We start from the raw sequence: 51,243 nt of genomic DNA, 5'->3' as shown, positions 1-51,243 counted from the left end.
CCGCCATCTTGGTCCCCCCTGTTCGCGGCGCCCGTGGGGGCCCCGCCCACCTTCTCCCACGCTATTGGCCCAGGCGGGGCCGAGCGCACCCTCCTTTAGACCCGGAAGGTCTTACGTTGCTATTGGTGGTGGAGCTGGGATGGACGGCGGCGACAGCCAATAACTCTCTGGTCATGCCTGCGCTCTCTTTCGCTCTCCCCCGCCCTAGTTCCTGTCTCCTTAGGGACTTTTTTCGCTCCTCGCGGGGCGGTGGGCCTGGTGCTGAGAACCGGCGTAGCTCATCGCACGCACCCGCCGCGCCCTCTTCTCCCCCGGGGGCGGCTGTGCCTTGACCCAGATCGCTGGCTGCTACCGGGGCTCCCTGCAGGGATCTGGTGGCCCTCGCTGCACAGAGGAGCTCCTGAGAGGATCTCCTGGCTGGCACTTGAGACAGCTCGTAGCATGTCACGGTTCCCTCAGCTGCTCTTGAGGCCAGATGCAGCTCATAGCATGTCACGGTTCCCTCAGAGCCACATTGCTGAGGCCAGATGCAGCTCATAGCATGTCATGGTTCCCTCAGAGCCCTGTTGCTGAGGCCAGATGCAGCTCATAGCATGTCATGGTTCCTTCAGAGCCACATTGCTGAGGCCAGATGCAGCTCATAGCATGTCACGGTTCCCTCAGAGCCCTGTTGCTGAGGCCAGATGCAGCTCATAGCATGTCACGGTTCCCTCAGCCACATTGCTGAGGCCAGATGCAGCTCATAGCATGTCACGGTTCCCTCAGAGCCCTGTTGCTGAGGCCAGACGCAGCTCATGGCGCACACCATCTGTTGCTGAACCCAGACTTTACCTTAAACTTGTTCTGCAGCCCAAAATAATGTATCGCACCCTCCCCGCTCCAGGGCGAGCTCCCCTCCCGTGGCCTAGTGCATCTTCCATCAGCTCGACCGGGTTACAGAAATACCAGGGGGTCGATAAACATCTCTGTGTGTGCCAGGGCAGGCAGCTCTCTGCCATGTCTGCTGAGCACTGACACACTTCGTTGCAGGCGTGAGGAACATAAACCCTCGGCAAGTGCACGAGGGGAATATGGCCCCGTGGCAAGCATGGACGTGGTGGGAACACGGAGAGACATCGGCGAGGGCAGCAGGAGTTTCACCTGGCATTTTGGGTGGCAAAAGAGATGTGGAAAGGGGGCTGCGACTGTTCCAGGCTGTTTTTTTCCTCTGGCATCCGCTGCTTTTATTTTACAGATGTGTTTCTTAAGTAGCTCCGTAGGTGTTTGTTACCTACAGCGCAGGAATGGGTTTTAAATCCCAGCAAACAGCAACAAGGGCCTGCTCGGAGCTGCGTGGCTGCCAGCACGGGACAGCGACGCAGAGGAACGTCTCCAGACCTTGTGTTTGACTTGGTGTACCAAAGAGAGACAGTCTTTGGTAACATCGAACCCCAAACCCTTCAGGGCTGTGTGAGCTGTAGCCGTTGCCCGTAAATGCCGTGCACCAGAGTGCAATGAGAGCCACGTTGTTCCCATCTGATGCTGCCCGCCCAGGTCCAGGTGGCCTTCTCCTCGCTGCAAATCACCAAAGTCCTTCATCCTTGAGAGACCTCGCTCTTCACTGGGATCCCCATGCCGTGCTGGAATGGGCCAGGGAACTCCCCCAGCAGCACTGCCTTGAGCTCCAGCCTTGTGTCCTCCGCAGGTTAGCAAAGAAACCCGGTGCTGGAAGGAAAATCCTTGGTCAGCGTGGGAAGGCTGGAAAGAAGGGCTGCGGTGGGAAGGAGACGGAGGTCTGCTGCGGTGCGAGAGGGTGCCTCTGACCCTTGGAAATGGCCAGCGCAGTATTGCGTGGGTGTAAATCGTGGCAATATTTAGCTTTCCTTTAGAGGATCCACTTGTGCTGGGTTTTCCAGGCTGCGTGTATAAATAAGGGCCTGTGTTGTGATGATGTTTGCTAAGAGGATCTCTCCAGTTTTTTTTCAGTGGAGATTATGACCCCTTTGTAGTAAATTTAAGTCTTCTGATGACAGGTTTGATATTTTTTTTTAGTTGCGTTTTGCAGCCCCCCGGGCATCTCTGGCCCAAAGATGTAAAAGCTGCTGCTCAGGAGCATTGAACCTCTCCTGAACAAACTCCTGGGGTAGAATTAAGTTCATTCCCAGCGGCTTTGGGCGTTGTAGCCAAGTTGTTTGCTCAGTTGTGCTCTCTAGGAACCTCAGCCCCTGCTCCTGGCACAATACCCAGCGGAAACGGATGATGGGAGGTTTTTGGAAAGCCTCGAGCACGCTGTGGTGACGGCGAGAGGACGACTGTTTGAACTTTCTGCTTTCACATCAGCAACCTTTGTCCACGGTGGGACAGAATCGGCGTGGGCTGAAATAGCATTTAACCCTGCTGAAGTCAAGTCTGGTTAGCATTTCAGCGTGCGCGGGTGCTGTTTGCAGAGGGATTCTTTTTTTATCTGTGGCTGGGAGGTATTTTCGAGTGTGCCAAGGAGATCAAAACATTCCTAGATTCCTGTTTAGAAGTTTCTGTTGTTGCAGACAAGGTCACAGCGTTCAGCTCAGTGTGTCCGAGTTCATTTCATTCCGGCTTTCAAGGTATTTTGGAGGTGGGTAGCTGCGTCTCTCTTAATATCCACGTTCATGTCTTTTCCCAGGCACTCGGCTCTCGCTGGCAGCAATTTCCGTGCCATTTTAGCTGCTTCCACTTAGCGCTAAGTAATTGTGTGTTTTACAAATGGGTTGTTTTACGGCAGTCGGTTGCTGTGGTGGAAAGCCCTCTTTGGGTAATTTCTCTAGACGATATACTGATTGTTTCACTAAAGCAACAGGAGCCCCGTACCCTTGTTTTTCCCATCAGCAGGTAAAATAACCCTTCCTTCGGGTGCTTGCTTCACTGAAATTTGCTGGTCCCTCAGCACCCCCAGCAATTGGCTAATGCCTCGTTTTTCCTGAACACAATATTAATTTTGAGTGTGGTCAGCTCATGCCAATTACTTTATCCTCTAATACCTTTTTGCTCGTGTATCTTTTTGCCTCCGCTATCTTCTCTGCTCATACCCGCCTGAATTGTAAGAGACCTGTTCGTCAGCAGGATTTTCTAGTTTTTTCATTTGATGATCGAGTTGCCTTTATACCCTTATTTTAAAATTCTTTTTTCCTGCTGAGTGAAGCCGTTGGAGCTCGGCTGGGACAAGTGCCGTTGGGTGTCTGCAGCCTGCTCATCAAGTGGCTGATAGGAGTTTTAAGGCAAAGGTCCTGAAATTTGTGGTACCTGTATTTGCAGGTGGAAATTGCCATCTCATAATTTATATCTGAAATTAAACTGCGCCTACGGGCTCCATCATTACGGGTGGGTGTACTGGAACTGTTTTTTCTGGGGATGCAAAGGAGAGTTTGGAAACTTTTCCCAAAGCCTGTTTGTTTCTTAGCACACATGTTGTATCGTGGCTTAATCTCGTGGTTCCCAGAGCCAGTGTTTTAAAGAAAAATGTGCTGCTCTTGGAATTGGTGACTTCTTTCTGGAATAAGCTCAGGACTTCTTGTAGGTCCTGGTCCTGCAAGGTGCCGCTTGCACTGACTCACACGATTGAGGATTTGTAGAGCTATATCCTTCACAGAGCAGGAAAAATGCAACGGTTAAGTACAAAGGATGGGTTTGCAGTGTGTTTTCTTGTCTGCGGGTCCCACAGAAAGGGGCTGAAAGTGTGGATTGCTTCTAAGTAAGGGTGAGGTGCTGATTCAGGCCTCTGTGTAGCAACAGATAAGCTCTGGGCTGACTTATCTTCTCGGGGAGATTTTACATTTGCTTTTCTTTGTTTTCTCTCCCTCTTTCCTTGGCTTGTCTGTGCCTCAGCCCCTTTCTTCCCACAACTCATGTTCCCATCCCTGACACTGCCCTTCTCGCTTGCGTTACTCACTTGGCTTCCTCTCCACTTTCCCTCTTCGCTGCCTCCCTCCTTCACCCTCACATCCCCACGTCTCCATCCTCCCCCAGCTCATCTCGCCGGCTCCAGGCTTCTGCTCCGCTCCCCCTTGACGGGCACCTCCTTAATGTCAGGAGCCGATTCTCAAATAATTATCTGGGTTGCTGATTAGCAGTTTGCGAGGGCAGAGCTGGCTTGGGCTTGCCGTTAAGCAAATACCATTGCACGGTTCCTGGCGCGGTCTAGAAGCTGCCTTGCTGCTTTCCTACTCCTAAAGACCCTCCGTGCAGAACCAGCTGAGGCACCTGAACACGGATTGTGGCTCCAGAGGGGCTAATACTAGCCAGAGCTAGTAAGTCCGTCTGGATCCATTGCTGCTTGTTCCCTTGCTCATTCTCCTTTGCTTCCTCATGGATCCCACCGCAGAGCAGAAGGGATGCACATCTAGCACCGGCTACGGTGCTCAGTTCATCCTCTGGTTTTATTTGGGTTTTTGTGACATGTTGGGAAGGACACGGTCCGTTCGGTGCACACTGCCTGGAGAGGGGTGTAAGGAACAGCTACGTCTGCGAGAGAAGGGAAAGCAAAGCTGGAGGGTGATTTTTCATAACGGGACTTTTTGCGTCCGCAGTATGGGAAAAGAAGAATTCGTGGTGGCAGCAGCCATGGTGGGGAAACTTGGAGGAGCTCCCTCCTGGACTGAGGGAGCGCTGCTAGTTTCCTCAGATGGAGCTCAGTGACAAAAAAAAAAATAAATTGGGAACTGCTTTCATAGGACAGGAACAGTGCTTTCCTTTCCACCTGGAGGACATCCAGCACGTTTTGTTTGCTATTGGGGATATAAAAGAAAAGCCACGGGCGAAAGAACAGAGAAGAACTCCTTGGCTTGTGTGAACTTAGTCTGTGAATGGTGCAAGCAGATGCGATAAGTACTGTTCGAATTACGGGGGATCTGAATGGTTTGTTGAGCTGAATGCACAGCAGGGTGTTCGGATGCCATGCTGTAAAATTAATTTGAGCTTTTCTCATCTGGTGGTGTGGGGGTATATACGTCTCCTGAGATGCAAATAGAGAAGGTTGGAGGGTGCTGTGCATTGCTCTGATACACATTGCAAGAACTGGTTGATATATCCGTTACTGGCGTGTATCGAAAAAGGTGTAAAAACTCAGCAAGCCTGAAATCGCTGGAGTCTGTAGTAGAAATGTTTCTCTATTGCAGTGCTGAGTGAGTTTTTGAATCTGTGCTGCTCCTTGCTTGTCTCCTTGGCTTACGCTGGCCCCTGTCCTGTTTTGTTACAGGGTTTCTGGAGCGCAGCGATGAGGAAGCCTCGGAGGAGGTCCCGGCAGAACCTGGAGGGGAGGCGTTCTCCCTCGCCCTACAGCCTCAAGTGCTCGCCGACTCGGGAGACTCTGACGTATGCTCAGGCCCAGCGGATCGTGGAGGTAGACATCGATGGGCGGCTTCATCGCATCAGCATCTACGATCCCTTAAAAATCATCACGGAGGACGAGCTGACTGCCCAGGACATCACAGAGTGCAACAGCAACAAGGAAAACAGCGAGCAACCCCTTTTCCCTTCCAAATCTAAGAAAACACCTTCCAAAGGCAAGAAGAAGGACTCCTGCTCCAAACATGCACCAGGGACGTCTTTACACTTACCCCAGCCCACCTTCCGTGTGGTGGACTCCTTCAGCCAGCCCGAGGCCCCTCCTCTCCCTCCCTCCTACTACCGGTACATTGAAAAGCCTCCCGAGGACCTCGATGTAGAGGTGGAGTATGACATGGATGAGGAGGATCTGGCGTGGCTGGAAATGGTCAACGAGAAGAGAAGGGATGATGGTTACGGGACAGTTTCTGCTGACACTTTTGAGCTGCTGGTGGATCGGTTGGAAAAGGAGTCGTACCTTGAGAGCCGGAACAACGGGGCTCAGCAGACCCTCATCGATGAGGATGCCTTCTGCTGCGTCTGCATGGATGACGAGTGTCACAACAGCAACGTCATCCTGTTCTGTGATATCTGCAATCTGGCCGTGCACCAGGAGTGTTACGGCGTGCCCTATATCCCCGAGGGCCAGTGGCTTTGCCGCTGCTGTTTACAGTCCCCTTCTCGCCCTGTGGATTGTGTCCTTTGCCCAAACAAAGGTGGAGCCTTCAAGCAGACCAACGATGGCCGCTGGGCTCACGTGGTTTGTGCCATCTGGATCCCAGAGGTCTGCTTTGCGAACACTGTGTTCCTGGAGCCCATTGAAGGGATAAATAACATCCCCCCAGCTCGGTGGAAGCTCACGTGCTATATCTGCAAGCAGAAGGGCATGGGAGCTGCTATCCAATGCCACAAGGTGAACTGTTACACTGCCTTCCACGTCACCTGTGCCCAGCGGGCTGGTCTCTTCATGAAGATCGAACCCATGAGGGAGACCAGCATCAATGGCACGACGTTCACCGTGCGCAAGACTGCCTATTGTGGGAGTCATTCCCCACCTGGGACGGTGAAAAAAGGGTCTCCAGCTGCTAGCGGTGAGGGGCAGGAGGACACTGTGAAGGAGGAGGGAGAGGAGGAAGGCAATTCTGGCCCTCCCAAAGGGTCTCTGAAAAAGAACCAAGTGAAGTTGAAGCAAAAGATCAAAAAGGAGCCTGGTGATGTACCCAACGGGCGTTCATCTGTGCCCATGGTGACAGTCACACAAATCCCCTCTTACAGGTGAGTGTTGCAGGTTTAGGGAAGGAGCTGGAGAGGGTCTGTTTTGAGGACTCGGTCCCTCTCGTTGTTGACCTTGGAAACACTGAATCTTCAGTCAAGACCTAGCAATAACTGTGTTCAAAATGCTCTGCAGAAATCATTCCTGACCAGCGTTCTTCCACGTGAGTGTCGCTGGCACACTGTGGTTCCCCTGCTTTGCCGAGCAGCTGTCCCAAGCTGTTGTGTAACGTAGAATCCATGGTGGTCCCTAATGGCAAACACCCATCTAGCATCTGAATTCACAGAGATTCACACCTGTGAAGGTGTTTTTAAAATACTTCAGGCATTGCAGCTTGGCAGGCAGATAGGGGTCATCTCCCTATTAAATTTTTTTTTAATCTCCTCGTTTCATAGTTTCTTAATTCCTCCTTTTATTACAGAGCATGTCAAACCTGTCAGTGTAGCAACAGCTTTAAATTTGGCTCTGTATTTTTTTCCTCCCAGCTCTTTTCTCATGCAGAACTAGGTAGTGCTGAATTTTCGTTTGGTGCCTTAGGAAGTGTGGTGATGTGTTGCTGGTATTTTAACAGATAAGCTTTGGAAAACTGCTGATAAGGCACCAGGTACAATCTAACAAACGGTTTAAAAAGGTTAAAATAGATGATATATTGTTCTTGGACTCCTGTCAAGTTAGTTTCCCAGACTCCAGTGACACTGAAAGTAGTTTTGAAATGAAAGCTTGGAGCTGAATTGGTGATTCCATACTTTGACCGTGCTCTGGCAAGTGCTTGGTGAGAACTTCCAGCCGAGCTGCTAGGGATATATTGTGAAAAATAGGCACATATGTCTTCCCGGTGGGGAGATCCCAGATTGTACCAGTTGCACGTGTAATTCAGAGCATGCATTGACACAAGACTGGAAAGCTTCGTCGGGAAACCTGATGGTATCACCAGGGTCTGCAGAGTCACGGTTGCTTTGCAGTTGGCTCCATGAAACCTCTTTGCTTCCTTCAGGCTGAACAAAATCTGCAGCGGCCTCTCCCTCCAGAGGAAGAACCAGTTCATGCAGAGGCTCCACAACTACTGGCTGCTGAAGCGGCAGGCGAGGAACGGGGTGCCCCTGATCCGGCGCCTGCACTCGCACCTCCAGTCCCAGAGGAACGCGGAGCAGGTACTGGTCCCCAGCCAAACCCACGTGGGAGGACGGAGCGTTTGCATTCCAGGGGAAAATGCGCTTGGTGCATGGTTGGGAAGGAGAGTGAGAGTGAAAGGATCGGAGGGTGACCTGATTTAAGTCTCTTTTGGTCTCCTCTTGGTTTGCTCCTGCCTGAAGAGCTGAGTTTAGTGTATCAGTGGGATATCCATCGTGCCACTAGGATGGGTGTTGATGAGCCAGCAGGTGGGAGTTTTTCCCCTGAGTCAGAAGACCCAGGATTGTGCAAGGATGCGATGCGCCCTTGGTGGACTGGTCTCTTAGATGAATCATAAAACCACGTTCCTCACGAGTGATTAAAGATCCCCTCCTCAAGAAAATGGGTGTTAGCTCCAGAGTCCTGGCCAAATTCCAGTTTGGGTCATTCTTCCTGCAGCTTCAGTTTCCGACCCTCCCTCGCACATTCATATGGAAGTTTAGACATAATGATCAGCTCTGGACTCCTTTGCTTCCTCCTCTGAGCTGGCATCCAGAGTCACTCCATCTCGATACTATTAAACAGCCCTGTGTTTGGCACGAGAAGTAGTTGGTGAAGTAATGAAGCAGTCGGACTCTTACATAGCCTGTCAGTAGGTGTTGTGCATGTTGTACACGTATATTTTTACTGTAGTCGGAGGAATTTATAGGCTTTTGGTTTGCATGAAGGCTGCTCTGGGTGATTAATAAAAAAATATTTCCCACTCATCAGGCTGGAGCTTGGGGAAGTGCAGCATTTCCTTGGTGTATTAAATTGGCAATTTACCACAAGTTCTTAAAAACAAATGTCCTATAAATATAAATCATCAAGATCTTGTGAAGCAATTGTCCTCTCTTGGCAATCATGCGAAAGTGTATGCGCTTCAGCTGTATTCTCAAAACCGTTAAAAAAGCTACAGATTTAGGAGAGGAAGGATGATGGCGTTGCGAAGCTACCAAACTGTGCCTTGGAAGGTGTGAGCTCGTTTCCCAGCGTTGGCTGTTCCTTTGTGTTTTGGTGAATCTCTTTCCATGGCTCTATTTCTTACTGGTTACAAAGAGGATAATAATAGCTCTTTTCTCCCATGCTTTTGCTCACCTTGCCTTTATACTGTAAGTGCTTTGGGCTGCCTCTTCGATGCACAGCAGCCAACAGAAAAAATTTCCAGGCTCTGTAATGAATTTGGATATAAAAGCAGGGAGGGTGTAAATGAGCAGGCACTGAAGCGTGTTCCCAGCGTGTAGCCACAGTATGATTTAGGCTGAACTTCACAGATAACGTAAAATCCAGAAAAGCTGATGTTGTGTTTGTTAGACTGTAGGAAGGAGGGGACGTCATCTGAATAAGAGAGAAGCGGACAGGAGGAAGACTATGAGAGCAATTCACAGGGGACGCCTCGAAAGAGGAGGATACGCGGGAAGCCAATTGTGTTTTTCATCTCACCCCACTGCTCTGTCTTACAGAAGGAGCAGGATGAGAAGACCAGCGCCGTGAAGGAAGAGCTGAAGTACTGGCAAAAACTGCGGCATGACTTGGAACGGGCACGGCTGCTCATCGAGCTGATCCGTAAGAGGGAAAAACTCAAACGAGAGCAGGTTGGTAGTTTTGCCTGTCAAGTTGCTGCACTTAGCTTCGATCCCACACAAGCACTGTGTGCTGCAGGAGGCAGAGGAGGAACACAACAGGTTTTCTTGAGCCTTTTCCTCTTTTCATGGGGTCTGATGGGTGTGCCGAGCAGCCATCTCTCTCCCTGTGTCAGTCACCAGCTGGCACTGCTCAGCCTCTGCCCTCAGAACCAGGGCTGGGCTGCAGAGTGCTGGGAAAACGTATTTGCGTAACTAATAGTGGATTTAATTCCTGACCTACAGCACCCCTTCTGTTTCTGGGTGCGGACCGGGTGTTTTGCAGAGTAGAAGTTAGATCTCCTGTAATGATTATTTCAGGAGTTTGGTAACACCTACTCCAGAGGGAGGTCTAAATCACAATTCTGCTCTTCATTTCTAAAGCTAAAAATGCCTGTGTTTTGCCCTCTAAGTACATTTTTTTAGAAGAACAACTTTTAAGACACAGACCATTTACTAAATTTTCCAGTTTCCTCTTTGATCTGTGTGCAGTTCTCCAAAGTTGCACCAATTAAGGTTGCTTCCCATACTTGCCAGCTTTACCTGTTGAGGGTCTTTGCTTGTCGTACCTGGTCGGTCACTGCAGCCACAACTGTGCTCTCTGGCGAGAGTATTTTCAAGGACAACTTCATGAAAGACTCGCCCTGTGCACGCTGAGCCTGTACGTGTGGCCTCAGGCATTGCCTGGGTGCTCTCAGGCTGTCCGCCGGGAGCCGGGCAGAGGGAAAGCAGCATCCTCTGTGATCACAGCTCCTCTGCGAGCTCTTTTTTCACGGCCAGAAACTGCCCACAGCTTTTCTGGAGTCCTTTTAATGCCAGCACTGGTTCATTTGCTGCATTGTCCTTGATTTACAGCAGTGGCTCAGTCCTGCTTGCTGTGTGGACATATTTTAGGTAGGAGGATCGAAAAAAAAAATCACTTTGGGGCTTTGTTTGCTTTTGATATCTTGATACCTCCCTATCACAGTTGGCTAAGTCCAGAAAAGCTTGTTAAAATGATGGTGTGTGTTGTAAAAGGATAAGAAAGATAGCACAGAAAAGTGTATCTAGTTGGAGCTCTAGCCCAGCCCAGCTTTTGGGTGAGTGGAGAAGGATGCTCCAGAGTCCCGAGTCTTTTGTTCGGCTTCTTTCCTGTTTTGGGGGAAGAATGCGGTCTTTATATCTGTGTTCAGTCATTCTGTTATTGATGCTGTCTTGTTGCTTAGCACATCAAATACAGTTTGCTTTGTGTAAATAGACTTGCTTTCGCTTGCTACTGAAGTGGTTGATTTAACGACATAATGAGGGATTACAAGATCAAAGAAATTAAAACGTTAAAGGAGAAATAAATACTTCTATCCTCTTCCAGTCTCCTTTGAATACAGTTTCAGTGTAAGAGATCAAACCGGTGCTACAACTTGTTTGCTTGAAATCAGACTGTATGAGAGACTTCATAAAGGATGTAAGGAATTGTATTAGGAATTTGCGGACATCTAACCACTGTTGTTGTTTGGCCTCTGCCTTGAAGTGTGAGAGCTTATATCTTAAACCTTGTTTATGCTCTCTGGTCTAATTATGGATGTTGTTGTTTATGTAAATGCCTACATACTTTTAACTTTTGTATCATGTTGCCGATTGGCATAATAATATCTTGAGGCAGGGAGTTCTACAGGATAATTTACCAGGCATGGAAAGCTTCTTCCTGTTTTCATTTTTAGTTGTATTATCTTTTAATTTTCTGGGATTTCCTCTTGTTTTGGCTTTATGAGATCGGATAAACAGGAGTTCCCCATACAAAGGACTGGACTGTGCAGTCAGGCTCTGCAAAGCGCTGTCCGCTAATGTGCATCCTGCACATGGAGAGGACAAGGTGTTTGCCCGGAATTCTTCAGCAATGAGTCTACCAGGCTTGTAGTACGGTGACCTGAGGTTTCCACCACCGAGTAGAGCTGAGGTGATGATTCAGGAGAAACCGGAGGGAGACGCCACTCACATATCCTGTCCTTGATAACTGTGCTCATCGCTGTTTTCTCGTTCCCTGCAGGCTGCTATGGAGCTACAGCTGACCCCCTTCAATGTACTTCTGCGCACAACACTGGACCTGCTGCAGGAGAAGGATGCTGCCCAGATCTTCGCAGAGCCTGTTAACCTGAACGAGGCAAGTCTCTTTCCTAGAGGTGTCTAATGGGTTGTAGATGAGGTTTTGCTGGGCAGAAGCTCATGTGCTGTCATACCCCTGGAAGCACAAACCACCCTGTCCCAAGCTGCTGGTGGACTAAAGAATATCTCAAAGAGGACTCACAATGTGGGTATCCTTCCGGGCCAAAAAAGGGTATTGTTTTCTGGAAGCTTCAGCACGTCTCGAACAAGTAATGTTCTGCAGAGCCAGGATGTGTCTGCCTTGACTGGGTGACACAGAAATGAACTGGTGGCACTGCCCCTTGCCGGTGGAAAGGGCATTAAGAGTGCTTATGATGGATGCGCTCTAGTTGGCTAGTAAATGGTTTTTGTAATTGTACAGGTTTTATATGTTTAGGTTCCAGATTACCTGGAATTCATTTCCAACCCAATGGATTTTTCCACCATGAGGCGGAAGCTGGAGTCCCACCTGTACCGAACATTGGATGAGTTTGAGGAAGACTTTAACCTTATAGTTACCAACTGCATGAGGTATAATGCTAAAGACACGATTTTCCACCGAGCAGCTGTCCGGCTCAGAGACCTCGGAGGAGCGATATTGCGTCATGCACGGCGGCAGGCTGAAAACATCGGCTTTGACACTGATGTGGGGATTCACCTGCCTGAGTCACCCAAAACCGAGGACTTTTACCGCTTTTCTTGGGAGGATGGTGAGTGTTCATTAACCTTTTTTTTTTTCAGACAGATCATAACTCTTTTCTTTGTTCTGAGCATGTTCCTCAGCCTGCATGGAAGTCATAGCCATCATTTAGCATGCAAGAATTGTCCTATCCATTTATTTACCTAAGCATATATCTATCTCCTTTAGAGCCTCAGGATTTCAGGTGAGCTGGGCACTCTGAGCTAGGGGCAGCTTAGCTCCAACTCTCTTACTGCATGTCTGTCTTGGAAGAACCTTGTAATTCCCCATGCTGTTTGATTTGTGCCATGGCTGTAGTACAAACTTGGTATTTTAAAGAACAGTGCAAAGGTGCATCTAGGATTTTTTTGTTCTGAGGAAAGCTCATTCATTTCATTGTAAATTGGCAAGGTGTAGAGCATCTGGGTTAGATGGAGCACTGAGGGCTGGGAGGGGATGATGTGGGGTTAAGGTCCTGGGACCCAAGCAGTCCTTCTAGCTGAGACTTTCCATTCACAACGCGACCACATCCATTCCCATGACCGTCTTGAGATGCAGCTCCAAAGCATTGGTTGAATAACTTGGCTAAACTTGGTACGGAATACTGCTGCCATCCAGCACACAGAGCTTGCAGTCTCCCATCCGATTCCTAAATGTTGCAGCCCTCTTGGATGCAGACAGACAGTCTGTTATGAAATTTGTGTTGGTGTATGACAGGACGTCTCTCAGCTGTCTGCCCTGCCCCGGAGGATGCCAGCCCTTCAGCAGAGCCAGAGGAATGGCAAACATGTTATGTTTTGGCCAGTTCTGTTTGTGGTCTGATCGTGTTGTTTAATCTGGCGATGAAATAGGTTTCTGCCAAGGACCTGGACTGTGAGCTGTCTTGTGTGGGGTGCAGGCACATGTGCTTTCACTGTTCCCCCGGGACAATGACGGGAACTGGAGGACAGCGCAAGTTAAATCCGCTGCTCTTTACCCAAAGGAAGGAGGTCTGAGCTCCAAGGTTTACAATTGCTAAATCCCCAAACTAAAGCAATTGGTTCATGAATAGCGTCAGAGGGAATGAGGCATGGCAGTAGTCCCAAATGCTTCTTCAAGAAGCCTTACTCCTTCCCTTCACTGTTACAATCTCTTTTGATGTAGTGGATAACATCCTCCTCCCGGAGAACCGGGCTCACCTCTCCTTGGAGGCCCAGCTGAAGGAGCTGCTGGAGAAGCTGGACATGGTGAGCACCATGCGGTCCAGCGGCGCCCGGACACGACGCATCCGGCTCCTGAGACGGGAGATCAACTCCATTCGGCAGAAGCTGGCCCAGCAGCAGAACAAGACCATGCCCAACGGGGAGCCTGTGCCACGGGAAGAAGGACTGGATAAAACATCAAGGGAAGGGGACGAGGAAGGGGAGAAAGGTGAGAGGTTGCACCAGGATTTTAGCTCCAGCTCTCTAGTGCATGTCAAGACCTGCTGCTTCTCCTGTCTGTGGCCCTAGTGAAAGATGGGAATAGCTGTTGGTAGTTTTGGGAATAACTCTTTCTGAAATGTTCAAGCAGATTCTTTATTCCTTTAGCAGATGATGCCAAACCCCCGCACCCTCCAACCCTGGAACCCACAGGACCCGCACCCTCCCTCTCGGAGCTGGACTCTCTGCAGGACCCTCCAACGCTCAAACCCATCAGTGAAAGCAAGTCCTTGAATCAGCTGCAGAAGAGGATGATGTCGGACAGGGAGCTCTTTGACAAGAAGGCTCTGCAGCGGGAGAGCCAAGCCTTCCAGCGCCTGCTCAGCGACAATGGCCTGAACGGACTGGCCTTGCCGCCTGCAGACACCCCCGCCAGCCCCCCCTTCAGCGGTGTGGGCCGACGGACATCTGTCCTTTTTAAAAAAGCTAAGAATGGGGTGAAGCTTCAAAGAGGCCTGGACTGCTCCCTGGAGAACGGGGAGGACCACGAGCAGAGTGGGCAGCTTTCGCCCTCCCGTCCTGATGGGGAGCGACAAGCTCGGAAGCGGCCGCAGAGCAGGACCCGCCTCGAGAGCGATGGAGAGAAGTTGCCCAGGCAGGGAGGACAGAGAGGTAATTCCTTGGGATTTTGCTTCCTTCTGAGCCCTTGGAAACATGCGAGATGGGGCTGAGGGAGTGGAAATCCTCGGGCCGAGTGAAGATGTCTGCATCCAAACTACTCACCTGAAAATCACTTTATGCTTGGGGGAAACAGAAGCAGATGTGCCTGATGAATGCTTCATCTGTTCCACACATTTCTAAAATAGGGCAGAGAAGACATGTCCGTAATGAGTTGCATCACTCTTCTCCACTGACTATACACGGAGTTTCTGGTAACTTAGCTCAGCTCTAGACACCTCCATTTTTAGACATTTAAAGGTACCAAGATGAAGCCCAGGGGGGTCACAAGTAGGTCTTCTCTTTGCCACTCCACAGGGCTGCTATAAGAGAGAGTTTGCCATTTTTTGTAGGGCAAGTCAACACGCCAGCTGCTTGCAAGGCTGTTGGAGGGCCTTGCTGGAGACACCGAGGTCTCTGGTAAGGGCTGAGAAGTGTTGGCGTTCCTGCCTGGCAAACCTGAGAAGGGTTTGCGTTGGCTCGGCCACTCCTAGGAGTGGGAGTTCCCTGCTGCAGAAATGGTGCGTTTGGTGGGAAGTGTGCAGGGACCAGTAACACGGCACCCATGTAAGATGAGATGTTAAATGTTCCTTTTAAGTCAGCTGTACTCTCAGTTCTGGGGTTTAGATAAAATTAGTGGGAATACCAAGCAGGTTCCCTTTCAGATTAGATCTGCAAATGAGAGTAAGCAGCTGAGGTGAAATTTGGAAAGGCACAAGGTGAAAAGGAACATCTGAGTGACAGCACTGTGATTTCTTTTTAGTTCTGTGTTAACAGCCGTTGTGGGACAGTTCCCATCTGTAAGGCTTGACTTAGCCCACACCTCAAATATTATCTTGAAGTTATTTGGCTGTCAGAAGATCGCTAGAAAGTCAAGAACGTGAGGAAAGCAATTGAATGCGGGGCTTGACTTACCAGGACAGGTTAAAGGAAACACAAATGGCTTCTCCAAAGAGTTGAGGGACTCACCGTCATCATCTGCCAGTAATTAAAGCAGAGAGGAGTTGCCCACAAAGGATACAGGTCAGAATGTGAGGTTGAAATTAAAAAAGGAAAAATACAGTCAGGGTGCTGGAAAATCACTGATACCTAGGCAGTGACATTTTTCCTCTGCTGAGCAGCACTGGTGTTTTTTTTTTCCTGTGAGTTGCTTTTGTGGTTCAGCTCCTTCCACCGTTTCAAACACAATTGATTTCTCCTAAGTGGAGGGAGTGTCCGGTGTGCCGAATCTGTGTTACCGCAGGAGCAGGTCAGCGTGATCGGGACTGTCGGAACAAGACGTTTCCCAGAAATGTGCTCCTTGTGGCCATTCCATATTTACAGCTGGAAAAACAATAGGGGCCTTGGCATGAATTTGCCCTTTGTATGGATGATGGGCTTTTGGTGAGCCCATGGGGAGCCTGGGGGTGGTGGGTCCCTGGACAGGGAAAGGCCATGGTCATTTGGCTTCTTGTGCCCGCTCTAGGTTTGGGGATGCTCTCAGGGTTCATTCCCTGTCCACCCCTGCCTGTCCCTGGTTGTGGGATCTTGTCTAAGCTCGGAGGTGATCCCGCCTCTCTGTGTAGGTAGGAAACCTGGCAATGAAGAGAAAATTTCCAGCACTGTCAGCATCTGGGGCAAAGAAGTGAAATATTCCACTTACGGCTACAGTGACATCTGTACTGACCGGAGGGGAAGATGGGGGGGAGCTGCCTTCTACCCAGGGGGAATTTCCTTCCTCAGTGTCTGCTCTGTCCGCTGGAAAACCTCATTTCCAGAAATTGAACCAACGAGTTTTTCCTAGAGCAGTTTTCTCTCAGCCAGGAACCTGTAACCGAATAAGCTGGGTTTTATATGCCTGCTGCCGTGGGCAGGGACCAGCCAGGCCAGGGTGAGGCAGGGAGAGGTCCGTGGCAGTCCGCGTGAAGCCTCTGTGTCTTTCCCAAATACACTTGAAACCAGACGAGCAAGTGGTTCATTTCCTGGCATCGGGGCTTCCCTGGCGAGCTGAGTGCTGCGTGGAGCTCTCCTGTACCATCCCATGGCACTTCTCCAGCACTCCCTTCTTCAGAGACAGCCTAATATTTCACGGGGGCAGAAATACCTTTTATTAGTCACCTTTTGGTTGTAGCTGAGTCTGGGGGACTCGGTGCAGAATTCCCCTCTCTGGTTGAAGCACTCAGCATCTTTGTGGCTGAGTCATGGGACAGTGACCCTACCTGAGTCGTGGTAGCATCTCTATGTCTTGCTGCTCTTCTTTGGGCTGATTCCCATTTGTCTCCTCGGCAGGAGTGACTAACGGCTTTGCGAAGCACACGGAAAGCAGCTCTGACTCTGAGTGCGGCTCTGGCCTGGGCACTGGACTGGTGTTTGAAGCCTGCAGGTAAGTGCCCCCTGCGAAACTGTTCCCCAGAACACCTTCTATGTCTGGATTAATCGACCTGGGTTTATTGTTCGACTTCTTTGTTTCAAACCCAGCCTAAACTGTTACTCATTTTGTGTGTTGACCCTAAATGACAAAGAGCTTCTGAGGTTCCAACCTGTCCTCTTGACCTGTAGGTCCCAAAAGCAGTGCTTGATTTTTTCAAGCACATGAATGTCTGTTACACTTCTGTTCCTCAGTGCATGCACATCCTCCCTGCTGATGCGTACCTTCTTGCACTTCTTGAGAGCCAAAGCTAGAAAAACCTTGAACTCAAACGTCCAGTTCAGCACTGCAGGTGAAGCTGAACTTCTACCTAAACTGCTGCTTTCTTCCTCTCAGAGGTTTAAAAGCAGAACCGGGCACTTCAAAAAAGGACTGGATGGACTTAAAGCAAACATCTGTCATCTTTCGGTCAGATGCAGTAGGCATACGTGGGTACTCCCTCCATTTTCTGGTCTCACCTACCTATCCAGCCCTCTGAAAACTGACTCAAGTAATTTCACAGTCCTTTCACTGCACAGTAAAACCTGTATTATGCCAGAATCAGGTTTGTGTGTGTGTGAGTGGCAGGCTGAGGACATTTGACCTTGATGGGTAAGATCATCCAGACCAGGCAGAAGCAAGACCTTCTTAGTTGATATTCTTAATAATATCTTCAGTGCCTTGAACACATCATTGCCCTCTGCTTGTCTTTGATGACCCTGAGGGTGATGACCCATCACTAGAGAAATACATTCAGACATTTTATGCATCCTCCCAATGCGTGTGCTCAGTTAGTCCTGAGAGATTTCAAGCTTGCACTTAAGATCGTGAAGCTCTCTGTGCACACCCGTTCTTGGGACTGAAGCTCCAGTTTAAAACTATTAGCTGAATAACAAATATTCGGCAGCACGCTTGAATCCCAGGAGCATTTTTCAAATGAAAACTTTGCTCTGCTATGCAGAGTGATCCTAAATGTTTCTTGTCAAAAGAGGTGTATGATTTTGCAGTTGTAGCTGAGGTTTGATTCGTGTTTCCATTATGAATCGGTTTGCAAAGGCTTTCGTGCCCAATGCAAGGGGCGAGGCCCTGGGTTCAGAGGAGCAGTTTTGGTGCGAGGGCTTCTCCCTGCGGCAGTCTGATCCCACGTCCACGGTTGGGTGCTGGGCAGCCCGAGGGAAGCGCGTGATGCCCCAGTAAATTCTCTCTCTTAGCACATCCTGAGCCCCTCGGAGGCATAGGACCTCCCGCGCTTCTCTGAGATGGGACACCCACCCACCTCTTCATCTCTCCCCTCTTCTGTGGGCTGCGTGCCCCCATCATCAGCTCAGTCAGTGCCTCTTCGGTGAGCTGGATGCTACCGTGGCCCCCGTGCAGATCTCACAAGAAGCTATTGCGATAAACTATCGTAAAGCGAGGAGCTGCATCGAAGGGAACAAAAAGGAGATGCCTGGATTTGCGGGTTGTTGTAGTGTCCTCTAAATGAGGGCCCTTGAGTCGTGTAGAAATCCTTCATGGGGTGAGGATGCTCTCAGAACAGGACCAGGAGCCAGAACCTCCCTTTCAAACCATGTCTTGGCCTTATGACCCCACTGTATTTTCTCTGTTTCCCCATCCGTAAGTGACGGAGACAAGTCTGAATTCACAGAGGAGTGTGGGGACTTGTTGGTTGATGTTTGTATAGTACTTTGAAGATGAAAAGTGTGATGTAAGTGCTTATTACAATAATTGCAAGCAATTCACATAGCAAAAATTACATTAGAGTAATGTGACACCCACAAAACAAGGAATTAAAAACAAGCTGATGTCTCGTGGATAACTTGTACAATTATTCTATTTAGGAACAGCACTGTTTACTGCTTTTTCTTCAGTCTGTCTTTTTGAGCATCAAATTATCTCAGAATGGATTCCTTATTAGAAAATTGTAAAAGAAAAAAAAAGAATTACAATAAGTGAAAAAACTATGATTGCTTGAGGTGGAGATAGTCCGTTTTTTGAAATGTTTGTAGTAATCAGATAAAAGAACGTTCAGGACATGGGCTGATAAAGTCCAATTACATAGATATTGGAGTCGTGTTGGAGGTCATCTCTGAAATCCATACACAGCCGGGTGAGCTCATGCAAGCTCCAAGCATCAGTGCATCAGCTCTCCGGCATGAGTTCTTTGCTGGGTTTCTTCCTCATGTTCGTAGCTTGGTTTCTGTCCGTCCCCTTTCCTTACTCACGGCAAAGCTGGGATGACGTCCAGGGCACATGCACCAGAAGAGATGTACTGATGACATTTTGCTCAAGTATTCAATGTTCTTTTCATGTCAGTGATTTTTTTTCATGTACAGTAATTTTCCAGTATTTTAAACAGAGCTGGGGAATCTACTTACTTGGCTTTATTTTCAAGGGTAAGCTGTTTTCTCCTAATGCCCTACTTTTCTGTGTTTTTCTCACAGTGGTTTGATGCCTCCCAAGCGAAGTCGAGGGAAGCCTGCTCTTTCTCGGGTGCCCTTCTTGGAAGGTGTGAACGGTTTTTTTTCATGTACAGTAATTTTCCAGTATTTTAAACAGAGCTGGGGAATCTACTTACTTGGCTTTATTTTCAAGGGTAAGCTGTTTTCTCCTAATGCCCTACTTTTCTGTGTTTTTCTCACAGTGGTTTGATGCCTCCCAAGCGAAGTCGAGGGAAGCCTGCTCTTTCTCGGGTGCCCTTCTTGGAAGGTGTGAACGGAGACTCTGATTATTTTTTTGGCTGCGCAGCACACCCCGCTCCGCTCCCACCACACCGTAGGGCTGACATCCCTCTGAACCAGGGGGAGCAGGTCTCGATGCACATCGGGAACCAGTCCTGCACGAATCATCCAGGTTGTACGATCAGGCTGCCCACCTGCCCCTGCGTTATTACCTGCTTTGTTACAAATTTAGGTTATCGCATTAAAGGTTTTTCCAGCTTTCGCTTTTGCCGATTGCCTGTGCCCTGCGTTCTCCTCGGATGGGTGCTTTCTGTCGGTCTGGTGTGTGTAATGTGCCTGGCACTCTCTTCTCCTGTTTTGGGACTAGTTCTCTTTAGTGGTGCTGCAATACAAACAGTAAATCATAATTACAAGAGGAGTCTGTCTGGAGATGACTTCCTAGCTGTTCCTTCTTGTATTGCTATCATTGCTTTCAAGGTCTTTCTCACAAAGTCATCTTTGTCAGACTGTGCTATACATCAGTAAAATTAAGTCACACTCCTCTAAGACTACCCACGGCACTACTCCGATCTTCCAGCGCTCACACAACCAGATTCTTGTCTTTCTTAGGGTGTGTCCATGGTAGAGTTATTGGAGGTTTTTCCTGAAATGAGAATTCAGCTTTGAGTCCCTGGTACGCCTGTGCCCTTCTGCACAGCTTCCGTGTGCTGGCTCCCGTCTCCCTGGGAACCGTTATTATCCTGGGCCCTGTGTGCTCAGCAGTCTGCTTCGGAGATAAGCTTACAGAGCAGGGCTGGTACCGGGAGAATTAGAATCAGTGGAACAATTCTGTGGTTTAGAATATCATTTCATTAATGGGAGAATACATCTGGAATGCGATAGTGGAGAGGCACATCAGATCTGTCTTGGCAGGGTGCTCATTTGGGTTGTATTCGGCGTTTTCTAGGTTCAGTTCGACTTCTGGTAAAGCCAGTGCTTGACCATTCCCTGCCAGAGCAAATGGGGAATTTTACGTCCTGTAAAATTCACATTAATGAAGATTACTCCTTTTCCAGGATCAGGAGCTGGCAGATTAGTTATTCATGTCTTGAATGGATCTTCTGACTGAGTTTGAAAAGATTGATGGCTAATAGACTTCTGTCATCTAGAACCAGGCATTTCCTGCAGAGATCAAATAGCCACAAAGTATATGACATCAGAACAGTCCAGGTATTTGTATTTAGGAGGAATAAACGAGACCTCTCTGGACAGTGGTCCAGATAAATCTCAGATACAGCTTTGTCAGTTCCATCGAGGATGGATTTGACTTGGTGGAGCCTAATGGACCCAATTCACCTCTTGTATACCCATTTGATTTCAGTGATATAGCAGCTCTTCACTCCAGAAATGAATTTGATTAATATTTTCCATATTGAAGAGTTCATCTGAAGCTACATGCATGCATAGCCTTAGACCCATGACTTAGGGGACTGTGGCTTTATCTTAATGCAGAACATGACTGTACTGACAGAGCATAAAGAAGGCTGGACATTCCCCGTGGCCAGGCTGGATCTCCCTGCATGTTCAAGTTTATCATAAACTTACTGCAGATGAGATGCATGTCTTGTCACCTCTGGTTCGGATACCCAATGCATATAGGTACAAACAATAAATGGCTTTCCATTTTCTTGTAGATCTTGATTAAGAGAAGTGGTCTGGAATTATGCATATGTGCACACAGTAATGTTTAAATATATGCTCTTGTGTGATGAATAGCTCAACAATAGGTCTGTTATTAAAAAAAGGTGGAATTCCAACTTTTTGCTTATTAAAAGCAGGAATTAAAACAGGAATAATGTCGATATGCTTTAAGGACAACAGTAGTTCATCTCTTTTAGCTGATGGCTACTGAGACAATGCAGGCTGCTGTGCCTGGGTTAGATGACAGTGTGATTTCTTGTGTTATCATAACCGCCTTGCTAGTAATCGCCCTCCTAAGCCATGTCTCCTTCTGTCCCTTAGGCAGGACTCTCCTGATGTCCTTTGAGGGTCAGGCTGAGCTGGAGCCCTTGGAGCTTGTATGGGCCAAGTGCCGTGGCTATCCCTCCTACCCTGCCTTGGTGAGTACCCCTTGCTCTCTCACAGCCTGCACCCGCAGCGCAGCTAGCCCAGAACACAGTGCTCGTGTGCAACGTAACCAGACAGAAAACTTCCCCAAATCATGCAATATATGCTTCCCCCCCTCCCCTTTCCCCTTTGCACAGTTAATTTTCCCTGTGCTCATTGTTTCAGAGCATTGCAGAGGATTCATAAAACATTGGTCTCTCGGTGCCAAGGATAGGAGGAGATCTTTCCTCTCCTCTCCTGTTCACTCTGCAGGTATGGGGAAAGTAATCAGTACTGTTGGCATGAGAGAAGACCTAAATTTTACAAAGGCAGGCACCAGGATCCACTGGTGTGTAACTTCCCACACATTTTCCTATACAGTGAGTACAACTCCATATGTGGGCGCCCAGCCGGTCTTGTGATGTAGATATCCTCTCACAATACCCGTGTGTTTGATTTAAATATGAGAATATATGCACGTGTTTGCACCTAGTCCTTTGAACGATATTGCCTTAATATTTATCCGTCTTTGGATATTTGAATATTAACGTGAAATCCATAAACCTGGCGTCAGTGAGCACCGTGCTCAGTTCCAAAGCAAGACAGGACATGCAGCTCCTGCTGGGAAGTGCCAGCACCACTGCAGGCTTTTAAGTGCTTCTTAAGTTATCCACAGAGATTGCTGAAGTAAGTATATAAGTAAGAACATGAGATAGGCTGACTGTGTTTTGTTGTTTCTGCTACTTTTAAATATATCCCTTGAGACGTGGCTCTTCCTGCCATCTCTGCTCCACGTAATTTCTGCATGGCTGCAGCCATCCCCTTAAATATCTTTATGGTTGGGATCGCGAAAACAGACAGCGCTTGTGACTGCTGAGGAGTTGTAGGGGGTGAAAGCAAGTGGAGTCATCACGGAAATTACACAGATCTCTACCTCCGAGCAGCGGAGCAGTGAAACCGGGGGTGAGCTGACACAGCGAGTGTGCCCGGCCGTGGCTGAGCGCGGCTCTGATGCCGCCAGAAAGGGCAGATTCTGCTAAAAGAGTGACCCTCGTCCGTGCTCTTACTCGTAAGAGGAGGGAACAGCTATGGATCTGCTAGCCCTGTTGGCCAGCCAAAGCGTTTCTAGATCTTTGTGTGGCTACGGCCAAAGTGAAACCGTGCTTTAGCATGGTTTTAAATACTGAGATCACCCCCCAAAAAAGGCATTTTTTTAATAGCGACCTGTTGCAGTGGTTAAGTGTCTTAATAAATTCCTACAGCTGGCCGATGTCAAAAGCCAAGCTGCTTTTTCAAGCCCTTAGGAGCCAGGATCAGGAGACGGAGAAGAGCAGACTGAGTATTGCATCCACCCTTTGCTGCTTCGTTCTCCTCCTGTGATCACGTAGCACAAACGTTGGACGCTGCTTTATACGGGGAGAATCGTTGCATCTGTTGCTACTTCTCTCCAAAATGACTGCAGTCTGCGTTCCCCGAGCCTGATAAAGCCGGCACTGCTTGTCAACTCTCTCAAAAATATTGGGCCTGATTCTGATCTAAGAGCGGTATAAATCAGAGTCCGCTGAAGTCAACTGAATTGCCCCAGAACGGAGCTGTCGTGAAATCGCGTTATGCCCGCTGAGTACAGCAGTGGTGTTACATTTATTGTGTGAGTTTGGAGGGAGGGAGGGAAATCCTTGGCTGAGCACAACAGTACTGAGTTGGTACGAAATTACCAATTAGTGTAAATGCATCTACATCCACACAGAGCCACATACTTAACGTCCTTTCCCTTTTTTACAATCAAGTGCTTGGCTTTTGGACTGACTGGCTTCCCTTCCCTTCCACAGGGGAAGCCTCGAGGACAGGGAAATTCTTTTAAAAGAGCCGCTGAGGACAAGCAATTCCGCTTACCCATCCTAAGTAGATTTTAATTGTCAAGCTTGGATAGACTGAAAGAACAGAAAAAAAAAAATCTATTCTCTGCAGTACTTGAAGGGTTTTGTGTTTAAACATCCTTTCCCTGTGTCACTAGATAATCGATCCCAAGATGCCGCGCGAGGGTCTGCTCCACAACGGAGTCCCCATCCCAGTCCCACCCGTGGATGTGTTGAAGTTGGGGGAGCAGAGGCAGACAGAGGCAGGAGAAAAGCTCTTCCTTGTCCTTTTCTTTGACAACAAGAGAACCTGGTGAGTGTGTGCAGACAGGCGGGGGCCTGTGGCGAGTGCTGTGGCAGAGAGCGAAAATTTAACATAATCTTTGGTGTATGGGAGCATCCAGGGATGATGATGATGATGTTACCTGTAAATGGGAGAATTTAAACATGCGGCAGTCAAGAAGACTCTAAATAAGGAAGCCAGCCTGCTTTGTCTGGCCCAAGAGCGTGGCATCTGACTGCTCCACTTCTATGGTGAACAGCCCAGCATCCTTCATCACCCTGTGATCCAGGGGTCACATCGCCACAAAAATAGAGGCACGTGAAGAGCCAATTTGGTAGTCAAAATCTGCGGCAAATTAGAGAGAGAATTTGACTTTAAAACACCAGCAGACTGAGCAGCCAGTTCCACTGCTGCGCAAAAGATTTGCCAAAAATCTCCAGGGTAACATTTTCAAAATGCTGGGTTTGTTCCATATTTAGACTTGCCTGATTTTTCAGAGGTGCCGAGTACCTGCAGTTTTCAAATCAAGATATTTGTTTAAGATGGAAAATGTAGCTGTAAGCACCTTTTCAGGGCAAGTGAAATATCTCAAGGTCTTTTACAGTTCTGTCCCAGACAGACTGAATCTGCTGATTTCAGTATCGGTGGCTGACCGTGCTCAGATGGTAACAATAACCCAGCCAGATATAATAAGCCACAAACCAGTGAAGTGCCTTAAAAATAAGCAGTAGGGCTTTGAAATTGGTGTGTGAAACAATGGGAAACTTGCGATGCTGGAAGAGATGAGTCCCCGCAATGAGGCAAGCAGCCGCTCGCTGAACCCGCTGGATTATTTAACCAGCAAATGCCACATGGGAACACGATCCGAGCAAATAAATTGTCACCCAGGAGGCAAGACCTGTGTGCAGCTGGGATCACAGATCCGGAAAGTTGATACTGTGGACAAAGCGGATGCTGGGCCGTTGGGATGCACATGGGAACGGAGGAGAGAATGGGTTTGCCTCTTCTGCTGCTGCCTCTATAACATAAGATACCAAGAGTTTAAAAAGGAGCCTTGTGGCGCTCCCAGAGCCCTTCTGCTCCTCAGTCTCCTGGGGAAGGTCTTTGCTGGCATCCCTGGAAGAGCAGGGAACCACGAGATCAGGGAAGGGCGAGGGGCTGGAGGAAGGAGGTGAACGTTGCCCGGAGGTCGTGTCGCGGCTGGAGGGAAGGTGCATCACGGGGAGGGAGCAGAGCCAAACGCACAGCAGGGTAAAGCAACAAGGGGGAATGTTTTTTTCCCCTACATTTTGGGGCTGCTGCAATGTTTTATGCAGTCTAACAAGAAGGAGGCAAGGTGCAACACGGGCAAAGGAAAAGCGTGTGCCATCTTCTTGGGAAGCTGAGAAGGGGATCACGTTTGCATCACTTGATGAGTATGTTTGTATGTTTGTGCCCTCTGGGAAAAAGAGGTGCCAAGGACCACACTCCTGAGGTTTTTTGTTAGTACGCTGCAGTGTTTCATTGTTCCTGATTACCAGAACCATTTGATAAGGGGCACGTTCTTCAAAGCGTTCCTAATGATTTTTAGTGGAAAATCAGTGGCAGTGCCATGCTTCCTGTTGCTGTAGTCATCAGTTTTGAAAAATCTAAATCCAAACTTGTAATTGAAACTACCTTCCCAATAAAAATCAGCTTTTCCTTGGCTTTGCCCTGCTCTTGTTGGAGTCAAGCTCTGGTGGATGTTTAGACTCTTAAGTGGCCACTTAGAGCCTTGTTTGCGGTTTGTGGGAAGCTAAGGCCTTCGGGAAAGTCCTAAAAACCCCTCTTAGTGCCAGATCTAAATCCTGCTGACTTCAATGATGCTGCAGAAGGGTCACAAAGACTGAAATTGGTCCCTCATCTTTGTGGTGAAGATAAGCTGAGCTGCCCTGAGTTGCCCGTGTTGGCTGGCTGGGAGATGCTTTGAACTGTGCTAGTGGCGGCTGAGGTTGAACTGCGAGGGGCTGGACTTTGTTAGGAAAGCTGGATGGGATGTTTCTGAATGTGGTAGCTCACCTGGGCTAATGACTGCACGATAAAAACTCACTGTAGGCAAGGCACTTACTATTTAAGTCATCAGTTGGTTGAGGTCAGCCTGGGCTTGGGACGTGTCTACTGGAAGCTGCTTGTTTCTGGATGACGCTCAGATCGTTGGACCCACCCAGACCCTGATGCTTACAGCCTCTTGGAACAAGGCAGAGCTTTCTCAGGCATAAAAAACTTACTTTCCACCGTGGAAATCCCTGTGTTTGCTGCTCTGTGGAGCACAGGAATTTCCAAGTTTCCGGTGGAGCTCCAAGGAGCATTGAAAGCCTTGAGTAAGGACTCTGAGGAGAGAGAAAACTGTGCCCGTGCAGGAAGGCATTTTGGCTACAGGTGGTTCTTCTGTGTCAAATGCAGGCATTTAAAGGTTTGTAGCATCATTGCGGGGTGTTAATTATAAACAGGGGATCACGTGAGCGTAGCTGCTGCTGGGGAGGCGATGACAACCAGGGACTAATTGCTGCTGAGATCTGTGGGGGATGCTTGAGGAGCTGGAGTACTTGGCCACGTCTTGGAAACTCTTGGGACAAACTCCTTGACCTGTAGCAGCCGCGCAGTGGGTACGAGAGCCGGGCGCATCGGAGCAGCCAGCCTCCTGCAGAGAGCTCAGGCGTAGCGTTGCAAGGGCAAGAGGCCTCCGGGTGTTTGCTCTTCTTTCCGCGTTTCCCCTCTCGATGCCCTCGGTGACAGGGCTTTGCGCTCTCCTTTCCATTGCAGGCAGTGGCTTCCGCGTGACAAAGTCTATCCCCTCGGCGTGGACGACACGGTGGACAAGTTAAAGATGATGGAAGGACGAAAAACCAGCATCCGCAAGTCTGTGCAGGTGGCGTACGACCGTGCCATGATTCACATGAGCCGCGTGCGGGGAGATCATCCCTTCGTTACGTCCAGTTATCTGTAAGGGATCGAGGTGGCCGGTCCTCCTTTTCCTCCAGACCCCGCTCTCTGCGTCGGCAGAGCGGACCGTCTCCTGCACTGACCGGCCGGGGGACGCCGTTCCCAGCAGCTGTCAGCACTCCTCCAAGTACCCTGAAATGTGCCAAAAAGCCTGTCCAGCTTCTTTCTGAATGTGTCTCGCCGAAGAGCTGGCAGGAGATGAAATGTATAGTCCGCAGGGCCAGGAGTAAGGGAGTTAGGGAAAGCTGCCAGGTGACGGGAGCCAAGGTTGAGCTGATGCAGTGGGGCAGAGCGCAGCGCTGGGATGTTCGGACCTCATGCACCCTCCCTTGCCCCTGCCTCCCCCGTGCCGCCGGGGTTTTGAAGTCATCAGCCGGCCCCGAGTAAGTCCCAGGAACCCGTCGGCACTGTAACCGAACCAGGATCCTTTACGGCAATCCCGACTGGACTTTCTTGTGCCAAATTTACCCTAACCATCATTGGCCTTTTCATTTTTTTTTAAAATGACATTGATTGTCCCATCATGTTGAAAAGAAAAAAAAAATCGTAGCCGTTACGATTTTCCTGCCTACGTACGTAGTGTTTTCATGTTAGATTTCTCTCATTGCATTTAGAGAAGCTTGAGAGATTTTGGTAACCTTCCCCTCTGCTGCACACACTGACATGCACAGATGCACAGAGCTTTAAGTATGAAAAGCAAATTACCTGATTTTTGTGTGTGTGTATGTATGTCCTAGAAATTGATTTGGTAGTTTCACATTTAAATTCTGATTTCTGTGACTGTGCTTGTTCCGGTAACATTTCGTATCATGGTTTAGTACAGTACTGAGTCTAAGCAAAGATAACTTCCTTTTTTTGAAGAAGCAAAACTAATTTTGGAGGTGTCTCATGAGCTGGAGCAGCTTTGCAGGCACTGAGGTTGATCAGGGTTGGAGGGAGATACATCTTTTGTGTTGGTTTATGCACATTTGGTGTAAGGCTCCTCTTCCTTTCTTCCCGTTTTTCCGTCTCTCTAACCTTTTCCTCTGACTCGGTTTGGGTTGAAACCAAGCACTAACTAGAGCACACGACCATTTTGCCTTTTCGCCTTCTCCCGCGCACGCGTATCCCGTCCCTGGTGCGGGGGGCTCCAGCCTTGTCATCCATTAAATCCCAAGTAAACCCAGCTCTGCAGACAATCCCTGTTTTTTTTGGGTTTGCGATGCAAAAATGGGGAGAACCGATGTTTGGGAACTTGACCAAACCTTTTCTATTAGCCAAGGACTTTATGATTTCTCTGAGCTCTTCTGTTGGGTAGCCCTTTTTGCTTTCCCATTTTAAGAACCAAAGGTGCAGAGCAAGATTGTAGATTGAGTATCATCATTTCGCTTTTTAACTCAATATTTTTTTATTATTTTAACTTTTTCATACTGAAGAGAATGTGGGGGTCAAAATAATAATTATTAATAATAATAATAATGAATAGTGGGGAGTAATCACTGCCATTTCTACTTGGTCTACTTTTTTAAAATACCACTTCTTATACATTGGGACATGGAACCACACTTTACGGGAGATTCCTGTAACATATAGAGATGGGGCGTAGAATTTTGTAAAAATAATAGTAGTAATAATGCCTATGGAGTGTGGCTAGGGAAGGATGTTGTGTATATAGTTGTAAAATATTGTTCTAAATTATTTAGACCTATTGTCACCATTCTTGAAGTCCTCAGTTGTGTTGCTGGGTCTTTTATATGCACACGGTGTAATTTATTTAAAGGAACATACACTTTTCCAGGTGGTAGCTCAGCTGTGGACTTGTGACCTGTGTATATGTTTGAAGATCTTGGGAGTTGGGTTTTTTTGGGGGTTTTGTTTTGTTTCGTTTTGTTTTTTTTAAATGACGTTTTAGAATTTGAATTGGCTAATAGCCTGCTGTTGCTACGGGACCTAAACGTTACTGTCAGTCTGCTGTAAAGCACAGATCGCTCTATTTATTGTAGAAAGTGAGTTTATTTGCTTTCTAGAATTGTTTATATCAGATGGTATAAGAGAGGTAATAAGAAAATCTATGCTTGTAAAGAAAAAAAAATGCTAATTTTACCTACTATAATCTGACTGTCTGAGACTATATTTTCTCTCTGAGAAATAAATGTTCTAATGTATAAAAAAAGAAAGAAAAAATAAGAGTCCTTCCTTGCTAGTGTTGTCCTGAGGTCCAGGACATCTCTTACCGCGATGGTTTTTATTCATCCCCGTTGTCCCAGATGCAGGTGCAAAGCGGTTGCAAAGAGCAAGGATGGGGAAGGGACACGCCGGGGGGGTTTCTTGTGCTGCCTTGAGCATCTCCGGGAGGTGAGTTAGCTCCCTGTGCGATGGGGGCTGCAGGATGGGATCCCGCCTGGCGCCTGACAGCCCCACAGGGGTGGGATTTGGGAATGTGGGGCTTGGAATCCCATCTCCCGGTGATGCTCATGGCCCTTGGTGGGCTCGGGGGCTTCTGCGAGGCCGGGCCATGGGCAGGGGGACTTGGCAGCACACGGAGACAGGAGCCGGGCGATGCAGGGGCGGCAGGGCAGGAGGCTGCAACCGGGCTGCTCCTCGGCTCCTGGCGGGAGAGGGTTTCTCATCTTAGCAGGGCTCTTGCGTTGTTTCTCTTCCCCAAGACGTGTTTTCAGCACGTGCATTACCGGTGATAATTAAAGGAGAAATAACGAGCCCTGCAGTTAATAAACTCCCTGCAGTGGCACCCTGCCTCTTTTGCTCCATCCCAGAGCAGCTCCTAAAATCCAGGTGAAACCCCACTTGCTGGTGGGTGCTGGGTCCCCCCCAGGCTGGGGGGCAATGCCGTGGCTCCCACGGATGCAGAGATCGGTGTTGGGGGTCCCCGCTGGGCACCCTCCAGTGCCACCGGCCAGAGGGACACCCTGCTCCCCGCTCCGCAGGGACCCGCAGCCGCACGGACGCTTCCAGGCTGGGAGCAGAAATCCCCGCTCTGGCAGGATGGGACCTCATCCTGGGTTGCCCCAGGACAGGGATGCTCAGCACCTTGCAGGATCAGGGGTACGGTCACTCCCAGCCTGCATTTCCAAAGGACAACAGGGCACTCACACTGAAAAGGGTGCTGAGCCTCCAGCAGGATCCGACCCGGTCAGGGAAAGCAGCCCAAAACCCAGAGCAGCTCCTGCCAGTGTGGAGGCCAGAAACAACCCTGATGGGCTCTCCTGCCCCAGACTCAAGGTTCCCCCGATTTAAGCTCTCCGCAAAGCGGGGGGTGCAGGGAGCAGAGCCCCGGGGAGGGGTCCGGGGGCTGACGTGGTGCTGGGGACACAAACCCTGGCTGGGGATGGGGGCTGCGTGGCCCTGGTGGGACCCAGGGGAAGGAGCTGGAGAGCCAGCCCTTCACAATCAATTATAACAAAACCTGAGCAACAAACGCAGGTAATTAAACTCGCCCAGAAATAATTACGTCTGTTCCACTCCACTGAACTTTAAAAAATAATTAATAGAAGACAGAAAGTGATGGGGCAGGGGGGTAAAGGTTTGTCCTCAGCAGCACGGAGGGAGGTTTGTCCTCCCATGAGCTGCTCTGACCAACAGCGAACAGACACCACCACCGAGTCCCCCAGCAAGACACGAAGAGAACCTCCTCTTCATCTTACAGGTGGGGAAACTGAGGCAAAAGACACGCCTGAAGCCCCTCATGAGGCCAAACAAGGACTCAGCGCCCCCAACCCCACCGCAAACCCCTGCCCGACCACACAGGTCAGTTGTTGGTTTGGGGTCTTGTTGGGTTTTTTTTTTTTCTTTTTATGTTTTTTAATTTGCCACGTTAAAGTAAGGACCACCAGGTCTGCTCTCTCGGAGGAAACAACGAAAAGGCACACACGAAAATAAAGTAAAAGTCCAAACGCCTGAGAAAAACAACTCCAGGTTAGGAAAGCGATTTCTTGACACTGTTTGGAGTTTTATTGGCAACAAGGCTCTGCCTTTCACATGCTTGGCCCCGGCCTCACGGCCCACTGCCTTTTCCCATCGGGAACAGCAATGGAAAGCGGAGGGACCGGGAACCTCCGGGCCCTGCCGACAGCCCACATCGCCCCGCGGGAGCACTGGGAGCAACCCGGGGTGGCCCAGATCCGTACCCCAACACCCTCCCGCATCCAGCCCTTGGCACGACATGGACGGCGCCTGCCCGCGGGAAGAAAACGGCCCGTTAAAACATTCACGATTGGTTTGATTTAAAAGCAGACGGCGGCAAGGCCAGCCCGGTCCTTGCCAGCCCCGCAGGAGAAGCCCCGGGAGGACGTGTCCGCATGGCTGGGGAGCGCCGGGGGCAGCCGGTGCTGGATCCGGGATCGTTCCCCTGGGAGAGTCCCGCCGGCAGCACCGGCACGGCTCTGCCCTGCAGCGCTCGGGGGGACATAACGAGCCCGGATACCCTGTTTCCTCGACGCAGCTCTCCCCTGCTTCCCGCTGGGAGCTCCCGTCTCCTTTAAACGCCCAAATCCTCTTTGTAGGAGAAGCCTTGAGATCCGTATTTCTATCGCACCTCTTCCTGGCAGATCCAACACTGCAAAAACACATTGGGGCAGAAACACCTGCGGCTCTGAAATGCCCCCCACCTCCGGAGGGGTCCAAAGCCCTACGCCGCCGTACCCAGGCATCCTTCCCAGGCGTGGAGAGGATGGGGAAAACAAGGAGTGCACGTTATAAATATAAAATCATTATCTGCTACAAACAGAAGACGTATATTGTACATCTTTGACCCATATACACAAGAACACAATATACACAGAACGCCTCGGAGGAGTGGGGGCTTTGCAAGGGGGGGTTCAGGAGATGTTACTCCCCTACCAGCCCCCCCACGCCTCCCCTCCCCGTGCCGGAGGGGGCTGTACCGACAGCACATCAGTCACCAAAAGTCCCCTCAAGTTGGTGCACATCATTTGAACCACGCCGTGGATGGAGTGGTACCCCCCACCCTGCTGTGCCCACCCTGCTGCCCTGGGGGAGAGGGAGGCGAAGAGGATGGAGAAAAGGAGAGAGGGCAGGTGCGAGGGGCTCTCTCGCAAACCCACAAAGTGCTTGGGGGGTCTCCGGACCCTCGGAGCGAAGCTAGGCCCTGAGAGAAACTTCTTGCCCTGCTGCCCTCGGAGGGATGAAGGATTTTCCGGCCAGGCAGGTCTGTGATAAGGCATTTTCATTTGGGAGTTGGAGCAAACGGTGGCAGAAGAGAGGAGGGAGCAGATGGGGCAGCGCACGTGGTGGCAGATTAACACGAGGCAGCGAAGCTGAGGTGGTCCCAGCTGGGTAAGCCCAGGGCAGGGGGTGGAGAGGAGAGGAGGGCTTCATCCTCAGCTCAGTTTATCTGTAAAGCTGCCCCCCAGGTCCTTCCCCAGCCCCTTCAAGCCTCTCTCCCTGGCTCGAGCTACCTGCACGGCGTGAAATACTGACGGTCGTTGGAGTGGCACATCCAGGCGCGTGGAGTGGCAGACAGGCACACGTTAAGAGTTAAGACAAGAGTCGATGTGAGCTTTGTACAGCGAGGAGCAGCTCCCGGCCGGAGTGTCCGAGGACTTGGGACGACAAAAATGCCACAGTGATCAGATCAGGCCAGGACGAGGGGGTGGGCACGGGGCAGAGGAGGGAGTCAAGTCCTGGCACCTATCGGCGGTAATGATTGGGGGCATCTGCAAACATGTACTTGAGTCTGTAGGCTTCAGCGAGCAGGAGTCCTATTTCTTCGTTACCCCAGTGTATCGTGGGCAGGTTTTGTAACAACATCAGAAGGCCCTGCAAGAGGGGAAGGTGCTTAGTTTGGGGAGGCTGAAGGCAGAGCACCAGAGCAGGCTCAGGGCTGGCACGACCAGAGGCAGCAGCACTCAGTAACTTTTGCTCACCACACTTGCAGGCCTGAAAGGCTCAGAGACAGCATTAAGATGTGCTCATGTCTAGATCCGGATCAGTGAAGCACCTCAGATGCCCCCAAACCCCTTGAGATAAAGGGTGCTACCAGAGTGTTACAGCTGGACACCAGAAGGCAAACGTGAAGGGACTTACCGTGATCAGAGCTTGAGCACACGGAAGAGCTGGTGTTTGACATCTGAACCCTCCAACAGCTCAGTTCTCTGACCTGAATGCTGGGGCTCAGAAGTTACTTTTAGGCAAAGATCCTGGATTATCTTGGAGTCAGTTTTGAGACGACAGTTGACTGGGCTCCCATCCAGAGCAATTCCCTTCCCTCTACCCCCAGGGAATTACGCCTGGCCCCAGGGACTTACTTGGAAGTCTTCCTCATCTAGGATCTCCTTTCGCCACTTGATCAAGAAGGCGGCGCAGACGTACAGGTGGAAATGCGAGAATCCTTCTGGCTCCGACTGCGGACAGTAAAACTCCAGGTCAGCTCCTGCAGCTGGGATTTCGCTGGACACAGATGTCCTACTGGGCCACCCATCACCCAATTGGCTATAAATGTCCCAGGGCCGCACTGCTTTCCTTCCCTCATCTCCACAGCTGCACGGTGCTGCCAGAAGACCACTGTCCCCCGTGTTTGGGGAACTGGTCCCACACTGACCACCTTCGCCCAGGGGGAAGGCAGTGGGAGCCTGCGTACCTGGTAGGTATCCCAGAGGCGGATGGTACAGCGAAGAGGCAGCTCCCTCATAAGCAGATTGTTCATCCAGCGAAAGGCAAACTGCAGATATTCGACCTCGTACTTCCTAAAGTGATTATGTACCTGCTCTGAAACAGCACATTTCACTTACATACCTGGGGACCACGGTGCCCCAGCTCCCGCACACAGCACTGCCCTCAACACACCGGCTTTCACGCACTTTCAGGCTGAGACCTCGTCTCCCAGATGCCTCCACTCCTCACCTGGTACTACCTGGTCAGCAAAACCCCATTCCCAGAAGGTTTCTGGCCAGCCCTACCCTGCCCTGCTTCCGTATGTGTTGTAGCAAAGCATCTACCCCTGCATGGAGGGTGCTACTTGCAAAGGACCCTCTCGCTATTCTGAGCTGTCAGATCCTCTTGTCACCTACCATCGATCCGGCTGACGAGCTCCTCCAGGGCTTTGACTTTCTTCTGGATCCCCGGCTGTGCAAACGTGTAGTTATCCTGCAGAGAGAGGTCACGAGTCAGAAGCAGCAGCTCTAAGAACAGCTAAAAATTCAGCCAAAACCAGATGCCCAGCTCCACAGGGAGCCAAGATCACCACGAGCCAAGGAGACATGGCTCCTGAGCACCAGAATCACGTGCCTGCTGTGAAGTCCCTAGTCAGGACAGGGCCGGTTGGACAGCTGCAGCATCTTATTTCCCCAGGATTTTACCCACAGATTTATTTCAGTGAAGAACCAAAATCTCCCTAGTGCTGCGACATGCAGAGCACTCACCCAGAGAGAAGACGACTGCGCTGCTACTCCAGCAAGGGGAAGAGAAACATCCGCGGCCCCAGAAGCAGCTCACCTGTATCCCATCCAGCAGCTTGCTCATGCACCAGAAGCTGTCAGCTTCGATGCTCCGTAAAACATCCTGCGACAGGTTCGTCACATCGAAGTTCTCCACGTCCTCCTCTGCAAAACAGAGGGGGAAGAGCATCAGGAGGACGGGGGACACCAGGCAGCTCAGGGGACACACCGAGGCGCTTTACTGAGCCAAGGCAGGGCAAGAGGCACTACAAGGCTCCCTGCATGATTCAAGTGGCCTGCCCAGCACAGAGCACAGCACCCACGCACTGATCTACTGATCTACTTCTCCAGCCCAAGTGAACAGCTGAATGATCCCAAAAGACTCAACAGCCACGATCTGAACCCAGCCCAGCTCCCCAGGGGACCACAGGAAGGATCCCACAGCGCTGCCGCTGTCATTGTCCCTCTGGGGCGAGGGATGTGCATGGACAAAATTCCTGGCATATGGGACCCCTCTTGCTGGAGTGCATCCTGCCCTGGGTGACAGCAGGTCTCTGCCAGCTGGCAGCACCACGGGGAGAACTGGGAGAGGCGAATCCCTCACTGCAGCCAGAAACCAGGGAAAGAAACACTGCCCTTGGCCTGGTGCAGCACAAGGGAGCTCAGTTCTAACGCCCAGTTGGATTCATCAGCATCATCCCAGGACTGAAGCACAACAGAGGTGCCCAAAAAGTGGCTCCCAACTCTGAGGACCCACGAGGAAGAACCACCAAAGCCTCAGAAACCTCTACAGCAGAGCAGGACTCTTGAACACAGTTGCAAGGACCCAAAAGCGTGCAAACATCTTCCTGGAGAGCAAAAGGCTCCGAGCTGAATCCAGCATGGAGCCTGACGGAACTTCTCCTCCTCCTTGAGCCCGGCTGATGGGAGAGCTCCAGCAAACAGAAGCAGCCCCACACACAGAAAAGCCTTGCTGCCAGGGAAGCAGAGATTTGTGCAAGCTTGTTTTTCAAACCCGCTGAACTGGGGCTCTGGGTTAGCACAAGGGTTAGCAGCAGCTCTGTCCCCAACGGGTACTCACAGAGTGTAAAAGGCTGCTCTTGCTTTTAAATGGGTTTATGAACCCCCAGGAAGGGCAAGGGAGAGATCAGATGTCTTGAGGGTGGGATGGCAGTGATGCTGGCTGAGTTTGCAGCAGAGATCACCTGCTCCAGGCCAGGCTCACCTTAACCTGGAGGCTGAGGAGGGCAACAGGCATAGGAAGGCAGTGGAAGCTAGGGAAGAGAGAGTCCTGAGACGCAGGTCTGGCCCTCCTGGCTTGGCCGACCCAGCAGTTCCCTCCCTTCCTCCGCGGGAGGAGAGCGCCCGTCACGTTACTGATGGAGGCCTGGGAAGGAGCTGTCATGCCGGTAAATCGGATCAACAGATGCCAGGGCTAAACTGGCCCATTTCCAAACCCCGAGGATCAGAAATCCAAACAAGCATCTTTGATCTTGCTTGTAAAGGAGGAAGAGGGAGAGGACAGGGCTCAGGGCTGGAGCCGGGCCACCCTCTTGGCTCAGACACATCGCAGGGCAGCTGTCGCTGGCTGGCAGAACTGTGAGAACCGACTTTCACAGATTTTGCCTGCGGGAGGACTGGAAGTGTGGAGCCAGAAACGCCAACGCTGCTCCCACCTCTGCCTCTCCTCTGGGGCAGAGCTGTTTGGGAGCAAACTGCCATCAGGAGCTTTAGGGGCAAGCAAAGGCTTAACCCCGCGTTAATCTGGCAATTTTGTACTGCAGAAAGAGCAGCAAAGCTGTTTTCCAGCTGCAGGTCATCATCCAAAACTATGACTCTTCCGCTGACTTCTCCACAGCTACTCTCAAACGTACCAGGTAATGAGAAAGGCAGGCAAACCCTGTTTAATACCCATCCCCTTCCCTAGATAACTTACTCCACAGAGGAAGCAGGATGGGCAGGTGAAGAAGCGGGACAGGGCCACACGTGTAGAGCCAGGACTGGCGGCAGAAGCAGGCTCAGCCCCACAGGAATGAGTCTTGTGCAGAAGACCTCCCCGTGCAGCTCCAGGCATGAGGACCGAGATGGAGAAGGGGATGTGGTGACCTGCTGCTTGCACCGGTATGGGGACAAGAGGAGCAACTCTGCCAGCACCCCGGTGTCAAAGCAACACAGTGGTAGGAGATCCTCAGCATGAGCCAACACACATTGCAAGAAGCTTTGAAAAACAACCAAAACACCCAGGTCTCGAGCGTGTAGCTCAGCACAAACATCTGCTCAGCAGCATCATTAAAGAGACTCCATGGAAAGGAGTGAGATAGTCAACATATGGCTCTGACAGAGACCGAAAAGGAGCCAGCGGCATGGTGACAGCCGCCTACAGCTGGGCTAGAGGCAGCCAGGACACCTCTGGCAGTGTCACAGGGTGCCCACGGGCAGCTGGGGCTGGGGGAAAGCAAAGTTCCTGTCAGTGACATTTTGACAGGGCTCAGGGCGGACACAGGAGAAGGGACATCACAGCCCCACTTGACCCCTGCCTCAAATACCAGGCAGGGCATAGCTTGGAGATCAGAGGAGCCAGGGCTCCAGGCTCCCACATCTCTGCTTTCCATAGGGGAGCTTTAATGACTCCCCATATTCTGGCAGCTGGGGCTCAGTGCAGGACTAAACACCTGGAGAACAGTTAAACCCAGTCTCAGTAATGGGCAAGTTGGCACCATGTAGAGGGAGCGACGGGTCCAGGGCAAAACCAGAGTTCAGAACAAGGCTGATGTTACAGCTGGAGCTGGGTCAGTCGCAGTGTGACCAGTAACATAACACCCAGGTACAAGGCTCCCCTTCACCCAAGCTCCACTTCTGCTCCTGCTCACAGGGAAACAGAGTCTTAATTTAACCATGATTAGGATTTAGTAACAAAGCCAGTTAGGAGCGAGTAAGAGCAATCATTTCCATGGCACTGCTCCCCTCTAGAGATCTGGTGAAATGCCAAACAGGTCCCAAAGCTGGGACAATCCCTTATGTAAGGCCTTGAATGGGGGATGGAAGTGCTGTCGTACACCAAGATGGGCAGGGAGCACTGGGAGAGGGTGAAGGGCCCAGCACAGACACTACCTGGGGACGCTGAACTCCCTTCTGAGCTCTATCGCTGCCATTTTAAATGCAAACACAAGCCCTGAGAGCTGGGAGTGACTCAGTGCAGCAGGAGGGGCTGCAGGACCTGAGCTGGGAGGTAGTTTTAGCAGGACTGACAGCTCAGCATCCCTACACTTGCTGGGCCCTCTCTGATCACCTGGAAAAAGGGGTACGTGTTTTCCTCCAGCATGTGCCAAGGCGTCATCCCTTGTCCCGATTCCCCAGATGCCAGATTGCCTCTCTCCATCCTCACCGCTCAAGCTCTGCCTCCCCAGCGGCACTGACAGCCTGTGCCCATCCTAACCAGAGGACAGCAACAGTAGGCTCAGCTGCTCCTGCAGCCTCAACACCTCCCTCGAGCTCTTCCTCATGGCAGCACCTGCTGAAAACAAGCAGTGCTCAGCAATCTGTGGCAGAAGCCATTGATCAGCCAGGAGGAGGAATCGCTCCAGCTATGGATCTGTCAGTGGCAGGGGCCCAAAGCGCCCATGCTTGCTGCCAAGGAGATGAGGCAGCTGCGTTCGTGCAGGAGGCAGGTAGAGCATCACAGGAGAAGATAAGCCAGTGATGCTGGAAGAAATGGAAAAACACGGCAGTGAAATCCATCCCATCTGCCAAGGGCTCACAGCAGTCTGCCCAGCAGCTGGAAGGGCATGAGTTTTGCATCCAGACTGGGTGCAAGTATGGGAAAATCAACTGGTCCCAACTTGCACTGGAGAAAGGGGCAGGGGAGTTCAGACACCGGGACTGGAAGCTCTGGGGAAGAGCTGCTTCTCCCTGCTTCAGCCTAGTTGGTGTTTTCTGGAGTTGGTCAAAGGGGCACACACACTGGATTCAAGGCATTGCTCAGAAAGAAAAGGGAAGCAACATCAACGGGACCCTTTCAGTCAGGTTAGGGAGATGCAGCTTAGTAACAGGGTCATCCAGTTCTCAAAGCATCCCAGGGCAGCCAGAAGAAATAGCTTCCTGCAAATGTTTTTCACTCACTGGTCTGTTTACCTCCTTCAGGACTTGCAGAAGTATACACCCTTCCTCCCCCCACCTTCCACGGTGACGATGGAAAGGCATTAAGTCAAAGACACAGCGGTATGGCCAGCCAAACTGCTCTAACTACTACCCCGAACAAGCTGTGTTTAATCCCTCTGCACACAAGGGCCTGGGAGCTTGCTGGGTTACTGCTGACTCTTGGTTCGTTACTGGTGTCAACTTCAATGGAAGGAAGCTGCCAAATCGATTCCTGAATGTGCTTGATAAACTACAGACCATCCCCTACCCAAACCACCCACCTTTTCTCCATGGACACGTTTTAGCCCTTGGTGGGAAGCCAGACAAGCCCTCTGAAGGATGTTTTAGGCCTTGGTCTAGTAACCGATATATAACGGAGACACTATCAACCAGACATGTCAATCAGCTCACGAACACCAAGGAGAGAATTTAATTGATCTGTAGAAGAGTTGATTTGTTGTCTGCAAATGCAATGCCTGCCCAAAGCATGGGATGAGGACTTAGAAGTCTACAACGAACTTGGAGATGGGGACCAGCCCGTTATCAGAGATGAGACTGCTTTATGAGAAGATACTAGACTGAATAGCAGAACACCAGGGTGTGAGCCTAGCCTTGCGTTGAACAGCTAACCAAAGTCAACACCCTGCGAACTCCCACCTCTGCCTGTCAGCTCTGAATCACACACACACCCCCCACGGTCCCCAGAGAGCTGTGATGGTCCTGCTGAGTCAGCGGCCGCAGGAGACAGCCCTTCAAAAGCTCTAACACAAACATCGCAGGGAAGACGATGGGCAGCTAAGCAGAGGAGCCAGCTGACAGCACTGTGGGTCCCTTCTAGCACCTTGCGGTCAGCAAAAGCCCCACTCTGAAAGAAGAGGAGGGGCAGCAAACCCAAGAGGTTTGAGGATGGAGACAGTGCTGGTGCTGACTTCCCAGAGCCAGCTTTCAAGGAAAAGCCAGGGAAACTTTTCCAGGCCAGTTGTACACAAACCTTTGAAGGTGGAAATACCCTCAGATGACACACAGGTGTATGAGCCCTCAGTGGCTCTGTGGGCAGGGGCTGCCTGAGCCATACAGAGTGTCCCCTTTCCCAAGGGGAATACAGCTTGAAGAATACAAGCAGAATTTCCTTTGAATCACACAACTGTTTAGCTTGGAAAGGACCTTTAAGATCATCAAGTCCAACCATACACCTAGCACGGCCAAGTCCACCACTAAACCCTGTCCCTAAGCACCACATCTACACGTCTTTTAAATCCCTCCAGGGACGGTGACTCTACCACTGTCCTGGGCAGCCTGTTCCAATGCTTGACAGTCTTTTTGGTGAAGAAATTTTTCCTAATATCGAATCTAAACCTCCTCTGGCACAACTTGAGGCCGTTCCCTCTTGTCCTATTGCTTGGTGCTGGGGAGAAGAGACCGCCCCCCACCTGGCTACCCCCTCCTTTCAGGTCGTTGTAGAGAGCGATCAGGTCTCCCCTCAGCCTCCCCTTCTCCAGACCAAACACCCCCAGCTCCCTCAGCTGCTCCCCATCAGACTTGTGCTCCAGACCCTTCCCCACCTTCGTTGCCCTTCTCTGGACTCGCTCCAGCACCTCAAGGTCTGTCTTGTGGTGAGGGGCCCAAAACTGAACGCAGTACTCGAGGTGCGGCCTCACCAGTGCTGAGTAGAGCGGGAACACGAGACTTCCCACAGAAAGGTGAGCTGTCCCTTGGCACGTATTGCACCAGGATTGTTGCACAAGGATTACCAAATTGTGCAAGGCCTCTTTTGGTTCTCCTCCTGCAAGGACTCGGTGTAGTGCTGACTTGACTGATCCAGGGATCCTGAGAATTAGTGATCCAACATGAAGAGCCTCCAGACCTGCCCTGCCCAGCACCAGCTCTTCAGGGGCCTGGCAGCAAAAGCAGCTGTAGAGAAGAGCCAATGCTCCAAACTAGCGACTTAAAGCCTGTTGCAAAAGGGGTTACGTGACACCGAACACCACCAGTTCCTTCCCACGTACATTCAAGGCAATTACTGATCTCATCCTTAAACTCTGACTGCTACACAGCCAGACCATGTAGCAGGTAGCCACCGAGACAGCTTGTGACCTAAAGGCTGGCTCCAAATCCCAGGCTCTGGGGACAGAAGGGGATGCATGATGTTGTTTGACCAAATTCAACTCAACGGGTCTCATGCAGAGAGTTTTTATCTCCAGCACAAGTTTCAGAAATAGCTGTAAAACAGGAAGACCTTCAGAGAGGAAGCTTCAGTCTAAGGTGAAAATAGCCCTGGAAGGTAGTGAGAAGCACGACACCAGCAGGAGATGGACAGGGCCGATGCTGCATGAACTCTGCAGCCACGTGTAGAGAGAGTCGAGCCCTGACACCCAACACGATATAGGACTGCAAGAAGTCACACCAGGTACCTGCAGGCAGCTCTGATGCTTCAGACCAGCTCCCTTCTTGCATAAATAATTCACTGGGTAAGCAGCTCCACTTCTAACCCCATAAATCAATCCTGAGCAACCAGCCTCCACCAAGACTAAGTGCCCCCAATGCCACTCAGGCAATGAGGCACAGGAAAAGCCACTCAAAAGGAACACACTCAGACCCAACCTGACAGGCTCTTGACCTCCCAGGAAAGGGAATTCACTCCAGCTGGTAGCAGAGCCACATTTTTTGCCTTCTCCTTCAGCTGTGAGAAGCAACAGCATTTCCTAGGGATCGATCCTGACCACGCTGGCTACCACAGTGGAAACCGAGGTGGCTAATGTCTTCGCAACGTCCTCAGGAGAGGCAGATCAGTACTAGTTTACAAAGCCTTAGCTAGATAGTGGAAGGCTTCCACTGACTTCAACAAGCTTTGGATCAGTCCTTAAAAATATTTGTTCAACAGGATTTCTCTGTCACTAACACAGTCTTATAAATTCCTTTTGTCTTCTATTTACAGTGGAAACTAAGAGCCTTTAGGCATGTGGATTATGACACCCCAGGGTTAACGTCAACCCCAAAACACAGCTAGAGCTGGAGAAAGAATAAAAATGCTATGGGTGGAAATGACTTGACCTCCACCTAAAAGCAACTGGCTGACAAGAAAGCCAAAAGCAGCAGGGAGAAGCCAATTTGCTTTCCAAAACTCTCAGCTTGAGAACCACACCTGTACTAGCAGCATGGGACAGGAATCTTTATTTAAATAGTTTATTTTACATTCTCAGCAGGGTCTCTTTATACTTCACTCATTCCTCCTAGAGCAAGAACTAGTTCCATGCCCAAGCTTTGAGAGCAAGACTCTCCCCTCCCCCAACTCCATATATCAGGGCTTTGCCTAAACTTCCTCAGTGCCTAAAAGACCCCATTCTCCTCCAAGCTGCAAGCACGTTAAGTACATTCAAATGCAAATCCACCCTTAGCACTTCAACTTCCGTGGAGCTCAGCAAGGTTATGAAACTGAAGTCAATTCAACCAGGCACCAAAGATAAAGTAAGAGGTCAAGATGCATCTCCAGGCTGGCACAGGCGCTGCTGAAGGACGAACACATCATCCCCCCTCCAGCAAGGCAAGCTTTTCTGATGCCAGCACTTCACACCATTTCAAACACCGTGGTCGAGAGGCAGCACCGTGCTTCAAGCAGGAAATGTTCACTTACCAACATACTCAGAGAGGAACACAACAAAGAACGGAGTGACCAGGTCATTGATGCCCTGTACATAGCCGCTGGCTGGGTGTCGAATGGCCCAGATAAACAGGATTCTTTCAAAGATCTAGGGAAGAATGAGGGAAAGCAAGTACCTGCATTAGCCGTGCACAAAGGAAAGGCAGAAAAGCTTAATTGCTAAGCTCAGGAAGCAGAGATCATGCACCGATAGGCTTTTCTGCAGCGATAAGGGTAACAAAAGCAGCATACAAGTCCTAGGACAGACTCCTGTATGATCCATAGATCCCACAAACAGGCCAGCCCACACTTCCCAGAAGGCGGCAGCCCAGGCTCCTCCTCAAAGCCTCCGCTTGAAATGTGGACCCAACTTTTCAAGATCCAGGTGGCTTAAGACCCTTCCACCCATAGGACAGGGCTGCCTATCAGCAGAACAGCACGCCTTGCTGAACATCATGTGGAAAGCTAAGGCTGTTATCTCTTATCAGCACAGTACTCCCAGCAAAACATCACAGATGTTCTCAACAGAGCAGCCTCCCCGCAACGACCAATGTGTTATTTCCAGACTGCTCCAGCCCCAGGACACCATGCTCTGACATACCACATACACGCGCTGAGCTCCTTCCCAAAGAGGACAGATGCTCACACCTCCTGGCCACCTCTCAAACCCATCCCTGCCCAGGTTTCTCACACAGAAGAGGTTATGTAGCAAAACAGAACTGATCTCCTGTTCTGGTTCAAATGCCTTGAATTTGTCTCAAAACAAAAGCTTCAGGTCTTTTACCAACTCTTGGCTACATCTCACCACAAAAGAGCTGATCCGATAACACCCCTGAGCTCCAAGTCTGATGTTTTTCAGAAACACGGGACATGACCAGACAGTTTCAGCAGGTGTTTGCATCAGGAGCTGTCAGCCAGGGAAGTTTCCCCGCAAAGCTAATTCACTAGCAGCAGTGCTGGTCTAACTCCACACACACAGGCCCCACGGCAAATGTGGGACAGGAGCTTCGCTCCCCCTTACCTCCTGGACAAGCGGCTGCTGGAAGAGGGGGATGAGTGGGTTGGTCCTTGGAATGTCGATGTGGATCTGGAAAAGAGGGTGGGTTATACACACTAGCTGTGCTTTCCAGGGGCACAATAACTCATCACAGGCTAACAGAGGGGAATCCACTCCTCAATGTCCCCCCAAGCGAGATCTGCACTTCCTGACAAGTGCAGTGAGGGCTACAGACGACAGCTGCACTGAGAAAATCATCTACAGTTTTATCTCCAGTCTCCTCTGTTCAGGTGTGGGCAGCTGGCCAGAGCTAGGAAAGAGTTGGGATCTGAAGTCTAGTTATTAAATCAATTTAGGGAAGGCTTAAACTAATACCTGTAAGAAGACGGACAGGAACATGGTGCCCCATCCCCAGGGAGAAGACTCGTAATAGTTACAGCTAGAGGAAGTCCTAGCATGACCCCAGCTGCAAGAGGGAGGAAAGGAATACACCAAGGCAGAAAGCCAGGCAACAGAGAGAGGGCTCGTACCTGTCGGTAGGTGTCTTGGTGGTGCTCCTCATTCCGGGAATCATAATACTGCTGGATGAAGCCAAAGTACTCCTCCCGCTTACGCTGCAAAGTCAGCTTTCGTCGCTCCATGTTTGCGGGAAGATAACCCTGCGGCAGGCAAACCCGTGTCAGGACGGACCCTCTTCCCTCACCACAAACCATCCCCTGAACTCCTGCCAGTCAGCTGTGCACTCAGAAGCATCAGGCACAGAGACTCAGGAGCTGGGAAAAGAGCTTTCACGGGATTTGGCTTTCCCAGCCCCTGCTGCCTTTACTGATCTTGGAGCAGCCCAACTTCATGGGATTCAGTTTCCCAAAACAGAGTGAACCACATTATTCCCAGCACCAGTGTGGGCTTTGTGCTCAAAGAGGACATAGCAATTACACTCTCCGAGCCAAAAAAAAACCCCAACCCTCTACAGCTCACCTGTAGGTTGGGCACAGATACAACATGAGCAAACCTGGTTACGGGACACACGAAGGTCTAGGAGCGGACATCCCTGGCTCGGCACATTCCCCCCAAACTCCTGTGTCACAGCTCCAAGTACTCACTGAGAGGAGACGCCACGTCACGGGCCGGACCTCTCTGGGCACACCAGGCCAGCTGCATTTCCTCAGCTCATCTGCAAACGGACAGTGGTGGCAATGGATTAGATCCTAGGCACGTCCAGGCACCACTATACCTAGAAGGAGAGGAAAGCCCAGTCTGCTCCTGCAGGCTCTGCAGACACTGAGCCTCCAGGAAGGCTCCACATTGGCAATGACTGGAGGTGTGGGTCTGCGGCAAGGGGAGTAGAGAGGATTTCAGCTCAGCCTGGGCACAGAACTGGTGGCTCCAGGGGCTCCAATCCTCCAGACCCTCAGTTCTCATGCAGAGCCCAACAGCCCCCAGTGATTGCAACCAGCATTTGCGAGATGGGAAAGACTGGGAACAGACTGGGAGCTGGTGGAGGACATTACTGTCTGCCAACAGAGCAGTTCATGCCACTGTCTCACTTGGTGCAACTGCAGGTAGTCATTTTTTCCACCCTGGAGGGGACCCGATTACAACCTGAAGCAGGCAGCAGGCCCCCCCCTCTGCCTTTCCCTTCCCGCCCACAGGCATCCCCATTTTGCCACACTCACCCAGGTCCGTGTTGTGGCGGGAAAGGAGCTGCCGAAACTTCTCCAGGCGGGTTTTCTCCCTCACCGTCATGGGGGGAGCACCCGAAGCATTTTGGTCAGAGATTCGGGCGACAAGGGGAATGACGGGCCGAAGGGGAAGGGACTGCTGCTTCTGAAGGGGGGTCCGCACACAGGCGTCCTCTGCAAGGAGCAGATGGTGCAGTGAGGCGGGGAAGGAGATCGCACCTCTCCAACCCTACCTTGCTCCTCTGGCCATTGTCAGAGACCTGTCACTGCAGATTTCACCCCTCTCTTCCCCAGCCCCAGCAAACAGAGCATCACTGGCCCACCCCGATGGATCAACTGCTTCACAGGCATCTGCTGTGGCTCTTCCATCATTTCCCCCCCAGTTTCTCCTTCCCTCCCTCCTGCATCCAGACACCTGGCTGCCAGCGGATCAGACTTCCCTCTTCACATGGAAAACCATGAGCAGAAAGACACAGCAGATGAGGCAGAAGGAGCTATGGGAATCCCAGAAGAACTGACCTTCAGATCTGCTCTGCTTGCCCCTGATCTAAATAGTGATTAAGCTAATTGCTAGCGCAAAGAGAGGAGGCAATGGGCTGTCAATGCCACCTGCTGGGTTACTTTCACAGCACAGGCAGCCGTCTGCAACAAGGCAAAGTGAGCAGGGGCTGGTGCTGGCTGCCCAGTTCCCTGCCCAAGCAGTACCGGCGTGGGCTCTGCAGGGCCTCATCCACAGATTTACTGAGAGCAGCACACTGGGGGCCACAAAGGAAGCAGAAGGTGAGCAATCCTGAACAAGAATTTAACATATCTCCAAAATCTCCTAGGACCCAAAACAGGGGATCCTTTGGGACAGATGTGCCTGTATGCAGGATACTGAGCAGCAGAGCACCCTGAAGCATTAAGGCCAGGCCTCCAAAAATGGCTCCTTGGAGTACAAGGAGGCAAAAGCCTTTCTTGAGCTTACGGGCCATGCCACAGCCTCTCGCCCATAACATGCAAGTAGCGGCAAGCGGCTGAGTTCAGTGGTTAACCAGGAGAGCAGCGGAGCAGGAGGCTGCTCCTGAAGACGGCTCTTACCAGATGTCCTGGAGAGCTGGGCCTCGCTGCTGGACTTGATGACCTTGCAGTTGGTGGGCATGTCACTGAGAGCAGACTGGGCCCGCTCGGGTTTTGCCCGCAGCTTGCTGTGGTTCTCCAGAACCTGGGCTGCCGTGGCCTTGGCCACTTTAGAGTTCAGAGTTTGCAAAGAAGAAGAGGAAGAAGAGAAGTCCTCATCTTCGTCATCACCGATGTCCCAGGCATCACTGGTGTTGCGGGCAAACTCATGAAAGCTGGAGGCCTTCTTGCTTTTCATAGGCAGCGCGTTGGCCTTGGAGCGGTCCTTGATGAAGCTGGGAGCCAGAGAGAAACAGTATCAGAGCAATGCTGTCAGGCGAGTCCATTTTCTTTCCTTTCCTACATCCTCACTCCAATCAGCCAGTCCCTTTTTCCAGTTTCCCTGTTCCTCCTCCCAGACCCAAGGAATGCGTTAAGTCTCTCCAGGCTGCCCGCTGCCAGGAGGCAGAGCCCAAGCTGGTATCATGGCAGGGTACAGAGGCCACAGCGGCAGCAGACAGCTGGAGGGGTGCCAGGCTTCCCGGCTCAGAAGCGCAAAGGGGAGAGACGTACGATTCCTCCAGCTCTGCCTCCCCACACCCTAGAGAAAATTGGTAGATTAACACCCAAAAAAAGTCTTGCAACCTGGGGAGAGGCATGTCAGAGGTTAGACACTGCGCTCACGGACGCTCCCGATACAGCTGCGATGGCTCCCAGCAGCCAGACCAGCCTGGTTCTTTTCTCAGGCACAGGAGGAGCCTTTGCATTTACCCTTAAGCTGCAGGAGTCAAAGTCCACTACCTGAGGCGTCACAGAAAAGGGGAAACCTTCACCACTACACAGCATGAGATAGAGACAAGTAGACAGTTCAGATCAGCTCTGCCTTCTCCTGCCAGGAAGGGTGCTGCGGTTCTCCAGCCTCGCCGCTGCTGGGCACCTTTACCTCCCCTTCCCTTAATTCTTCCGTCTCCGAAGGGGAGCGGAAGGCTCAGACAGCATTGCTAAAAAATACGCCTGTCTCCTTTGATGTGGCTGGTACGATATGGATTTTTGGCCATAAAGGGTGCCAGCAGATAAGCTTTCCCTGCAAGGTTTTGTAGAGCACGAGACAGCACCGCACCCCACTGCTGTCCTTCTCTGCTGGAATATCGCAGCGCCAGGGGATGCTGGAGACCTCCATCTACTGCAGGACTGAGCCGAAAACCTGCAAAGCCTTGGGGCCTGCATCTGCAGGAGACAAACACTTACTTTTTGGTGAGCCGGGGATCCAGTGGAGGATGCTGTGCTCCATAGACAGGCTGAATACTGCAAGAAGGGGAAAGAAAGAAAAAAAAAGACAATACAAAAAGCCACGGAGCACCCAGGAATAATGTCCTCAGCCTATACTCGGGTCACACTTCTTGCCTGCTGTTGGGAGCTGAATACAGACCAAAACCAACTTCAATAACCTTCTGTCTTCAAAGCCTGAGATCCAAAGTGCCACATTCAACTGAAGATTTGTTCTTTGCAGCAAAGAGAAGCCTTGTTTAAACAATTAGGCTCTCTCCAGTCTGAGCTGGGATTTGAGATCTGCTCTTTTCTGCACCACTCATTGACTCTGAGTGACCACATATCTCAGTCCCCCTGCCTTATACACCGATGTTCATTCTCTTTTCCATCAAGGGGATTTCCAGCTTTGGGAATTCGCCCTTCCAAGCCCTGCAGGACAGGGAAGGACTGTAGCCAGCGACACTGGGGCTCCTCTACAACGCACTTGAGGGTTTGAACCCCATGCTGGCTCTCGGGCTTACAGCCAGTGCTACACCGAAGTAGCATCTGGTACAATACGCGGTTTGACTCGGGTCCAAATCCCAGCTTAATCAACTAACTCCTACGTGGCCTGAAATGAGTCGCCAGGTCTCAGTCCCTCAGCTTCCCTCCCCGTGGAGTGGGACAGAGAGCCCGAGGGCTGCAGGCACTACACGGGGAGCACTAACTTGAAGAGGAGCTACTAGATGAGCGCTCGTTTCTAGTTTTACAGGCTCTGGGTGAGAGACAGGGATCCTGAGTTACTGTCTCCATTTGGGGAATTATTCATAGCTACCTCACCTTGAAAAATCATCTCTGGAAAACAAGTCCCCCCCCGTCCCCTAGTACACAGCATGGTTCCACATCCCACAGTGGAGACAAGAGCCCATTCAGAGCTGGCACACAAGGAACAGGCTCCTCTTGGGTCAACAGAGCTGGACTGGTTTCCAGGAGTTGCAGATGGCGCCCGGCAGTAAAATGAGCAGAGCCCAGCTGTGTAGGAGGGGGACGGCAGCCTGGTGCAGCTGGAAAGCACACTGGGAACCAGTTGATGCTGGGGAGGCAGCAGCAACAGGCCCAGCTGTCAGGGGAGAGATGCAGAGATGCAGGGCAGAGGCTGGAAACAACCACAGCACTGAGAGATCCTGGTAGCGAAGCTTGGCGAGGGGTGGGCTCGCTGCTGTAGCAGCCGTCCCTCATGGCTGGAAGCGCTGAAAAGGCTCACTGTGTTTACCAACCAGCGATCAAGCCCAGGAAAGAGTTTGCTGACTAATTAGCATCTAGAGTCAGGACAGCTATTAAGCAGAGGCACCCCTGTGGGTGGGCATAGCAAGCAGATTGTCAGGAGTAAGAAAAACAACCCCTCCAGATCAGCGCTGCTTCCCAATGACTCATGGCAGCTCCTGGCAGAAGAGAAGCCGGCAGAGCCTCTCTGATACCCAGCACCAAGCTCGCACCGTCTCGTGCCAGCAGTCACAACACTGCTCCTCTCTGCCGACGGGTGATCGCTTTGATTCACCTGCGAAGGCCTGAACTTCACAAGTCAAATGAACGATGTGTGTCAGGGATGGAGGAGGGGATGTGGCAGCCAGTTCTGGGTGAGGAAACCCTTTCCTGGGGCTCTGAAGCAATCGGCCCATCCCTTCACTGGCTAACGGCTGACACAACGGCAGAGGGTCCCACCTCCCAAGCAGCTTTTCTTAAAGGATTTGAACCCAGGCTCCCCCAAACAAAGCATCCTGAGCTGATCGAATTGCACAGCCCATCAGCTCATGCTCCCACACAAGCTGTTGAAGACGACAGTCTCGTTTCCAGCAGCCTACAGAGGCAGGGCTGAACACCACTATCCTGCATCAGTCAGCTTAAACCACTACATGAAGCAGGTTCTCCCCACATCTGTCCCATTTTTTTTTGCCAATTCTCTGCCCTATCCACCCATGCAGAGGGTGTAACAGGCTGGACAGGAGGAGTGCAAATGCTCCGAGGTGTGCAACAGGTGACTTCTAAGATACATGAGCAACTGCACAACTGCCAGATAGCAAATTTGTGCTGTAGTGCCTGTGGTACCCTCGATGCCCGATCATGCTCCTTCAGCTCACGTCCCTGTAGCTGACTCCCAGCAGATCCTACAGCTCCAAAGGTGCATCACCGCCTTCTACTGAGAAAATTGAGGCAGGGGAGCAATACCACCAAGTGATGCTCGGTAACTTTATTTACTCGCTCTTGCCTGGTTTTCCCTGACGCAGCTTGGCTAGATGAATCTGCTGTTTCCAAGCTTAACTCCCTGTCTGAAGCTGTCCTTGCCCAACTTTTGCATGGATGGAAAGCTCAGGGCAGGCACTACTGCTCAGCAAACACACCACCAGGTCAGAAGCCAAGACTTAAGCTGACACTGTGCTCCCAAACTGACTGGATGAGTCCCCTGTCCTGTCTCAGTTTAAGTTCTTTGGGACAGGCATTCCTTGTTACCCGTATGTTGAGTGTCTGGTACAATGGGCGACTGACAGTGTCTGGTACAACGGCTGCTGCGGTATCTGCGTTACACTGCTCACGAGGAGATCATCGCAGGGTGCGGGTTATTGACACTGCAGCAGAAAGCATATCCATGAAACCTCAGTGCTGCTTCGGACATAGAACATACTTACTCCTAGTAGACTCTGTTTCTCCCTTTTTAAAACAGCATTTAAATACCCCGCACCGGAGCCTGGTTGCTCATCTCTCTAAAGAGCAGGAAATAAACAACCCATCACACAGGATAACACGCCAAACCAAACTGCCAACGCATGCCCAGAAAATTACTGGGATGCGAATTCCCAGCGCAAAAACCACAGGGCAGTACTGGAAACATGAACCAACATTTATTCCTTCTGCCACCCTAAACCTACAGGGAAAAGGCACCAACTGAAAGCTAATACAACTAAGTGACCAAATGCACAAAGTGTCATGGAAAAGGACGCTAATGCAGCCTCCAAATCTTTACAAAGCCGCCCTCTGCCAGCTTGTCAGGGCAAAGAAAGGAGAGAGCCAAGAATCCGTATGGGAAGATCTCTCAAAGCTCAGACAAAAAAGAAGAACGGCAGTTTCACGTCTAGCGACCATGGACGCAGCACGTCCACCTCCACCTTTTGTGGCTGAGTTGTCCAAGACCTGTCGGTAACCGTTCCTGGAAAGGACCGGCACGCAGGGTATTTAGAGGTGGTAACAAGGCTCCAGGACAACAGGATATTTGCCAAGCAGCCAGTTAGGAGCAGGGGAGAAAACAACGCCAAAAACTTGACATTGGAGCGTATTGTTTAGGCAGGACCGGCTGCCTCCCAGACCGGTTCACCTGGTTTGAGCTTTCCAAGCCAAGGCTCGAAGTCACCCAGTACAGAAGAGAGATGCTGTCTAAGACCACCAGCTGGAAGCATGGTTGTGACCTCTGAGTAAGGGACAGGAGCAATCGGGAGACAAAATGACCCAGGGAGAGCATAGCATTTTCTTCCTCCATGAGCAGGAGAGGAGGCACACGTAGTGCTGGTTGCTTTCCCTTTGCTTGCCACAGACCTGGATTGTCGTACCAACCTGAGGGAGCCGGCACAGCAACAAAGAACCAAGTGAAAGCACATTAGAAAGAGAGATTTAACTGTCCTAGCAGGATTTAAAGCCAACTAAGCATTTCAGACTGCGGCTGCACACCAGGAGGGGAAGGGCAGGGTGCAGATAAGGCAAACGAGAGGAGCACCTGATGCGAACAGCACTTGTGAAAGCCTCCCAGAGAGGTGAGTGCCCTCTTCCCATGGAAGCGTTGCTCCCAAGGTCTTATAGGGAGCATGTCCTTCATCATCACCAGCCTCTTCTTCCTAAACACCACTTGAATGAGACATTTCACTTGCTTCTCCCATCCCCGGGTGAGTGCAGGTGCCTCAACAGGAACCAGGACATCACAGCCAGAGGAACCGAAGCAGCAGAGGTGCACAGAGAGAGCTCCCACAGTCCCTCGTATTCAGTAGAGGTGGACCAGGAGTGACACCCCACATAGGAGAGAACAATGGGGGGACACGTGCATTGGCAGGGGCACCTGTTTGGGACAGGGTTGCTGCCACCCAAGGCAATGCCTCTAAGGGCTTCGGGAAGGGATGAGGCTTCTTCAGTTTCTGTGGAAAGGAGGACAGTACAGCCCTGGCTTCGAGGCCACCCCAGGAGGGCCTTCAAGGCCCTGACCCCCTCCACCCTGCCTCCTGTGGGGCAGAGGGTGCACACAGGGGTCCCCGCAGCCCCCACACGATGAGGGGGCAATCCTGGCACGACCCTTGTCCCTTATACAGGGGGACTTCCTCCAGTAAAACTCCCCTGCCTCGTAGCCTGGGGTGCCCCTGGCATCCTCCTTATTGCAGGGGGAACCCCGGGACCCCCAGCCAGCTCCCCTGCCCCACAGCCGGGGTAGATACCCCTGGTATCCCCCCATTCTTGCAAGGGGGTACCCCGGGG

The 51,243-nt window shown here is 50.9% G+C and overlaps 2 protein-coding genes across 2 annotated transcripts; one reads left to right on the top strand and one right to left on the bottom strand.

Moving 5' to 3' along the window:
• The first annotated feature begins 5,221 nt into the window (after window positions 1-5,221).
• Window positions 5,222-26,548, top strand: BRPF3 (bromodomain and PHD finger containing, 3). Its single transcript, XM_009694666.1, has 12 exons — window positions 5,222-6,612; window positions 7,605-7,761; window positions 9,223-9,375; window positions 11,405-11,518; window positions 11,897-12,209; window positions 13,322-13,588; window positions 13,747-14,250; window positions 16,564-16,657; window positions 19,323-19,420; window positions 21,361-21,458; window positions 23,459-23,613; window positions 26,365-26,548. Exons 1-12 carry the CDS (start codon window positions 5,228-5,230, stop codon window positions 26,546-26,548), a joined length of 3,522 nt encoding a protein of 1,173 aa, XP_009692968.1. The 5' UTR covers window positions 5,222-5,227.
• Window positions 26,549-31,932: 5,384 nt separating this feature from the next.
• Window positions 31,933-46,789, bottom strand: TBC1D22B (TBC1 domain family, member 22B). Its single transcript, XM_009694665.1, has 13 exons — window positions 46,735-46,789; window positions 45,469-45,782; window positions 44,383-44,562; window positions 43,810-43,880; window positions 43,237-43,365; window positions 42,731-42,796; window positions 41,704-41,818; window positions 35,612-35,619; window positions 33,994-34,095; window positions 33,570-33,645; window positions 33,140-33,267; window positions 32,808-32,903; window positions 31,933-32,319 (listed from the first exon to the last, which is right to left on the bottom strand). Exons 2-13 carry the CDS (start codon window positions 45,743-45,745, stop codon window positions 32,191-32,193), a joined length of 1,377 nt encoding a protein of 458 aa, XP_009692967.1. The 5' UTR covers window positions 45,746-45,782; window positions 46,735-46,789; the 3' UTR covers window positions 31,933-32,190.
• Between the last annotated feature and the right edge of the window lie 4,454 nt (window positions 46,790-51,243).

Source organism: Cariama cristata, unplaced genomic scaffold, assembly GCF_000690535.1.
Source record: "Cariama cristata isolate BGI_N322 unplaced genomic scaffold, ASM69053v1 scaffold14332, whole genome shotgun sequence".
Taxonomy (NCBI): Eukaryota; Metazoa; Chordata; class Aves; order Cariamiformes; family Cariamidae; genus Cariama; species Cariama cristata.
Note: the sequence above shows the minus strand (reverse complement) of the source record. Positions and strands in the feature narration are given on the sequence as shown.

Bases quoted from the DNA above. Each gene is read 5' to 3' on its own strand.
- BRPF3 (XM_009694666.1), top strand. From the start codon at position 5,228: ATGAGGAAGCCTCGGAGGAGGTCCCGGCAGAACCTGGAGGGGAGGCGT. The intron at 13,589-13,746 runs GTGAGAGGTTGC...TTATTCCTTTAG, and splicing joins GGACGAGGAAGGGGAGAAAG to CAGATGATGCCAAACCCCCG. The intron at 21,459-23,458 runs GTGAGTACCCCT...CTGTGTCACTAG, and splicing joins ATCCCTCCTACCCTGCCTTG to ATAATCGATCCCAAGATGCC.
- TBC1D22B (XM_009694665.1), bottom strand. From the start codon at position 45,745: ATGAAAAGCAAGAAGGCCTCCAGCTTTCATGAGTTTGCCCGCAACACC. The intron at 41,819-42,730 runs GTAAGGGGGAGC...ATTCTTCCCTAG, and splicing joins AGCAGCCGCTTGTCCAGGAG to ATCTTTGAAAGAATCCTGTT. The intron at 33,646-33,993 runs GTGAGCTGCTTC...CTCTCTCTGCAG, and splicing joins AGCTGCTGGATGGGATACAG to GATAACTACACGTTTGCACA.